This window comes from Castor canadensis, chromosome 13 (assembly GCF_047511655.1).
Source record: "Castor canadensis chromosome 13, mCasCan1.hap1v2, whole genome shotgun sequence".
NCBI lineage: Eukaryota > Metazoa > Chordata > Mammalia > Rodentia > Castoridae > Castor > Castor canadensis.
In genome coordinates, this window is record NC_133398.1 from 12,858,569 (window position 1) to 12,930,657 (window position 72,089).

The 72,089-nt window shown below is 36.6% G+C and overlaps 3 protein-coding genes across 3 annotated transcripts; all 3 read right to left on the bottom strand.

Moving 5' to 3' along the window:
- Window positions 1-8,217: 8,217 nt before the first annotated feature.
- On the bottom strand, window positions 8,218-9,156 carry LOC109675743 (olfactory receptor 1J21-like). The gene has a single exon (XM_020152379.1). It carries the CDS (start codon window positions 9,154-9,156, stop codon window positions 8,218-8,220), a length of 939 nt encoding a protein of 312 aa, XP_020007968.1.
- A 19,897-nt stretch (window positions 9,157-29,053) lies between these two features.
- LOC141415616 (olfactory receptor 1J21-like) lies at window positions 29,054-29,995 on the bottom strand. The gene has a single exon (XM_074052628.1). It carries the CDS (start codon window positions 29,993-29,995, stop codon window positions 29,054-29,056), a length of 942 nt encoding a protein of 313 aa, XP_073908729.1.
- Window positions 29,996-47,075: 17,080 nt separating this feature from the next.
- Window positions 47,076-48,011, bottom strand: LOC109675440 (olfactory receptor 1J21-like). Its single transcript, XM_020152143.2, has one exon. It carries the CDS (start codon window positions 48,009-48,011, stop codon window positions 47,076-47,078), a length of 936 nt encoding a protein of 311 aa, XP_020007732.2.
- Window positions 48,012-72,089: the final 24,078 nt, after the last annotated feature.

Below are 72,089 nucleotides of genomic sequence, written 5' to 3' on the forward strand. Positions count from 1 at the left end.
TCCTGTTCAACATAGTCCTGGAATACCTAGCCAGAGCAATAAGGCAAGAAGAAGAAATGCAAGGAATACAAATAGGTGAAGAAACTGTCAAAATATCCCTATTTGCAAATGACATGAACCTATACCTCAAAGACCCAAAAAGCTCTACCCAAAAACTCCTAGACACCATAAACAGCTTCTGCAACGTGGCAGGATACAAAATCAGCATACAAAAGTCAGTATCCTTTCTTTACACCAACAATGAACAAATTGAAAAAGAATATATGAAAACAATTCCATTTACAATAGCCTCAAAAAAATCAAATACCTAGGAGCAAACTTAAGAAAGGCTGTGAATGACCTCTACAAGGAGAACTACAAACCTCAGAAGAAAGAGACTGAGGAAGACTACAGGAGGTGGAAATATCATCTTTGGTCATGGATTGATAGAATCAACATAGTAAAAATGGCCATACTACCAAAAGTAATCTACATGTTTAACACAATTCCCATGAAAATCCCAATGACATGCATCACAGAGATTGAAAAATCTACTCTAAAGTTCATTTGAAAACACAAGAGATTGTGAATAGCCAAAGCAATACTCAGCAAAAAAGAGCAATGCTGGAGGAATCACAATACCCTACTTTCAACTACATTACAGAGTAGTAGTAATAAAAACAGCATGGTACTGACATAAAAACAGATATGAAGACCAGTGGAACAAAATAGAGGACTTGAATATGAATCCACACAGCTATGCCCACATTATTTTTGATAAAGGCCTCAAAACATACCATGGAAAATAGACAGCCTCTTCAACAAATGTTGCTGGGAAAACTGGTTATCTGCCTGCAGAAAACTAAAACTAGATCTGATCCATGTTTATTACCCTGTACTAGTATCAACATGAAATGGATTAAGGACCTTGATATCAGACCAAAACTCTGAAGGAGGTCCAAAAAGAGTAGGGAATACTCTGGAAGCAATAGGATTTGACAAGGATTTCCTCAGTGGAACCCCAGCAGCTCAGCAGCTAAGAGAAAAGATGGACACATGGGACTACATAAAATTTAAAAGCTTCTGCACAACAAAAGAAATGGTCTCTAAACTGAAGAGACCACCCACAGAGTGGGAGAACATATTTGCCAATTACACATCAGACAAAAGACTGATAACCAGAATATACAGGGAGCTCAAAGACCTAACTACCCCCAAATCAATGAACCAATAAAGAAATGGGCAACTGAACTAAACAGAACATTCTCAAAAGAAGAAATCCAAATGGCCAAAAACACATGAAAAAATTCTCACCATTCCTGGCCACAAAGAAAATGCAAATCAAAACCATGCTAAGATTCCACCTCACTCCTATTAGAATAGCTATCATCAAAATAACAACAACAACAACAACAAATGTTGGTCAGGATGTGGGTTAAAAAGGAACCCTCATACACTGCTAGTGGGAATGGAAGCTGGTACAACATCTCTGGAAAACAATATGGAAGCTTCTTTAAAAACTAAACGTAGATCTGCCATATTCCAGCAATCCCACTCCTAGGGATATACCCAAAGGAAAGTGACTCAGGTTACTCCAGAGGCACCTGCACACCCATGTTTATTGCAATGCTATTCACAATAGCCAAGTTATGGAAAGAGCCAAGTTGCCCTACTACTGACAAATGAATTAAAAATATGTGGTACTTATACACAATGGAATTTTACTGAGCCATGAAGAGGAATGAAATCTTGTCATTCACAAGTAAATGGATGGAACTGGAGAACATCATCTTAAGTGAAGTTATCCAGGCTCAGAAGGCCAAAAATCATACGTTCTCCCTCATACACAGATTATAGACCCAAAACAAATGCAGTAATATTATTGGACATGGGTCACACACTAAAGGGAGAATGTGCATAGGAGAAATAGGGAAAGGAAAGGAAACCAAAAGCTTGAATGTGGTTGATGTGCTCAATGTAGAGGAGTGAATATAGTCGTCTTAAGCTGGCAGAGGCCACTATGAGAAGGGGACCAGGAAGAAGAGAACAGGTCTGGTAGAGATGAACCAGTGTGGGTTACAATACACAAGTGCATGAAGCAATGCTAAGAATCTCTCTGTATAGCTATCTTTATCCCAAACTAGCAAAAACAGTATGTCTTTCTTATTATCTCTTATGTTTTCCCTTCAACAAAATTGGAGAAGAAGGCAGAAAAGGCTCTGCCTGAAAGCAGGAAGTTGGGGGTTGGTAGAGGTGGCACAAACAACGTATATACACATAAGTACATGTAAAAACGATAAAACAGAAATGAGAAAAAAGTAGATTTGGGAAATTTACTGTTATAATTTCATTGAATAGGTTTTGTATTCCTTTAGTTTATATCTCAGCTCCTTCTTCTATCCCATTGATTATTTAGTTTAGTCTGTTTATTGTGTCTCAGATTTCATGAAAGTTGTGTTCATGCTTGTTTCTTTTATGTTTATTGCTATCTGAATGTAATATTCCTCTACTTTGTCTTTTATACCTTATATCCTTTCTTCTGTTTTGCCTAGTCTATTGGCGATGCTTTTCCTGATGATTTTCATATAGTTTGTTTTGCTTTTCATTTCCAGCATCTCTGGGTTTGTTCCAGAATTTTAATTGTTTCAAAATTCTGTTTCCAGGTTTGCCTGGAAGTAGGAGGGAGGGGTAGGTAAAGGAGGGGAGAGAAGAGGTGGCACAAACAATGTATACACATGTAAATAAATGTAAAAATGATAAACTAAAAGAAAAAAATCTGTTTTTTTAGAAAAAATCAAATACCTATGAATAAACTTAACAAAGGATGTAAATGACCTCTACAAGAAAAGCTACAAACTATTGAAGAAATAAATCAAAGAAGATTACAGAAAATGGAAAGATCTCTCATACCCATGGATTTACAGAATCAACATAGTAAAAATGACTATACTACCAAAAGCAATCTACATGTTCAATGCAGTTTCCATCAAAATCCCAATGATATTCATCACAGAGATTGAAAAATCCACTCTAAAGTTCATTTGGGAGCACAAACGAGTGTGAATAACTGAGGCAATTCTGAGCAAAAAGAACAAGGCTGGGGGAACCACAATACCTGATTTCAAACTATACCACAGAGCCATAGCAATAAAAACAGCACAAAAAACATATATGAAGACCAGTAAAACAGAATACAGGACCTGGATATGAATCTACACTGTTATGCCCACCTAATTTTTGACAAATTTGCCAAAACATAAGATGGAGAAAAGACAGCCTCTTCAACAAATGTTGCTGGGAAAACTGGATATCTGCATATCCATGTTTGTGACCCTGTACAAGTACCAACTCAAAGTGGATTATGGACCTTAATATCAGACCTGAAACCTTGAAGCTAGTACAGGAAAAAGCAGGGAATATACTGGAACCAACAATAGGCAAGGCCTTCCTCAGTAGAACATAAGCGGCTCAACAACTAAGAGAAAGAATCTACAAATGGGACTACATGAAATTAAAAATCTGCACAACAAAGAAATGGTTTCTAAATTGAAAGGACCACCCACAGAATGGGAAAAAAATCTTTGCTAGATATACCTCAGACATGGGATTGATAATCACAATACACAGGGAGCTCAAAAAACTAAGCTCCCTCAATATCAATGACCCAATAAAGAAATAGGAAACTGAACTGAACAAAACTTTCTCAAAAGAAGAAATCCAAATGGTTTTTAAAAAACATGAAAAAATGCTCACTATCCCTGGCCATAAAGGAAACGCAAATCAAAACCACACTAAAATTCCACCTCACCCCTTTTAGAATGGCTACCATCAAGACCACCACCAACGAATATTGGTGAGGATTTAAGGAAAAAGGAACCCTCATGCACTGCTGGTGGGAATGTAAGCCAGTGCAACTACTATGAAAAACAGTATGGAGGATTCTTAAAAACTAGAAATAAATCTGCCATACAATCCAGCAATACCACTCCTAGGGATATACCCAAAGGACTGTGACTCAGGTTACTACAAGGGCACCTGCACAACCATGTTTACTGCAGCACTATTCACAATAGCTAGGGTATGTAAACAGCCAAGGTGCATCACTACAGACAAACGAATCAATAAAATGTGGTATTTATACACAATGGAATTTTACTCAGCCACAAAGAAGAATGAAATTTAGTCATTGGCATGTAAATGGATTGAACCAGAGAACATCATCTTAAATGAAGTTAATCAAGCTCAGAAAGCCAAAAGCCACAGGTTCTCCCTCATATGCAGACTGTAGACCTAAAACAAATGCAGAAATATTTTGGAACATGGTTCTCACTAAGAGGAGGCCATGCAAAGGAAGGATAGGGAAAGGGAAGGAAACCAAAAATTCGAATGAGTAGATGTGCTCACTGTACAGGAATGATTATAGGAATTTTAAACTGGCCAGGGCCACCATGGGAAGTGTACTAGATAGGAATGAAGAGGATTGGAAGAGGTGAATCAATTGGAGCTATAATAAATATATGCATAAGAACAACACAAGGAAACTCCCTATATAGCTATGTTTATCTCAAACTAGCAAAATGTCATGTTTGTCTTTTTATTTTTTATGTTTTTTCTTCTACAAAATTGAACAGGTTCTGTCGTGGGGTAGCACCAATAGGAGGGGGGAGGTGGTGGGGGAAGGGGTAGGAGGATGAATATGGTACAAACAATGTGTTCACATGTATGTAAATGCAAAAATGATACCTGTTGAAACTGTTCCAGGAATCAGGGGAGGGGGATGGAGGAGAGAAGTGGAGGGAGTGAATTCAAGTTTGATATATTTGATACATTGTAAGAACCTTCATAAATGCTACAATGTACCCATACCCAGCACAACAATAAAAAAATAAGTTACAAGAAATTAAAATTAATTTCTATCTCAAACTACATTAAATTGACCAAATCCAAATATTTAAGGATTTTCGGAGTGTGAAGACAAAATTTTATATTTTACATAAATATGGACATAATATTATTAAATATATAGAACAAGTGGCTTTTAAATCAAAATTCAAGGAAGGCAGCCAAAATGATGGATCTTAGGACATGAAGTAAGGCCTCACAAACACAAGAAAATTGAAATGACTTCATAAATTTCATCAGACCATAATAGAATAAAACCAGAAATCAATAGTGAAAGAAATTACACAAAATAGTACATGGAAAATATACAATTCACTTTTGAATGATTAGTGAATCACTGAAGAAATAATGATAACGCAAGTCAGTTATTAGAAACCTGTTGATTCACAAAGTTTTTCACTTTTTTGGTTAATAAAGGGAAAGGAGTGATTCTATACATTTAAAAATGAGAGTGATGTCAAATTAATAACCTAATGATACACCAAAGCTTTTAGATAAACAAGAACAAGCCAAACCAAAAGTAGTACATGGATAGAAATAATAAATATCATGGCAGAAATTAATAAAATGGAGACCCAAAGAACAATACAAAGAATGAATAAAGCAAAAATTTGGCTCTTAAAAAGCATAAACAGGGGATTTTTGTAGTAGTTGTAATGGCAATGATGGTTGTTCTATTGATCCAGTGGGAGCCTCCAAGAGAAGATATGACTTTCAATTGTGTAGAAATTCAGGAACCCAGGTCAGTTATCTCTGAGAGCAGCAGGTAATCTGTTGTCACCCAACAGAGAGGAAGATCCACATGCTTCTTCAAAATCTTTACCAGAAAATAAATACATATTCTCTTTCACTGGAGACAAGGTTTACAAACAATTTGAGCTAAAATTGTTCATAGAGTACTTTTCCCCAACACTGGTCACAGATTCACATAATAAAATCTTGCATTGGTATAGTAAATGTTATCATTGAACCAATATCAGAATTATTATCAATTAATCAGTGACATATGAAAATATAAATGAATTTCAAAGAACATTAGCAGATAACAAAAGCAAAATGTATCATTTCATTGATATGCAGTTCTGGAGTAGAAAAATTGAAGAATCAATAGACAAGTGTTAAAACTCTTGTGCAAAATAAAGGGCTATTGTAAACAATCGAGATTCTGGGTACCTTGTAAAGGAAAGAAGAGACAATAAAGAAGGTACTGAAGGAGATTCAACAAGGTTATTTTACCATGATTTAAGTCTAAAGATGGTTAAATGAGTATTTCTTTAATGTAATTTAAAATGTGATCATCTAAGCATGTGCACATTTATAGGCACCATATATCTTATATACACAAATATATTTACTTTGCATATGTTATTATGTTTGCATATTATTTCAATAATTTTAGAAAGACCAAAGTAAAATGTCCATTCAAAAGATAAAAGTATTCCTCAAGTAGTGCATAGGTCTCTGGATTTTACTTCACATGCAGTCACTTGAATTCCATTTCCCAGAATCTGGTAGCTTAATGTCACAAGGCTAGTTACTAACCATATAGTACATTTGAATTTCCTCTTTTATATCAACTGCTGGAGTTAAAAAAGATAATGAACACAAAAATATTTCACAATAATGAATTTACAGAAATAAAGTTAAGTACTTTTCCTTGAGCAGAGGCAGCCTGAAGGACTAATAACAAAAGCTTGCCATTACATACAGAATCATCCATGGAGTTAGTTAAAAAAGTACTTTGTTTTCTATTTTAAATAAAAGTACAGTTGGATTCTGCTATACTTTGCCTAGACTTCCTAACATCTGCTTATTTCTTGTTCAGACCAAATCCAGTGAGGTAGAACCCCTTATCAGAAAGGACCAATCACCATAACAAAAGGATCACTCTGAAAGAATGGAAAATCTCCTATTGTACTACTTCACACCCATCAAAACTTCCTAGGACTCAGAGGGCCCCAATAAAGTTTCCGTTCATACTTTGGACCTGTACCTATTTTATCTGGACCATAGTCTGGGCATTTTACATAAAATCATCTCATTGCAATTTATGACTAGGCTCACTACCTTAAAAAAAGATAAAGTCATGTCCCTAGCTACCATCACTCCCAAAGACAGCTAACAAAGTGGATATTGAATAAAAAAATTATCAACAGGTGTGGAGAATGTGGAGAAAGTAAAGTGGAGAAAAGTTGATCAAAGAGTTTTAAGTTTCTCAAGTGAAATAACCTCTGGTGTTCTATTGCCTATTAGGATATATATATATATATATATATATATATATATGTAAAATTACAATGTACTGGCTATTTTTTTAAGATTGAAGGAAAGGTTTTGAGGGTTTTCACTATGAAGAAATAATAACTATTAGAGAAAATAGACATGCATACCTTTATTTGAATGCCGGAATAGCAAAGGTCCTTGACCTGAAAGGACTCAGGAAAGGAATGAACAGATGAGACACATGAAAGGATTCACTCACTCAGGAAGGGAATGACAAGACACATGACCAGAAGGCTGGTGATCAACTGGCAAAATTTTATTTTTCTCAGAAAGATTTATACAAAAGAGGAAAAGCCTTAAACATCAAAAACACTCTGACCTAGTTATAACCTTTCTGTTTTTGCCACCCTATATTCTTACTGCCAGTGTCCTTGATTAAGTATAAACTTCTTTTCAGTCAAGGGAAACCATTTAGTGTTCCTTCCCACCATGATATAGAGACATGATGCACCTGCAGATTCTGACCTTGTTGGAATACTTCTAAGCCACAGTGACCTTATCAGACTATTGCTTTTGGTTCCCACACTTGAACATTACACAGCTTACACATGTATGGAAATATTACTTTGTAATCTAAAAACATGTAAAAATCTCTACATGCCAATTTAAAAATAAATGATTAAAGCAATATAAAAAACTAGATTTCTAGTTAAGGTTACTCACAAATATAAATTACAAGTATTAAAAATGTAAGCACAAAAATAATATGATAAGATTACCAGAGGAACTTTTTAGGAGGATTCTCAAGAAAGGATACAAATTTTGGCATAGTAGAACATAAAACTACCCAGTAAAAAAGACTGAAATACAAAAGAGTATAAAAATTTTAATGGTTCCCAAGACATGGTATTATGTGAAAATGAAAATAGTGCAGGTATGTTTATGAACCCATTCCTAAGGCTCTCAAGATCAATAAGACAATAGGAGAAAAAAACTACCTCTGAGGCGAAATGCAAGCTGAGAAAAGAGTGACACTGAAGATTCACTAAGAAGCAGAAGTTCAGAGAAAGACTGAAAGCTCTCACATCTTGTAAATAGGGAACACAATGCCCATCACACTGAAAGGGTTCTTCTACTGAGGATATTTCCCAGAGCTCCTTTCATGTCCTGATTCCTCAGACTATAGATAAAGGGATTTGACATGGGTATGACAAGAGTGTACATCACAGCAACAAAAACATCCTTATCATTAGTGTTATTGGATGAGGGGGCAAAGTATAACCCAATAATTGTTCCATAGTATAAGGAAACTGCACAGAGATGAGAGCCACAAGTAGACACTGCTTTTAAGAGTCCTCTGACAGAGGAAGATTTCAGAATGGTGGCCCCAATGTGGCCATAAGAGACCAGAATACATATGAATGGCAGGGTGACAACCACCATTCCTTCAGTGAGGATAACCAGCTCATTTATACTGGTGTCTGAGCTGGACAACTTAAGTAAAGCAGAGAGGTCACAGAAGAAGTGGGGCAGAATGTTGTCTCTAAAGAAAGTGAGATGGGCTAGAAGGAGGGTGTGTAGGAGGGCACTGGCACAAGATAAGACCCAGGACACAATTACTAACAGGGAACATAGGGTCTGACTCATGATGGTCATATAGTGCAAGGGGTGACAAATGGCCATATATCTGTCATAAGCCATTGAGGTGAGAAGAAAGTTGTCAATACACCCAAACAACAAGAAAAAGTATACCTGGGAAATGCACATAGCATAGGAGATGGATTGACTCTGTGTCAGCATATTCATGAGCATCTTTGGAGCTGTGACTGATGAGAAAGAGATGTCAGTGAAGGCCAAGTGGCTGAGGAAGAAGTACATGGGGGTGTGGAGGTGAGAGTCCAGCCTGATGAGCAGAATAATGAGCAGGTTCCCCAGCACTGTGGTCAGGTACATGGCCAGGAACAGGGCATAGAACATGGCTTGTTCTTCTGGTCGGATGGGGAGCCCCAGGAGGATGAATTCAGACACACTGCTCTGATTATCTCTCTTCATGCTCTTCTAGATCTCTTTGCTGGAAATGAAAAAATAGAACATGAAAAACTGAAGTTATTGTACCTGCTAAGTAACAAAAACATGGTTTTGAACTAGTCAGTGAGTTCATTTTAACCTGCATGTCTCAAACTTTTGGACACACTAACGGGCTAGTATTGGCATGGGCTTCTATGATCTTAGGAATCAACTCAACAGGGTTTTCAAAATCCATAAAACATTGCTGTAATAATCATATCAGATCAGGTTCAAACCCAAGGAATCCAGGAGTCCCTAACAGAAAACTGAGACTAGGGAATGAGTTTGCAAAGCCAGGTCTGGAATTAATTATTAGAAAAACTAGTAGTTTACCTATTGGCCTGGCTTAACTTCCCACAATCCACTGAAATACATTTTGGACATTTTTCTGGGGAGAAAGTTGTTTTTGCTGTTACTGGGGACCGAACTCAGGGTCCTCTGCATGTTAGGCAATTGTTCTACCACTGGAACCACACCTCCATTCTGAAATATACTTGATTAACACTTTATTTCCATACACTGAATCAAGGTGATAGAACACAATGGTCTGCTTTGAATCTCCATGATATCACAATCTGGAAGCTTATTGGAAGTATCATATGTAGCAGGTCAAGGCAAAGGCAATAACATAAAATCCAGGTCAATAACATAAAATAATTGTGGCATATCTTGTCATACAGTCATCAGTTCTTCCTTTTGGAAAATTCTTTCCCATTCATAGTTTCAGTCTTCCATCACCCTTTGTAAAAAAAATTTTTCTGGAATGTGGAAGAAAATATCTCTGCTAATATTGCAACTTCCTACTTTATATTTTCTCTGCGATCAAACCAAGTTGTTCTTAATAAGTATGTAGAACACCAGGAAATACTCAACTTTTCAGTCACATATAGGATCTAACAAAAAAGAGGTTCTTTGTAAAAATGTATCTCTTGTAAAATAAAATAATTTCTCCAAAGTTTTATTTCAAACCTTGATTTTATAACAGTGATCTTTAACTGATAATCTTCTCATCACATTTTTGCTATCTCTTATGCCTTGTAAAAACTCCAGTTCTCCTCTTTCTCCTTCAAATTAGTTGTTCATAGTCCTACTCATATAAACAATCAGCATGATAGGGAAAGAACATAGTAAGGCTGTACTAAAAATGGCATACATATTTTGCACAATCTTTTTCAATGTGAATGTCTTGGTTTATTAGTGCTGTAATATGTCACTATCTGATACATCACTCATTTGGGGGGTTGACTAAAGTTAGTAGTAATGTAAATACTCTACTAACTTGATCAAAATTATCTTGAAATTTCACATATTCTTTGGTTCACTGTATTCAAAATCCTTTGATGCAATTACTTGAGATGGATTATACTTTTATTTATGTCACTTATTTCCATGTTAGTAAAAATCAGCTTATACCAATTGATATGGCATTAGCTGTCTGATAGGCAATATTATTTTATTTCCAGAAGTACTTCAGTAAATAACATCATTCATATGTCCTTATGTTTACTAGCATATATATTTACATGCTAAATGGGATAGAATCGATATTCATGATTTTGATAAATTGTAAAGTTAAGAGACTAAGGTGATAGGTAGCACATTTTCTGTGTTCTTTAAAACAATTCTTAATATAAGAATCTACCACAGAAGGTTGTGAAAATGGGTATTTTAGTTAAGTGTTTGCAGAGGACAGGGCTAAGACACTTGAGGAACAGAGAAATATTTAATTCCACAGTTATCAATGGAAAGATACATATTATAGAATTATTGAGAAGCTGTCACATGTAAGGCCTTTTCTGCTGTAATAGAATGAAACATTCTACTGTAATATACACAAGAAAAAGTTTAAATAAAGAAGTGACTAAAAGTTTTCAAACAGCTTTTTATCTACTGAGTAGACAGCAAGAGTATAACACAAATCTAAATGATGGGGTACTGTAGTAATTTAGCTACAAATAATATCTGCTTCCACCTGGATTGATGCAGTGGAGATGAATAAAATAATAGGGATACAGAATAAAATTTGGAACAAAATCCAACAAGACTTAAAGCAGATTAAACATAACCAAAAAGAGGAAAGTTTCTGCTAATCCTCTCAAAACTTAGCTAGATAGTCATGATAAATTATAAAACATGGAGTTATCTCTCATACTAAGGTAAAGAAGTGAAGAATCCAGCTATAAAAGCCACACACTGAATGCATCACACACACACACACACACACACACTCCATACATTAATACTAATGAGTATAAATTCTACTCCTTGTCTGAGAGGGCCCCTTAGATGAGGAGCATAGATACCTTCAGCTACAAGGCATGAGAAAGTTCTGTCTAGAAGGTATGGAATTGAATGAAGCAGGTGGATCTCTAAGATGCTCAAAGTTTGAGTCTGAGCAGCAAAAGTTCATCAGTTAAGAAACTAACAAGAGATATATGTGGACATAGTTCAGAGTTTTTGAGAACTCAGTGTGAGTTTTGATTTGAAAACCATGGAGAGGACCCAGAGGCAACCATCCATTACCACATCCAAGTTAAAGACAAACTGGGTATGATTGAATCACTTTCTTAGGATTCCCTGGGGTAGAACTGCTTGTTGGAGAAGATATGGAGAGTTTACCCTTGAGGAATAATGATAATAACCACAATGCAGTTATGAAATTGGTGATTCACAAAGCTTCTCTTTTCCCTGGTTAATAAAGAGCAAAAGGGGACCAGAGTCAATAATGCACCAAAGAGATGTTTGTGATAATGAAAGCCTCTAGATTCTAAACCCCATGCTATTTTAAGTACATCAGAAACCCTCTAACACCTTCACTCTCTGGCCAAAAGTGTTAGGGAAATTGTAGTTCAGCATCACTACTACACTTGGGGGAATGGACTATAGAGTCTTATGAATCTCATTTTCATGCCCCAAATCTATTCAGTTCCCATTCTTTTGGTGAATGGTGTTACAATACCCTAAAATAACATTTAATGTATACTTTCCACTCAACCTCTTACAAGATTGTTCCCAAATTTATTCCATATACCTCCAGCTCCATAAACGTAATGCCTAGCTGAAAAGGAGATGTCATGTGTTCATTATTATAAGGTGAAGATATGTGAATATTTATAAATGACTCTGGTTATATTAAAAATAAACTTTTACTGTTAACTGCTGTTTGGGTGAAGAAATTCTATAAGAAGTTTAGATTGGCTTCTGGGTATTATAGATTAAGTTGATCACTTGTTACTCTGATTAAAGTGCTATAATTGATCTGTCTGCTCAAAAATGTCAACAATTGACAAAACTTTCTTTTCAAATCAGAAAAATACCATTGGCACCTTACTCTTTCCCTATATGTATGAAGACAAAAATAAAGTATGACTGCACAATTTCTCATTCAAGTAAGCTGTAAGAAAAAAAAGATCTCTTAAACAAATGCCATTACTATTCCCTAGGTACCGAATACCATTTCATAGAAGACCTTCATCTTTTCTCACCAATTTTCTCAACCATTTCTGAGTTCTGTTCCTAACATGTCTCCTTCAAAAGCTTATTATTTAATAACAAAGTATACTCACATATACGAACACCACAAAATCAACATATAGGCAAATAATATTAACAAGGATGTCAGAGAATAGAACTATAAACAGTCTAATCACCACATAAAAACTGTTCACCTCAGTAATAGTGAGGGATCAACAAATTAAAGTTCACTAAGGTTCCATTATGTATCAAGAGGTTGATAAAGTTATATTTGAGAATGGTCTCTGTTGAAAATAATGTATTTTAACTGGAAGTGTTTATCACTTTTGCTAAGACAAATATGTCTTATGGTAAAAATGTACATTGTTATGGTCCAGATGTATACTGCAAAGATATCTTGCACATGTACAACTGGAGACATAAATGAGAAGATTCACAGCAACATGGTTCACAATGGCAGAAAATGGAGGCAAAGTTTAAAAGTAACTAATTTGCACTTTTTTCATGAAGAAAATTATAGAGCAATTATATGTTATACCATAGATGAATTGAGAACATATATTAATGGAAAGGAATAAAAGCAAGATTCTGACAATATAACAAAACATGGAAACAAAACAAAGATTTACATGTATATACATTTCTATGTGCTGAATATTTGTGTCATCCTACAAATTTGTATGTTGAGGGTTTAACCCCTAGTGTAGCCATACTTAGTGATAGGGTCACTAATCAACTAATTAATGCTAAGTGAAACATAAGATGGGAGACCAATAGGTTTCATATTTGAGAAATGACTCTTCCCCTTCCCATTTGTCTTTGTCTACCATGTGAGGTCATAGCAAGAAGATGGACAGCTGCAATCCAGGGATTAATTACTATCCTCTTTTTTCCTCATTGAAGCATAAACTTCTTGAAAACATGGAAAGGTTGTATCTACTCTTTTCATTGCACTGTACTGGCTGCAGTAGGACAGTCCATGAGTATTGGACAGGTGAAACAAAGCATGGAGTCTATTGTACGGTTTTGCTTTCACAAAACCCTAGTGACATCTCAACTTACAATTATGGGACAAGGACCTATCACATTCTGTATGTGGCATGAGTGGATCTGGTATTTCCATCGACACTATTCAAGTAAAAGGCACGGGCATGGCTTACTACAGCCTCACATGCGTTTGGACATGCAGGACTGAATTTTCAGGATGATCACAGAGAAGCTTGCGCAATCAATCTGCTGGAGTCCATGTGGGGTAGGTGGATGCTACAACACTGGATTTAGTCAGATCTGGAATTTCTGAAAGTTATTCTCCAAGAATTTATACCTGGGTTCTCTATTAAGTTCCATTCACATACTTATTTCTTTTCAGGTGAAAAATAGCTATATAGCATGTTTTGAATGGGAGTATTGTGATGGAAGTATTGTGATACCTTTCACTATTATAGATCTTTTGTGGTTTTTACATGAATTTTGGAGTGTTTTTCCTATTTCTGTGAGAAATAACATTGGCATTTTCATGGAAATTTCATTGAATCTGTATGTAGTTTGAGTTAATATGAGCTTTTAAACAATATTAATATTTCCACTATATGAACATGTTATTCCATTGTTGTGTGTCCTCTTCAATTTGCTTCATCAGTGGCTTCTTTTACTGCAGAGACCATTCAATACCATGGTTAAGTTGATTTCTGGAATTGGGACACTTCCTTGTTTAATTTCTCAGCAATGCTGTCATTAGCAATTATAAAATGCTAAGATTATTCTATGTCTTGTTGCTGTGGCTAAGACTTCCAATATTATTTAATAGGCAGAGTTAAAGTGCACAGATTTTCTCATTTGATCTTAGAGAAAACACTTTCTGCATTTCTCCATACAATGTGTTGTTGTTTTGTCATATACAGAACTTATTGAGTTGAAGTATATTCATTCAATAACTAATTTTTGAAATTTATCATGGAAGGATGTTGAAGTTTATTGTCAATTTTTTCTACCTGTATCATGGTGATGTGTCTTTATCACTCTGTCAATGTGTCATATTATGTTTACAAATTTGTACTTGACCATGCAGAATAATCTTTTTTAAGACTTTTGTATTTGATTTGCTAATATTTTGTTGAGAATTTTCACAACTATTTTTACTTTGTCTATAGTTTTCCATATTTATTGTATCCATCTCTCATTTTTGAGACAAAGTCTTGTTATGTATTGCAGGCTAGCCTGAAACTGCATTCCTCCTGTGTCTCCCTCCCAAGTGCTGGGATTACAGGTCTGAACTATGATACTGGGCCTGCTGTCTCATTTTGGTATCAGGGTACTGGCAGTCTCATAAAATTAGTTTGGACTAGTTCCCTTCCTTACAATATATTGGAATGGATTGAGAAGGATTGTTGTTAGTTCTTTAATAGTTGGTAAAGTTCATCAGTGAAGCCATCCAGTCCTTGGCTTTTCTTTACTGGAAGACTTTATTACCAGTTCAATATAATTATTCATTATTGGTCTGTTTAAGTTATCACTGTCCTTATAGTTCAATTTTGCTAGGATATATATGTGTCTACAAACTTGTCCACTTATTCCAGTTTTTGCAATTTGTGTGGCATTCACTCATTCATAATAGTTATTAATGACCTTTCACATTTATATGTATCACACTTAATTCCCCCTTTCCCATCTCAGATTCAATTTATTTGGCTCTTCTCTCTTTTATTCTTTAGTCCAGACAAAGCCTTGTCCATTGTGTAGCTTTTCAAAATAAAATTCTTCATTTTGTTGATCTTTTCTATTATTAATCTCTATTTCACCTATGATTATAGAGAATGGAGAATGTATGAATTATAAAAGTAGTTTAAGATACATCACTAATATCATAAGTGATTAAAGTTAATTCCTATCTTACACTATGGTGAAAATTACCATCTCCATATATTACAAGGACTTTCAAAGTTTGAAGGTAATGTTCTATACTTTTACATAAAATTATGGCATGCTATCGTTACTACACAGGATGAGGCGGCTTTGACAAAATCCACATACAATTGGGTGCACTGTAGTACAAAGCACGTGAATGAGTCCTATTGAATTGTCACAAATCATATAATATATATATCCTATTGTTCTAACACCTGATGATAGCTATCGAAGCTTCTCATTACAGTATGAATTAGGTAAGGCGCAGGTGTTTCTTTCCAGGGGTTCAATTGGCTTCTATTTTCCAAAGTCATAAAATTCTCCTGGATGCTGGGGAGGCATGTACATACAAACTGTTAGTTGAAAGAAGTTTGTGCATGTGTGGAGGGGTGATGGAATTGAACTAATATGAAATTTTCCTAGAGGGAATTATACTAAGGTATTCCTAGTCTTTTCCAAAGGGTATGATATTCCAGTGATGATAAACATGAGTCCACCCTTCTTCAGTCTCTCTGCTTTTCTTGATACCACATTCCTTCTTTGTTGTCTTGAAACCAGAACAGATGCCATTTTCAACTTGAATTCCCAAAAGGATCACATTATACTTAGGCCACCAATAAAATGATGTATTAGGATATTTAAGCACATTAATATTAAAATATTTTATTGAGTAAATTTGAAAATCTTGAAAAAATATACAAATTTCTAGATACTTATGACCATACAAAATTGAACCAAAAGAATACTAACCACCTAAATAGATCTAAAACACAAAATGAAATGGAAGCCACAATAAAGAGTGTCTCAAAAAAGAAAAGTGCAGGACCTGATGGATTCTCTGCTGAATTCTATCAGACCTTTAAAGAAGAGCTAATACCCACTCTCCTTAAACTTTTCCATGAAATAGAAAGGAATACTGCCTAACTCATCTATGAAGCCAGTATTACAATCATCCCCAAACCAGACAAAGACACCTCCAAAAAGGAGAACTATGGGCCAATTTCCTTAATGAACATTGATGCAAAAATCCTCAATAAAATAATGGCAAACCAAATCCAACAACACATCAGAAAGATCCTTCACCACAACCAAGTCAGCTTCAAACCAGGAGTGCTGGGATGGTTCAACATATGCAAATCTATAAATGTAATATAGCACATTAATAGAAGCAAATACAAAAACCACTTGATCATCTCAATAGATGCAGAAAAAGCCCTTGATAAGATTCAACACCATTTCAAGATAAAAGCTCTAAGAAAACAAGGAATAGAAGGAATGTACCTCAACATTATAAAAGCTGTATATGACAAACCTACAGCCAACATCATACTTAACGGTGAAAAACTGAAACAATTTCCCCTAAAATCAGGAAAGAGACAAGGGTGTCCACAATCCCTACTCCTATTCAACATCGTACTGGAATTCATAGGCAGAGAAATAAGGAAAGAAGAAGAACTAAAAGGAATACAAATAGGTAAAGAAATCATCAAAATATCCCTATTTGCAGAGGACATGATCCTCTACCTCAAAGACCAAAAAAACTCTACCCCAAAACTCCAAGACATTGTAAACAGCTACAGCAAGGTGGCAGGATACAAAATCAACTTACAAAAATCATTAGCTTTTCTATAAACCAACAATGAACAAATTGAGAAAGAATACATGAAAACAATTCCATTTACAATAGCCTCAAAAAAAAATCAAATACCCAAGAGAAAACTTAACAAAGGACGTGAATGACCTCTACAAGGAGAACTACAAACCTCTGAAGAAAGAGATTAAAGAAGACTACAGAAGGTGGAAAGATTTTTCCTTGCTCATGAATTAGTAGAATCAACATAGTAAAAATAGCTATACTACCAAAAGCAATCTACATATTTAATGAAATTCCCATCAAAATCCCAATGACATTCATCACTGAGATTGAAAATTCTACCTTAAAGTTCATTTGGAAGCAAAAGAGACCGCGAATAGTCAAGGCAATCCTCAGCAAGAAGAGCAATGCAGGAGGTATCACAATACTCGACTTTAAACTATATTACCAAGCAATAGAAATAAAAAACAGCATGGTACTGGCACAAAAACAGATATGAAGACCAGTGGAACACAATAGAGGATCCAGATATGAACCCACAAAGCTATGCCCACCTTATTTTTGACAAAGGTGCCCAAAACATACATTGTAAAATAGACAGCCTCTTCAACAAATGTTGCTGGGGAAGTAGTTACCTACCTACAGAAAACCCAAACTAGATCCATGCTTATCACCCTGTACTAGGATCAACTCAAAATGGATGAAGGACCTTAATATCAGACCTAAAACTCTGAAGTTAGTACCGGAAAGAGCAGGGAATACTCTGGAAGCAATAGGCATAGAAAACAACTTCTTCAATAGAACGCCAGCAGCTCAGCAACTAAGAGAAAATATGGACAAATGGGCCTTCATAAAATTTAAAATTTTCTGCACAACAAAAGAAATGGTCTTTAAACTGAAGAAACCCCACCCACAGAATGGGAGAAAATATTTGATAGCATACATCAGACAAAGGACTGATAACCAGAATATATAGAGAGCTTAAAAAACTAAACTCCCCCCAAATCAATGAACCAATTAAGAAATGGGCAAGTGAACTAAACAGAACTTTCTCAAAGAAGAAATTCAAATAGCCAAAAAACACATGAAAAAATGCTCAACATTCCTGGCCATAAAGGAAATGCAAATCAAAACCACACTAAGATTCCACCTCACTCCTGTTAGAATAGTTATCATCAAAAACACCACCACCAACAAATGTTGGTAAGGATGTGAGGAAAAAGGAACCCTCATACACTGCTCGTGGGAATGCAAGGTAGTACAACCACTCTGGAAAGCAATATGGAGGCTTCTTAAAAATCTAAACATAGATTACTATATGATCCAGCAATCCCACTCCTAGAGATACACCCAAAGGAATGCAACTCAGATTTACTATATGATCCAGCAATCCCACTCCTAGAGATATACCTAAAGGAATGCAACTCAGGTTATTCCAAAGGCACCAGCACATTCATGTTTATTGCAGCACTATTCACAATAGCCAAGCTATGGAAACAGCCAAGATGCCCCACTACTGACGAATGTCCTACTGTTAAGAAAATGTGGTATTTATACACAACGGAATTTTACTGAACCATGAAGAAGAATGAAATCTTGTCATTCACAAGTAAATGGATGGAACTGGAGAACATCATCTTAAGCGAAGTTAGCCAGGCTCAGAAGGCCAAAAATCATATGTTCTCCCTCATATGCAGACTTCAGACCTAAAACAAATGCAGTAATATTATTGTACATGGGTCACATGCTAAGGGGAGAATACATACAGGAGAAATAGGGAAAGGTAGGAAACCAAAACCTTGAAAGTGTTTGATGTGCCCACTGTTTAGAATCTAATATAGAAACCTTAAAATGACAGAAGTCACTATGGGAAGGTGACCAGGAAGTAATGAACAGGTCACATAGAGGTGAATAAAATTCGGGTTGTAATACACATGTGCATGGAAGCAATGCTAGGAATATCTCTGTATAGCTATCCTTATGTCAAACCAGCAAAAACGCTGTATCCTTATTATTGCTTAAGTCTTGTCTTCAACAAAATTGGAGAAGAGGGCAGAACAGGTTCTTCCTGGAAACAAGGGGGTCGGGGGAAGAGGGAGGGGACAGAGGGTATGGGAGAGAAATGGTCCAAGCAATGTATGCACGTATGAATAAATGAATAAATTTAAAAAATTTTTTATTCTAGATAGCAAAAAGTAACACTATTTAAATGATGAAGGCACTTGCAATTAAATAATGGGAAATTATTAATTTCCAGATTATATGAAGGCTGTCTGCAATGCAACAAATAAAAGACACTGTGCCCAATAGAAAAGTATGGGGAAAGACAATATCATGTATTTCTCTAAAGGAATACTATAGTAAAAGAGTTATCCAAATGGTCCAGTGTGGGTCTCCTAGTCAGTAGAGCACTTTCCACTATTATGGTAATTCAAGAAACAGTTCACTTGTCACCAAATGCAACAATAATCTACTTCCAACCAATGGAGGAGGATATACACATACTTTTTAAAATCCTGGCCAGAAATAATAACACAAATTATCTTCCTCTGGGAACACATGTAGATTAGTAGAAAACATAGCAGCTGCCTCCTGGTAACAACAAAACAGCATCACAAATCATCCAATTTGACTAAATTTGCCTTCTCTGCAACAAATATCCAGTAAACATGGACTAAGATGCTAAGATGCTCTCTCTTTCTCTCTGTCTCTCTCTCTCCAGCTTTTAGTATTTAATTTTTAAATTTGTTTTCTTCTACTTCTTTTTTGTAAAATTTCTTTCACTGTGTATCTTTCTCTTGTTTCGTTTTCATTATGAATTTTCTAATCTTTGCTTTCCCACGTTTTGGGATTTTTTTTCTCTGAATTAAATATTTTCCAGGCAAGATGACTCACTACCGATGAATGGGTTAAGAAAATGTATTTATACACAATGGAATTTTACTCAGCCACAGAGAAGAACAAAATTTTGTCATTCACAAGTAAATGGATGGAAATGGAGAACATCATCTTAAGTGAAGTTAGCCAGGCTCAGAAAGCCAAAAGCTGTATGCTCTCCCTCATATGCATATTATAGACCTAAAACAAATGCAGCAATATTGTGGACATGGGTCACGCTAAGGGGAGTACGCACAGAGGTGGGGATAGAGTGCAGGAAGGAAACCTAAAACTTGAATGTGGTTGATATGCTCACTGTACAGGAATGAATATAGAAATCTTAAACTGGCAGAGGCCACCAAGGGAAGTGGAAAAAGGAGTAGTGAAGAAGACTGAGGAGATGAACCAGGTGGGGTTTAATACTTAAGTGCATGGAAACAACACAAGGAATCCCCCTGCGTAGCTAGCTTTATCTCAGACTAGCAAAAAAGTCATATTTCTCTTTTTATATTGTGTGCATTTTCTTCTACAAAATCAGAGAAAAGGAGGCCAGAACAGGTTCAGGAGGGGTGTGGCACTGGTGGAAAGGGGGAGGTGGCAGGAAAAGGGGTAGGAGGATGAATATGGTGCAAATAATGTATACACATATATGTAAATACAAAAATGATACTATTGAAACTGTTACAGGAATCAGGGGAGGAGGATGAAGGAGATCAGTGGAGAGATGAATTCAAGTGTGATACATTTGATACATTTTAAGAACCTTTGTTCCACCAAGCACAGAAAATAAATAAATAAATGTTTCCATCATTTTTGACAATTTATTGTATATTAATTCTCCTCATACTTGTTGTTGGTAAGGTTGTGATTATTGTAGTTTTATTTGGTTCTTAATTTATTTCTGTGTCTGGTTGGCTTTTATTTGTTCTTGATATTGCTGTTCTTTGGGGGGGGGCAATACTTAGGTTTGAACTCAGTGTACCATGCTTGCTTGGCAGGTACTCTATAACTTGTGCCAAATTCCCAGCCCTTCTTTTTTGTAGTTATCTTTCAGATAAGCTGTTTTTGACTGGGGTTGGCCTTGGACCATAATCATCCTACCTATATCTCCCACATAACTGGTATTACAAGCCTGTGCCACCATGCCCAGATTATTGGTTGAGATTGAGTCTCACTAACTTTTTGCCTGAGATGGCTTTGAACAACAATTCTCCTGGTCACCATTTCTGGATAGCTGGGATTATAGATGTGTGTCAGCATTACAGGTTCCTGTTTTTCTCTTTCTGCAGATTCCTGAAGATCAAATGTGGTGCTTCAAGCATATTGAGTGGATGCTCTGACACTGAACTACACCCCCAGCTAAGAAAGAAAAATCACAAACTACTCCACTCAAACCCCAACCATGCTTAAAGTTCTGTAATACTTTAACTTAAACATTAAGAAATAAAACATCCCTTACTTGATGACCCCATCCCAAGAATACATGGCTAGGAGGTCCTCAAGACAAGCTCAGGGAAATTCCCCACTATAGCAACAGCAGAAAAAATATCAAAATGGCATAGACACTGGTCCTATGAGAGACCTCAGCATAGGGTACTCCCACACCTTATTGCTGACAAAACTGGATGAATAGCACAGAGGGTATACCATATATACTTCACACTTGACAAAATACTTCCTTAAACTACAAGGACACCAGCCTTGTGAGATTTACAGAAAAAACATGTCCTTATGTTTCCAAAACAGTATGCACCATGTCCTAATCCACTAATCACAGCAAAAGAAGCCACTGTGAAGTTCAGTTGAAATTAACCTCAACACTAAGCAAAAATCCAGTAGTCTAGAGCACATAGTCAAGAGCAGGCTGCTCCCTAAGAAGGCCCTCGCATAAGAGTGGAAGTGATATCCCTACTAAAGGATGAACAAATCTCAACAGAGAAACACAAGAAATATGAAAAATAATTCAAAATGATTCCTCCTGACATTCTGGTAACTAATTCCAATAATACCAAAGTGGGTGATATGTCAGTCATAGAATTCAAAAGAATGATTTTTAAATTTGGAGAATACAAATAAACAGCTAATTAATTAAGGAAGACAATGAAGAATATGAAAGGACAATTCAATGAAAAGAAATTCTGGAAAACAACGGATATTTTGGAAAAGAAAATCTCAATAAATTGAATTTTAAAACTCAGTCTATTCAAACTATATTACAAAGCAATAGCAATAAAAACAACATGGTACTGACACAAAAACAGACATGAAGACTTGTGGAACAGAATAGAGGACCCTGATATGAATCCACACAGCTATGCCTACCTTATTTTTGACAAGTGTCCTAAAAATACATGATGGAGAAAAGACAGCCTCTTCAACAAATGTTGTTGGGAAAAGTGGTTACCAGTCTGCAAGAAACTGAAACTAGATCCATATCTATCACCCTGTACTAGTATCATCTCAAAATGGATCAGGGACCTTAATATCAGACCTGAAACTCTGAAGTTACCACAGGAAAGAGCAGGAAACACTCTGGAACTAATAGGTATAGTCAAAGACTTCCTCAATAGAACCCCAGCAGCCCAGCAACTAGGAGAAAGGATGGACAAATGGGACTTCATAAAATTAAAAAGCTTCTACACAAAAATGAAATGGTCTTTAAACTGAAGAGACCACCCACAGAATGGAAGAAATATTTGCTAGCTATACATCAGACAAGGGACTGATAACCAGAATATACAGGGAACTTAAGAAACTAAACTCTCCAATGAACCAATTAAGAAATGGGCAACTGAACTAAACAGAACTTTCTCAAAAGAAGAAATTCAAATGGCCAAAAAACACATGAAAAAATGCTCACCATCTCTACCCATAAAGGAAATGCCAATCAAAACCACACTAAGATTCCACCTCACCCCTGTTAGAATAGCCATCATCAAAAACACCACCACCAACATGTGTTGGCAAGTATGTGGGGGAAAAGGAGCCCTTGTACACTGCTGGTGGGACTGTAAGCTGGTGCAACCACTCTGGAAAAAAATTTGGAGGCTTCTTAAAAAAACTGAACTTAGACCTGCCATATGATCCAGCAATCCCACTCCTGGGGATATACCCAAAGGAATGCAATACAGGTTACTCCAGAGGCACCTGCATACCCATGTTTATTACAGCCCTATTCACAATAGTCAAGTTATGGAAACAACCAAGATGCCCCACTACTGACGAATGGATCAAGAAAGTGTGGTACTTGTACACAATGCAATGTTACCCATCCATGAAGAAGAATGAAATCTTATCATGTAAATGGATGGAACTGGAGAACATCATTCTGAGCAAGATTAGCCAGGCTCAGAAGACCAAAAATCATATGTTCTCCCTCATATGCGCACTTTAGATCTAAGGCAAATGCAGCAATGTGGTTGGACTTGGATCACATGACAAGGGGAGAGCACATCCAGGAGATATAGGAATAGGTAGAAAACCCAAAACATTGAAGCGTTTGATGTCCCCACTCCAGAGGAACTAATAGAGAAATCTTAAAGCAACAGAGGTCAACATGAGAAGGGGATCCGGAACCAGTGTAAAGGTCAGGTAGAGATGAGTCAGCATGGGTCATAACACATGGGTACATGAAAGCAATTCTAGGAATATTTCTGTATAGCTATCCTTAACTCAACTAGCAAAAACACTTTGACTTCTTTATTATGCTTATGTCTTTTCTTCCACAAAATTAGAGATAAGGGCAGAACAGGTTCTGCCTGGAAGTGAGGCGAGAGGGAGGGAGATAATGGGGGAGCGGGACAGAGAGGAGAAATGACCCCAACAATGTGTGCACATGTGAATAAATGAATAATTTTAAAAAACTGAACAGTCACACACAAAAATAAATAAATAAATAAAAACTCAGTCTAAAGCTTTACCACTAGACTAGATCAACCAGAAGAAAGAATACTGAGGCTTGAAAACAAGGTCAATGAATTGCCACATTCTGACAGTAATTAAGAAAAAAGTAAGGAAAAATAAATGGTATATGTAATATTTACAGGGAACCATTTACAAAAACAAATTTATGTGTAATAACAACCAACAAGGGGGAAGAGCTGTGGGCTACAGACATAGAAAACCTACCCAATTAAATAATAGCAGAAAATTTCCCAAATCTTCACAAAGATTATGGATATCCAGTACACAATGCATTTAGAACCCCATGTATATATGTCCAGAAAAAACTTCTGTACAACATATTACAATTAAACTATCCAAAGTGAGTCTTACCAAATGTAAAAACTGAAAAAATTTCTTATATCTTATCATATCACAACAGAATAAAACTGGAAATCAAGAGGAAAAGAAACTACAGAAATTACACAAACACAAAGTATTTGAAAATCTCCAAGACAGAGGCACCACATCACACATAAAGGCAAACCCATCATAAAAACAGATTTCTTGAAAAAAACATTAAAGGCCAGGAAGGAATTGAATGATGCATTTTGAGCACATTCACAAGGGTGTTTAGTTTTGCTGCTCTATTCAATATAGTGTTTGGAAGTTTACCCAGAACATTAAGGCAAGAGAAAGAAATAAAAAGGATTCAAATAGGACAGAGGAAATCAAATTAGCTGTTTCCTGATTATATGATTCAATACTTAGAAGATTCTAAAGGCTCAACTAAAAGATTTTTAGATTTGATAAAAGATTTCAGCAAAGTAGCGAAGTACTCAATCAACACACAAAAATCAGGAGCTTTTACATACACTAATAATAAGGTTACTGAAAAAAAGAAACCAGGAAAAATAACTCCATTTGCAAAAGCCACAAAAACATAGCATACCTAGAAATAAACCTAACAAATGAGGCAAATGACCTATACAATGAAAACTGAAACACTGAAGAAAGAACATGAAGAAAACACTACATTATGGGAAGAACACCATGAATACCCAAGTTCTTAGATTGTGAGCATTAGTATTATTTAAATGCCCATATTACCAAAAGCAATCATCAAAATTCCACTGATATTCTTCACAAAAACTAGGGAAAAAACCCTAAAATGCATGTGGAGGCAAAAAAGATCCTGAATAGCCAAGGTAATTCTAAGCAAAAGGAATATCAAAATACACTATAAACTTTAGCTACAAAACCTCCTGGCTCTTGGCATAAAAACAGACATGTGGACCAATGGGATAGAATAGAAGACACAGAAATAAATCCACAAATCCATAGCCCTATCTTTTTGACAAAGGTAGAAAAAAAAAACATGTTGGAGAAAAGACAGCCCCTTTAACAAGTGGTATGGGAAAACTGGATATCCCTACTTTTTACCCTGAATAAAAATCAACTCAAAATGGATTAAAGACTTTAATGTGAGACCTGAAATATTGAAAATACTACAGGAAAACATAAAAAAAAACACATGAAGACATTCACACAAGTAATGAATTCCTGAATTATACCACAAGAAATAAATGAAAGAACAGACAAATGAGATCACATCAAATTAAACAACTTCTGCACAAGGGAAACTATTAACCTACAAAATTGAAAATTTGCCACCTAGTCTTCCTATAGAACATTAATATCCAGAATACATAAAGAATTCAAAAAAGTTAACAACAAAAGAACAAGTAATTCAGTCAATAAATTGGCAAGTAATCTGAACAGACACTTCTCATGAGAAGTACAAATGTCCTATAATATAGGGAAAAAGTGCTCACCATCTTTAGCTATAAAGGAAATGAATATCAAACCTACATTGGAGCCAGTGGTGATGGTTCAAGCCTATAACTCTAATTACTTGGGAGGTGGAGATTGGGAGAATAATGTTTCAGGGTCAATGCAAGCAAAAAGTTCATGAGACTCTCCTATATCAACCAATGGCTTGATGCAGTTGTGTGCATCTGTCACCCCCAGCTACAAGGAGAAGTACAAATGGAAGGATCATGGTCCAGATCAATCTGGGCATAAAGTGAGACCCAATTCTAAAAATAATCAAAGAGAAAAGGGGGATGCAAGGTAGCTCAAGTGGTAGAGCTGCTTAGCAAGCTCAAGACTCTGAGTTCAAACCCCAGTACTACCATAAAACAACAATAAAATACTACACCAAGATGCTATTTCACACCAGTAAGAATGGTTATAATCAACAACACCAAAAAACAAAGCACTAATGAGAATGTGGAGAAAAGGGAACTGTTGGTTAGAATGTAAATTAGTAGAGTCATTGCAGAAAACAGTAAGGGGGCTTCTCACACACAAGAACCTATAGATAGTTTTGATATGATCCAACTATTTCACTGCTGGGTATATATCCAAAGGAAAAGAATCCACCATACAAAAGAGAGGCCTGCATGTTCATATTTATTGCAGCATTATTCACAATGGCTAGGATATGGAATCAGATGAATGGATAAAGCAAATGTGGTGTATATACATAATGGAGTGTGAATCAGCATAAGGAAAATGAAATTATGTCATCTTCAGGAAAAATTGATGGAATTGGAGGTTACTGTGCTAAGTGAAATAAGCCAGACACAGAAAAACAAGCATCACATGTTTTCATTCATCCATGGAAAATAATTTTTTAAAAATGTCCTGACAATAAAAGACAGACTCTTAGGGAAGTGAAAAAGGATCAGGAGAGGAAGAAAATGAAAGAGGAATTGAGGGAATTAGAAAGAGTGGAAATGATCAAAGCACAATATGTACATATATTAAAATGTAGCAGTGAACCACATTGTTTTGCACAGTTAATGAGTTAATAATTTTAATTTAAAAATAAATAGTTGTTAAAGTCTTTGACTTACAACAATGAAGTTAAGTACTTGTGCCTTGAGCAGAAGCAGTTGTTCAAGGAATGAAGACAACTTTACTATTTTGAATGGGAATATCAGATATTACAATTATGTAGTAGGCCAAGAGCACTTTTTCATGTTAAAATAAAAAATAGATGGATTAAATTGCACTAAAGACATGCTCGATCACCAAGATTGCTTTGACTTCCTGATATCCTGCCTAGTCATTCTTCAACCCATACCCAGAGATGGGCTTATCACCCGTAAACACAGCTCTACCCAGAATGCCTTTGTAAACTCTATTCTCACTTCTATGCCTCATGATGCTTGACCTTCCTAGGACCTACTGTCTCCAATAGTGTTTGTGTTCACCACTTTGGGTCAGTACCTGTTCTGTCACAATCACTGTTTTTGCTACTTAGAGAAAGTCATCTTATTTCAATTTGTGACCAGGCCCAGTCACTTGATGAGAAAGAATTATATGCATAGTTACCATTGAATTAACACAACTAAAAAAACTCTGGAAATGGAAAAGAAATAACAAATAGACTGAAAGAGCAGATGGGATGGAGAAAGGTTGGATAATAGGTAAGTTATAATTAATTGGAGCAATAATTTCTGGTGTCCTATTATATTGCAGGGTATTTCTAGACAATAAAAAATACTATGTACCTCAAAAATAATAGTAGAAATTCTAAATGTTTTTGTCACAAAGAAGTAAAAAAATGTTTTAGGAAATAGATATGCTTTCCTTGATCTCACATTATGCACTATATACATATCTGGAAACATCACATGGTACCCAGTAAATATGTACCATTTATAAACAAAATAACTATTTGCTTTTTAAAGTTTTATTATCATATAATAGTTGTGCAGAGGATACACTGTAAGAGTTACAAATGTGCTTACAAAACATCTTAGTTGACTTACCCCTCCATCGTTCTCCTTCTTCCCCTTCCATCCCTGGCTTAGAACAATTTCAACAGGTTTCATTCTTCTACCTTCATACATGAATAAAAAATACATCAACAATATTCACCCTCATCACCCTTTTCTTATGACCAACCCCTCCCACTGACACCCACCCCAGAAAAGACCTATTTTACCCTCCTGCCCTTCATTTTTTTAAGTATATGTTGATAGTCCAATAGACTTTCTCCTGTTTTTCAGGCCTGTATATATCATGCTTTAATCAAATTAACCCTCACCTTACTTACTCATTCTCTATCATCATGCTCCCCTAATATTCAGCAGCTTATAGTGCAGTACTTTATATTATATTCATATATAATAGGTTCTTTCAATATTTTTCATTCTCTAGCATTCTCTTTCTCTTTCCTGCCTCCCTCTTTCCTCTTTATCTGCCTCAGACAGACTCTCAAATACAATTTTGTTTTCTTCTCACTATATGTGTATGTGCATGCATGTGTGTGTATACACATATATGATCATATATGTATCTATATATACATTTGACTTATAGGTCTGGTCTCCACATATGAGGGAAAACATACAACCTTCAACTTTTTGTGCCTGGCTTATTTGGCTTAACACTAAGTTCTCCAGTTCTGTCCATTTACTACTTTATGGCTTAATAAAATTCCATTGTGTGTATATACCACCTCAGTCTTAATGCATTGATCAGTCTTGGGGCATCCAGGTTGTTTACAAAGCTTGGCTATCATAAATAGTGCTGCAATAAACATGGGTGTGCAGATGGCTCTATCGTATCCTGCAGCACGTTCCTTTGAATATATGTACCATTTCTCTATGTCAATTATAAAAACAAAATAAATTTTTAAAAAAACCTTAACAATATTTCTAATTAAGGTTATGCACAAAATAAATTCCAAGTGTATTACAAAATTAAACACAACAATAGATCATAAATATATCAGAAGAAATTCTTATATTATCTTGAAAAAAAGAAAAAGCTTTGCTACAAAAGTCTATAAACTATACAATGAAAAAGACTAAAAGTTGTGACTACATGAAAACTTAACTGTACAAGAAAAAGATTCTATGCAAAAAGGAAAAATGTGCAAATACATTAGCTAAAACCTTTTCAAGACTCTCAGGATCAATAAGACAAAACAAACCAAAAAACATAAAAGGTGAAAGAGAAGAAAAATGAGTGTCTCATCAAGATTCATTAAAAAGATAGCAAAGTAGAAATGTAAGAATATGTGGGAGATATTGAGGAGTTCTCATATCCCATTAATAGGGAAGACAATGTCCATCACAGTGAAAATTTTCCCTTTCTGAGTGTATTTCTCAGAGCACCTTTCATATCCCGATTCCTCAGACTGTAGATAAAGGGATTCAGCATGGGCATGACCACTGTGTACAGCACAGCCACAATGACATCCTTCTCGTTAGTGTTATTAGATGAGGGGACAAAGTATAGCCCAAAAGTTGCTCCATAGTACAAAGAAACAACAGAGAGGTGAGAACCACATGTGGACAGGCCTTTGCAGATTCCCTTAATGGAAGGAGTTCTTAGGATGGTGGCCCCAATGTGGCCATAAGAGACCAGAATGCATATGAATGGCAGAGTAATGACCAGTGATCCTACAATTAAGATAACCAACTCATTTATAGTAGTGTCTGAGCTAAACAGCTTAATTAAGGCAGAGAGGTCACAGAAGAAGTGGTGAAGAGTATTGTCTATAATGAAAGAGAGACGAGCTAGGAGGAGGGTGTGCACAATGGTACCAGCAAAGGATATGACCCAGGACATAATTACTAGTAGGAAACATAGACTCTGACTCATGATTTTGGTATAGTGCAGGGGATGACAGATGGCCACATATCTGTCATAAGCCATTGAGGTGAGAAGAAAGTTGTCAATACCTCCAAAAAACAAGAAAATGTATACCTGAGAAATGCACCCAGCATAGGATATGGATTTACTGTGTGTCAGCATATTCATGAGCATCTTTGGAGCTGTGACTGATGAGAAAGAGATGTCAGTGAAGGCCAAGTGGCTGAGGAAGAAGTACATGGGGGTGTGGAGGTGAGAGTTCAGCCTGATGAGCAGAATAATGAGCAGATTCCCCAGCACTGTGGTCAGGTACATGGCCAGGAACAGAGCATAGAACATGGCTTGTTCTGGTTGGATGGGGAGACCCAGGAGGATGAATTCAGATACACTGCTCTGATTATCCCTCCTCTTGTTCATCATCCTCTGCTGCCGATGAAGTCCAAGGAAATGTGAGAAAATGTGAAGTCATTGTGATTATTACCTAATTAAAAACAAGGTTTAAACTAGTCAACATGTGCATTTTAACCTGAATATCTCAAGCTTTTTACTAACCTAATGAGCATTTGTCAACCTAGAAAACAATCAACATTTTTAACACAAACCTAAAATTATCAGATAAGATCACTAGAGAAGATCAGAATCAGAGTTCAGGAATCCATGATGGAAATCTGAGATAGGGAATTAGTGCAAGGCCAGGTCAGTAACCAGTTAGTAGAAAAACTAGTAGATGATCTCTAACAGTTTGTTGACATCTAAAACTTTATGCCTCTGAAATACAATTTGGCTAGTGTTTTATCTCCAAAGGTGCATCAAAACAGAAAGAAGCCAATAGGCTGTGTTGGAGGACTCAGATACCTGGATCTGTACTTGGTAAGAATATCAGACAAGGGCTTCAAGGTCAAGAACCTGTATCAACAACAAGTATCAGGAGATGAATCTTATATGCATTCATTACTTCATCCATTAAGAAAATTTCCCAGTCAACATTTTCAGTGTTCCATCACCTTCTTAAAACATTTGCATGGAACATGGATTAAAAAGTCTGTACCTTGAGGATTCCAAGATGGCAGCTAGAGGGAGGAAGCAGAAAGCGAGCCTCCTATAGTGAAATCTTGGAGAGATGCCAGAGACACACTTTGCAGGCATAATCACTGAGAAGAGGCATAACTTTGACCCCTCCACACCTACAGCCAGCACAGAGAATCTCCACTTCACATTAAACGGAGAAGCCAGGAGGGCCCCCAGGCTGCGAGTCACCCACGCCCAGATAGCTTGGGAAGATGCAGACCAGGTGAGCTTCGCAGCACCGCAGTACTCCCACAGACAAGCCTGGGCCAGAGCAGCATAGCCCCCTGGACACACTGACCTCCACCCGGGGAAAAAAGAGAAACTGAGTAATAAACAATAAGAACAATAAAGACACACGGGAAAGAGGGTGGGGTGCACTGAGTGCCAAAGATTGGGGGAAGGGAATCCTTCCCGAGACTGTAAATAAACAAGCCAGGTGGGCAGGAGAGGCTCTGGCAGGAACGGGGGTGGGGCGCGTGCCCAGCAACCAGGAGCAGGAAACCTGGTGAGAGTGGTGGAGGGAGAAAAATTCCACAGAAGAGGGAAGACCCACTTCCCATGTGAACTGTAAACAAACATGGTGGCTGGCAGGACAGCAGCACAGCCCAGTAATCAGGAGCAGGAAAGCTTGTGAAAGTGGTGGTGGGAGGGAAACTGCACAGGAGAGGGGGAAAGACCCACCTCCCACATGAACTGTAAATAAACACGCAGGCCTGACAATGCGAGAGCAGTGTCACCTTTCCCAGTGCTTGGAAAGGGGAAAGCCTGTAGCAGAGAGTTCCGCACAGGAGAACTCTGAACAAACAAAGCCTGCGGGGCTAGGTGAGTGCTAAGCTTACCCCAGAGATCTGCATAAACAATGCCTCCAGCAACAGCAGGCTGACAGCAGCAGACAAGGAAGCCACAGCTGCAGATACCATTCTCAGAACTGTCTCCAGACTCTTTTTTTTTCTTTTTCTCCCTACCTTTCATGAGAGAACAACTGAATTACACCTGCAAGTGGAAAAACTTACTGAAACTGTATTGCATTTGAACTTGGGACACTTGGTGGGGTTTTGTGTGTGTGTGTGTGTGTGTGTGTGTGTGTGTGTGTGTGTGTGTGTGCCTGTGTGTAGTTCTGTTCTACTTTATGCATCCCCTTTGATGAGACAACTACAGAACAACATCTGAGGCACCATCTCCAGGATTGGAGACTGAGACGGACACCCAAATTATTAAGACTGAAACTTCATTGCATTTGAACTTGGAGGTTTTTGGTTCTTTGGTTTTCTGGTTTTTTTTTTTAATTTTCTATTTTCCATTTTATTTTAATTCATATTTATATATAGATATTTCTATCATTTACTTATTTTTTATTTTTATTCTTATCTTTATTTTTTTTTACTTTTGATTTTCAATCCTCTCTGTCTCTCTAATGTCTGTTCAGCTTACTGTCAATTAGTACACTAAGGCTTCCTGTTTATACCCTTGAAACTTTCTTGTCTGAAACCTTGTTCTGCTTTCTCCTTCTTGCTTGTGTATTTGTTTTCCCCTTTTCTTTAACTTCTTGCTTTCCATCTCAGCTCACCCTTCCATTCTATATATTACCATTGTTATTATTACAAGCTAGAAAATACTTAATTGCACACAGTACAGGGACAGTAACAACACCAAAGACAATGATGGGAAGACAGAAAAAACAGGGAAACCAGTTTCCCCACAGCAAAAAATTAGTACAGGAACCAGAGGGGAAGGAAGAAAACAGAAACTCAGATCCACACTCCAACAAAATGAAGATAAACTATGCCAAAGGACCCAATGAAGCCCACAAGAATAATTTAAAAGAAGACATACTACAGGTACTCAATGAGAATTTTATAGAGATGAAACTGGATAGGGTCAACCAAAATGAACAGGAGACACTCAAGAAATTCCAAGACAACAAAAATAGAGAATTTGAAAAAGCAAAAGAAATAAAGGAAACCATAGAAGCACTGTATAAACACCAAAGTGAAACAGAGAACATGATGAATAAAAGGATAAATGAACTCAGGACAAAAATTGACAACATTAAAGAGGAAACCACCCAGGATATGGAAAACCTCAGAAAAAAAAATGAAACAGAACTGCAAAACAAAACGGAAGACCAATCCAGCAGAATAGAACAAACAGAAGACAGAATCTCAGAACTTGAAGATGAAATGGTAATTAAAGGAAAAACCAAAGAACTATTAATTAAACAACTCAAGACCTGTGAAAAGAAAATGCAAGAACTCACTGACTCCATCAAAAGACCAAACTTGAGAATCATGGGCATCCAAGAAGGAGAAGAGGTGTAAGAGAAGGGTATGCGTAATCTATTCAACAAAATCATAATGGAAAATTTCCCAAATCTAGAGAAAGATATTCCCATCCAGATGCAAGAGGCCTCCAGGACACCAAACAGACCAGATCAAAATAGAACTACCCCACGACATATCATCATTAAAACAAGTTCAGAAAATAAGGAAAGAATATTGAAGACAGAAACTAAAACAATATGTGACCACAAAGCCACCACTACAAAAGATTCTGCAAGGGATCCTGGACACAGAAAGTGACACCCAACTTAACCATGAAAAGACAGGAAAAGAAAAAGAAAGACAGTAGAGGGTAACCTCCACTTAGGTACACACAATCAAACCTTTGAACAACTAAGACAACTAAATGACAGGAATCACCACATACCTATCAGTACTAACAATTAATGTTAACGGAATAATTCACTCATCAAAAGGCACTGCTTGACAAAATGGATTAAAAAGGAAGATCCAACAATTTGTTGCTTACAGGAGACCCATCTCACTGACAGAAATAAGCATAGGCTAAGAATGAAAGGCTGGAAGAAGATTTACCAGGCCAATGGACCCCGAAAACAGGCAGGAGTAGCAATACTTATCTCTGACAAAGTAGACTTCAAACCTACATTGATCAAACAAGATAAAGAAGGACATTCCATACTAATAAAAGGGGAAATAGACCAAAAGGAAATAATAATCGTCAACCTGTATGCACCCAATGTCAATGCACCCAATTTCATCAAACATACCCTGAAAGACCTAAAAGCAAATATAAATGCCAACACAGTGGTTGTGGGAGACTTTAACACCCCATTACCATCAATACATTGGTCATTCAAACAAAAAATCAATAAAGATATCCAAGATCTAAAATATACAATAGATCAAATGGACCTACTTGATGTCTACAGAACATTTCATCCAATGTCTACACAATATACATTCTTCTCAGCAGCCCATGGAACCTTCTCCAAAATAGATCATATCCTAGAGCACAAAGCAAGCCTCAGCAAATATAAGAAAAGAGAAATTGTACCATGCATACTATCTGATCACAATGCAGTAAAAGTAGAACTCAACAACAGAATTAAAGACAAAAAACATGCAAACAGCTAGAAACTAAATAACTCACTACTTAATGAACAATGGATCATTGATGAAATAAAAGAGGAAATTAAAAAGTTCCTGGAAGTCAATGAAAATAAAAACACAACCTACCGGAACCTATGGGACACAGCAAAGGCAGTCCTGAGAGGAAAGTTTTTAGCCATGAGTGCATATATTAAAAAGACTGAAAGATCCCAAATAAATGACCTAATGATACATCTCAAACTCCTAGAAAAACAAGAACAAGCAAATCCCACAACAAATAGAATTAAAGAAATAATAAAAATAAGAGCTGATATCAATGAAATAGAAACCAAAAAAGCCATACAAAGAATTAATGAAACAAAAAGCTGGTTCTTTGAAAAAATAAACAAGATCAATAGACCCCTGGCAAACCCGACTAAAATGAGGAGAGAAAAAACCCAAATGAGTAGAATCAGGAATGCAAAAGGAGAGATAACAACAAACACCATGGAAGTCCAGGAAATCATCAGAGGCTACTTCGAGAACCTATATTCAAATAAATTTGAAAATCTTAATGAAATGGACAGATTTCTAGATACATATGATCATCCAAAACTGAACCAAGAAGAATTTAATCACCTGAATAGATCTATAACACAAAATGAAATTGAAGCAGCAATCAAGAGTCTCCCCAAAAAGAAAAGTCCAGGACCTGATGGATTCTCTGCTGAATTCTATCAGACCTTTAAAGAAGAACTGATACCAACCAGCCTTAAACTGTTCCACAAAATAGAAAGGGAAGGAAAACTGCCAAACACATTTTATGAAGCCAGTATTACACTTATCCCAAAATCAGGCAAAGACACCTCCAAAAAGAAGAACTATAGGCCAATCTCATTTAATGAACATTGATGCAAAAATCCTCAACAAAATAATGGCAAACTGAATTCAACAATACATCAAAAAGATTATTCACCTCGACCAAGTAAGCTTTATCCCAGGGATGCAGGGGTGGTTCAACATATGAAAATCAATAAACGTAATAAACCACATTAACAGAAGCAAAGACAAATGCCACTTGATCATCTCAATAGATGCAGAAAAAGCCTTTGATAAGATCCAACACCATTTTATGATAAAAGCTCTAAGAAAACTAGGACTAGAAGGAAAGTACCTCAACATTATAAAAGCTATATATGACAAACCTACAGCCAGCATTATACTTAACAGAGAAAAACTGAAACCATTCCATCTAAAATCAGGAACCAGACAAGGATGCCTACTATCTCCACTCCTATTCAACATAGTACTGCAATTCCTAGCCAGAGCAATTAGGCAAGAAGAAGGAATAAAAGGAATACAAATAGGTAAAGAAACTGTCAAAATATCCCTATTTGCAGACGACATGATCCTATACCTTAAAGACCCAAAAACTCTACTCAGAAGCTTCTAGACATCAAAAATAGCTACAGCAAGGTAGCATGATATAAAATCAACATAGAAAAATCATTAGCATTTCTATACACTAGCAATGAGCAAACTGAAAAAGAATGTATGAAAACAATTCCATTTACAATAGCCTCAAACAAAATCAAATATCTAGGTGTAACCCTAACAAAAGGTGTAAATGACCTCTACAAGGAAAACTATAAACTTCTGAAGAAAGAGATTGAGGAAGACTATAGAAAGTGGAGAGATCTCCCATGCTCATGGATTGGTAGAATCAACATAGTAAAAATGTCGATACTCCCAAAAGTAATCTACATGTTTAATGCAATTCCCATCAAAATTCCAATGACATTCGTTAAAGAGATTGAAAAATCTACTGTGAAATTTATATGGAAACACAAGAGGCCACGAATAGCCAAGGCAATACTCAGTCAAAAGAACAATGCAGGAGGTATCACAATACCTGACTTCAAACTATATTACAAAGCAATAACAATAAAAACAGCATGGTACTGGCACAAAAATAGACATGAAGACCAGTGGAACAGAATAGAGGACCCAGATATGAAGCCACACAACTATAACCAACTTGTCTTTGACAAAGGAGCTAAAAACATACGATGGAGAAATAGCAGCCTCTTCAACAAAAACTGCTAGGAAAACTGGTTAGCAGTCTGCAAAAAACTGAAACTAGATCCATGTATATCACCCTATACCAAGATTAACTCAAAATGGATCAAGGATCTTAATATCAGACCACAAACTCTAAAGTTGATACAGAAAAGAGTAGGAAATACTCTGGAGTTAGTAGGTATAGGTAAGAACTTTCTCAACGAAACCCCAGCAGCACAGCAACTAAGAGATAACATAGATAAATGGGATCTCATAAAACTAAAAAGCTTCTGTTCATCAAAAGAAATGGTCTCTAAACTGAAGAGAACACCCACAGAGTTGGAAAAAATATTTGCCAGCTACACATCAGACAAAGGACTGATAACCAGAACATATAGGGAACTTAAAAAACTAAATTCTCCCAAAACTAATGAACCAATAAAGAAATGGGCAAGTGAACTAAACAGAACTTTCTCAAAAGAAGAAATTCAAATGGCCAAAAAACACATGAAAAAATGCTCACCATCTCTAGCAATAAAGGAAATGCAAATTAAAAACACACTAAGATTCCACTTCAACCCTGTTAGAATAGCCATCATCAGCAACACCACCAACAATAGGTGTTGGTGAGGATACAGGGAAAAAGAAACCCTCTTACACTGTTGGTGGTATTGTAAACTAGTACAACCACTCTGGAAAAAAATTTGGAGGCTACTTAAAAAGCTAAACATTGATATACCATTTGATCTAGCAATACCACTCTTGGGGATATCCCCAAAAGACTGTGACACAGGTTACTCCAGAGGCACCTGCACACCCATGTTTATTGCGGCACTATTCACAATAGCCAAGTTATAGAAACAGCCAAGATGCCCCACTACTGATGAATGGATCAAGAAAATGTGGTATTTATACACAATGGAATTTTATGCAGCCATGAAGAAGAATGAAATGTTATCATTCGCTGGTAAATGGATGGAATTGGAAAACATCATTCTGAGTGAGGTTAGCCTAGCCCCAAAGACCAAAAATCATATGTTCTCCCTCATATGCGGACATTAGATCAAGGGCAAACACAACAAGGGGATTGAACTTTGAGCACATGATAAAAGCGAGAGCACACAAGAGAGGGTGAGGATAGGTAAGACACCTAAAAAATTAGCTAGCATTTGTTGCTCTTAATGCAGAGAAACTAAAGCAGATACCTTAAAAGCAACTGAGGCCAATAGGAAAAGTTTACCAGGAACTACAGAAAAGGTTAGATTAAAAAGAATTAACCTAGAAGGCAACACACAGGCACAGGAAATTAATGTGAGTCAACTCCCTGTATAGCTATCCTTATCTCAACCAGCAAAGACACTTGTTCCTTCCTATTATTGCTGATATTCTCTCTTCAACAAAATTAGAGATAAGGGCAAAATAGTTTCTGCTGGGTATTGAGGAGGTGGGGGGGAGAGGGAGGGGGTAGAGTGGGTGGTAAGGAGGGGGTGCGGGCAGGGGGGAGAAATGACCCAAGCCTTGTATACACATATGAATAATAAAACAATAAAAAAAAGAAGGGTTGAGAAAAAGAAAAATAAACAAAATAGGCAAGAGACAGAAAGTATATGAGATGAAGGAGTTTAAGACTGAAAGAAAGTGCAATAAAACTAATATAGAGAAAGACAAATGACTAAAAAGGAAAGAAAAATGCCAGTTAACATTTCTTCCTTCCTGAGGAGATAGAGAATGGAGATAATTTTTCCCAGGTTTGTGGTTTTGCAATTTACTTGGTATGGGGGGCAATAGGGTATTGAGTCATTTTCTCTTTAATGTACAAAAGGCTATTTTCAGGCTGCCCTCCCTTTCTTGTCAAGGCCCACCACTGGACTAAATTCTTGCAAGAGTTTTCCATACTTAGACCCTACAACAGGGGAAATGCAAGAGCTGCCCTCAACTGCTCTCATCAGCTGAGCCTTAAGACTGCCAAGTTGGATAACCCCTCACACCACAGATACTGTTTGTGCATGTGTGGATGTAGGTAATGTCTGAGCAGGCTGTGTTTCCACTAAGAGCCTCTTGAGCTCTGAGAGTGTAAAACCCAGTGTAAAACAATATGCATGGGTGGCATGAGGAATGGGGTACTGAATGTTTTTGTGTGCCCTAGCCATAATGATCTCTATCCTACAACTTCCCACTTTTGCTGGTCCCATTCATAGCTGGTCTTGCTTTTCTTCCCAGAGGTTGGGCCACAGTTCCAAGCTGTAGATACCATGGTTTCCCTTGGCATTGTAACCTGCACTGCCCACAAAGAAGATTTAATAATTTGCATCCAAGTCACAACCAATTTTCTGCACCAACACTGACTCCTACTGTGATCATTGACTTAGCAAGTGAAGAGGGGGAGGCCTTTGGAGCTCAGACATATAAAAATTGCAGGACATTAAGCTCTGTGTGCCCAAAATGTTTGACTGTAAGACTCCTGTTAAACTGACTTCCCACCACAACATCAGTGAGAAAGATAGGAGGTGCAAGTGACTCCCTGTACAGCATCTCCTTACTGAGGAGATTACAGACCTCCCATTTTAAACTGTACTTTTGCAAAGTGCCAGATTGAGGGCCTGTGGAGATCACCAAGGTTTTCCTTTTCTCCTTTTCTTAAAGTCCTCATGAGGGGATTTCTCCCCCATCCCTACTGTTTTGCCTAGTACTTACTGTTAGTGTCAACTATATCTTTTACAAATCTAAAGTCAATATATCTGGATTTCACCTGGTCTTTAACTGTCTTACTATTAATGGTTGCACTGCTGTGCCTTCCCACACCACACACCTCTCCCTGCAGCCATGCACCTAATATTTTCTTTCATACTTGTGGAGATGCAGGGAAAAAATGGTTGTCTCTAATCAACCGTCTTTCCTTGCTATCTATTACACTTTTTAATTTGAATTTATTGAACCATCATTGCTTTCCTGAAATGAAAACAACTTGATCATAATATATCATCTTTTACTTATTTTTTATTGTTTATACATTTATTCATATGTGTATACATTGTTTGGGGCACCTCTCTGCCTGCCCCTGAACCTCTTCCCTACCCCCACACACCCTGCTCCAGGCAGAACCTGTTCTGCCCTATTTTCCAATTTTGTTGAAGGGAAAACAAGAAATAATATGAAAAAACATAGCATTTTAGCTAATTTGAAATAAAGACAGCTATACAGAGAGATTCCTATCATTGCTTCCAAGCGCATGTGTATTACAACCCGTATTGGTTCATCTCCACCAGACCTGTTCATTACTTCTCTGTCACCTTACCATAGTGGCCGCTGCCAGTTTAAGATTACTTTGTTCTCTCCTCTGCAGTGGGCACGTCAACAACTTCCAAGTTTAAGGTTTCCTTCCCTTTACCTATTCCTCCTGTATGTGCTCTCCTATTAGTGTGTGATCCATGTCTAATAATATTACTGCATTTGTTTTAGGTCTATAATCCATATATGAGAAAGAACATATGATTTTTGGCCTTCTGATCTGGCTAACTTTGCTTAAGATGATGTTCTCCAGTTCCATCCATTTACTTGCGAATGACAAAATTTCATTCTTTGTGGCTGAGTAAAATTCTATTGTGTATAAATAGCACATTTTCTTAATCCATTCACCAGTTGTGGGGCATCTTGGCTGTTTCCATAGCTTGGCTATTGTGAATAGTGCTGCAATAAATAGGGGCATGCAGGTGCCTTTGGAATAACCTGAGTAGCACTGCTTTGGGTATAGCCCTAGGAGTGGTATTGCTGGATCATTAGGCAGTTCTATGTTTAGTTTTTTAAGGAGCCTCCATGTTGTTTTCCAAAGTGGCTGTACTAGCTTACCTTCCCACCAACAGTGTAGGAAGCTTCCTCTTTCCCTGCATCCTCTGCCAAAAATTGTTGTTGGTGGTGTTTTTGATGATAGCTATTCTAACAGAAGTGAGGTGGAATCTTAATGTGGTTTTGATTTGCATTTCCTTTATGGCCAGAGATGGTGTGCATTTTTTCATGTGTTTCTTGGCCATTTGGGTTTCTTCCTTTGATAAAGTTCTGTTTAGTTCATTTGCCCACTTCTTTACTGGTTCATTGATTTTTTTCAGAGTTTAGTTTTTTGAGCTCTCTGTATATTCTGGTTGTCAGTACTTTGTCGGATGTATAGCTAGCAAATATTTTCACCTACTGTGTGGGTGGTCTCTTCTATTTAGAGACCATTTCTTTTATTGTGCAGAAGCTTTTTAATTTCATGTAGTCCCATTTGTCCATTCTAGTTGCTAGGCTGCTAGAGTTCTATTGAGGAAGACTTTGCCTATACCTATTGCTTCCAGGGTGGTCCCTGTTCTTTCCTGTACTAACTTCAGAGTTTCTAGTCTGATATTAAGGTCTTTAATACACTTTGTGTTGGTACTAGTACAGGGTGATAGGCATGGATCTAGTTTCAGTGTTTTGCAGGCAGATAACCACTTTTCCCAGCAACATTTGATGAAAAGGCTGTCTATTCTCCATTGTATGTTTTTGGCACCTTTGTCAAAAATAGGTCGGCATAGCAGTGTGGATTCATATCCGGGTCCTCTATTCTGTTGCACTTGTCTTCGTATCTGTTTTTGTGCCAGTACCATGCTGGTTTTGCTGGGTTTTTTTTTTTTTTTTTTTTTTTGCTATGGCTCTGTAGTATAGTCTGAAGTCAGGTATTGTAATACTTCCAGGTTTGCTCTTTTTGCTGAGTACTGCCTTGGCTATTCATGGTATTTGTGTTTCCAAATGTACTTTAGGGTAGATTTTTCGATCTCTGTGATGAGTATCATTGGGCTATTAATGGGAATTGCACTGAACATGTAGCTTGCTTTTGGTAGTATAGCCATTTTTACTATGTTGATTCTACCAATCCCTGAGTACAGGAGATCTTTCCACCTTCTGTAGTCTTCCTCAATCTCTTTCTTCAGAGGTTTGTAGCTCTCCTTGTGGAGGTTATTCACATCCTTTGTTAAGTTTATTCCTAGGTAGTTGATTTCTTTAAGCCTATGGTAATTGGAATTATTTTCCTGTATTCTTTGTCTATTTGTTCATTTTTGGTGTATAGAAGGGCTACTGATTTTTCTAAGTTCATTTGGTTTCCTGCTACATTGCTGAAGCTGTTTATGGTGTCTAGGAGTTTTGGGGTAGAGTTTTTTGGATCTTTGAGGTATAGGATCATGTCCTTTGCAAATAAGGATATTATGACAATTTCTTTACCAATTTATATTCCTTTTATTACTTTTTCTTGCCTTATTGCTCTGGCTAGGAATTCCAGGACTATGTTAGTAGGAGTGGGGAAAGTGGACACCCTTGTTTCATTCCTGTTTTTTATAAGAAATGATTTCAGTTTTTCCCCATTAAGTATGATGTTAGCTTTGGTTTGCCATATATAGCCTTTATAATGTTGAGGTACATTCCTTCTTTTTTATTGTTTATACATTTATTTATATGTGTATACATTGTTGGGCCACCTCTCATAGTATCAACTCAAAGTGATTTAAGACATTAATATAGACCCAAAACTCTGAAGTTAGTGCAAAAAAGAGCAGGGAACACTCTGGAAGCAATAAGTATAGGCAAAGACTTCCTTAATAGAACTCCAGCAGCCCAGCAACTAACAGTAAAGATGGACAAATGGGACTACATGAAATTAAAAAGCTTCTGCACAATAAAAGAAATGGTCTCTAAATAGAAGAGACCACCCACACAGTGGGAGAAAATATTTGCTAGCTATACATCCGACAAAGTACAGATAACCAGAATATACAGGGACCTCAAAAAACTAAACTCTGAAAAAATCAATGAACCAAAAAAAAGTGAGCTACTAAGATAAGCAGAACATTTTTTTGGAAAAAATCCAAAAGACAAAAAAACACAGGAAAAATGCACACCATCTCTGGCCATAAAGGAAATGCAAGTCAAAACCACATTAAGATTCCACCTCACTTCTGTTAGAATAGCTATCATCAAAAACACCACCAACAACAACTGTTGGTGAGGATGCAGGAAAAAAAGGAAGCCTCATACACTGCTGGTGGGAATGCAAGCTAGTACAACCACTTTGGAAAACAATATGGAAGCTCCTTAAAAAACTAAACATAGATCTGCCTTATGATCCAGCAATACCACTCCTAGGGCTATACCCAAAGCAGTGCTACTCAGGTTATTCCAAAGGCACCATATTTATTGCAGCACTATTCACAATAGCCAAGCTATGGAAACAGCCAAGGTGCCCCACTACTTATGAATGGATTAAGAAAATGTGGTATTTATACCCAGTGGAATTTTACTCAGCCACAAAGAAGAATAAAATTATGTCATTTGCAAATAAATGGATGGAACTGGAGAATATCATCTTAAGTGAAGTTATCCAGACTCAGAAGGTACATTCCTTCTATTCCTAGATTTCTTAAACCTTTTATCATGAAGTCGTGTTTGATCTTTTCAAAGGCTTTTTCTGCATCTATTGAGATGATCAAGTGGTTTTTTTCTTTGATTCTGTTAATGTGCTATATTACATTTATTGATTTGCATATGTTGAACCACCCCTGCATCCCTAGAATGAAACCAACTAGGTTGTGGTAAATGCTCTTTCTGATATGTTGTTGGATTTGCTTTACCATTATTTATTGAGGATTTTTGCATTGATATTCATTGAGAACATTGGCCTATAGTTCTCCTTTTTGGATATGTCTTTGTCAGATTTGGGATGAGTGTAATACTGGCTTCATAGAATGAGTTACTCAGTGTTCCTTCCCTTTCGATTTTGTGGAAAACTTTAAGGAGAGTTGGTATTAGTTGTTATTTAAAGGTCTGATAGAATTCAGCTGAGAATTCGTCAGGTCCTGGGCTTTCCTTTTTTGGGAGACTTTATCACTGCTTCAATTTCATTTCATGTTATAGATCTGCGTAGGTGGTTAGTATCCTCTTGGTTCAGTTTTGGATGGTCATACCTATCTGAAATTTTGTCCATTTCTTCAAGATTTTCAAATTTATTGGAATGTAGGTTCTCAAAGTAGTCTCTGATGATTCCCTAGATTTCCTTGGTGTTTGTTGTTATCTCCCCTTTTTATTTCTGATTTTGCTACTTTGTGTCTTTTCCCTCCTCATTTTAGTCAGATTTGCTAGGGGCTTGTTGATCTTGTTTATTTTTTCAAAGAACCAGCTTTTTGTTTCATTGATTCTTTGTATGGTTTGTTTGGTCTCTTCCATTAATTTCAGCCTTTATTTTTATTATTTCTCTCTTTCTGCTTGTTTTGAGTTTTGTTTGTTCTTGTTTTTCCAGGAGTTTGAGATATTAGGTTATTTATTTGAGATCTGTTATTTTAAGCTTTCCTCTTAGGACTGCTTTTGCTGTGTCCCATAGGTTCTGATCAGTTGTGTTTTCATTTTCATCAACTTCAAGGAACTTTTCAATTTCCTCTTTTATTTCATTGATGACCCACTAATAACTGAGCAATGTGTTCTTCAGCTTCCAATTGCTTGCATATTTTCTGGTGTTGTTTTGTTGTTGAATTCTAGTTTTAATGCATTGTGATCAGGTAGAATGCACGGGGTTATTTCTATTTTCTTATATTTGCTAAAGCCTGTTTTGCGCCCTAAGATATGATCTATTTTGGAGAAAGTTGCATGGGCTGCTGAGAAGAATGTATATTGTGCAAATATTGGATGAAGTGTTCTGTAGATATCAGTTAGATCCTTTTGAACTATGATGTAATTTACTTCTATAATTTCTAAATTGATTTTTTGTTTGGATGACCTATCTATTGGTGATAGGGGGGTAATAAAGTCTCCCACCACCACTGTGTTGGTATTTAAGTCTTTCAGGGTATGTTTGATGAAATTGGGTGCAGTGACATTGAGTGCATATAGATTGGTATTTGTTATTTTCTTTTGGTGTATTTTCCCTTATTAGAATGAAGTGTCCTTTATCTCATTTGATCAATGTAAGTTTGAAATCTACTTTGTCTGATTTAAGTATTGCTGCTCATGCCTGTTTTTGGGTATGATGGGCTTGGTAAATTATCTTCCAGCCTTTGACCCTAATTCAGTGTTTATTTCTGTCAATGAGATGGATCTCCTGTAAACAACAGATTGTTGGATCTTCTTTTTAATTCAGTTTTCCAAATGATGTCTTTTGATGGAGGAGTTGAGTCCATTGACTTTCAGTGTTAATATTGATAGGTATGTGGTGATTCCTGGCATTTAGTTGTTTTTGTTATTTAAGGTCTTGATTGTGTTAAGCTGAATCAATGCCACTCTCTGATTCCTTGTCTTTTCTTCTCCTGTGGCTTGATACTGCCTGTCCTCTTATGGTTTTGTTTTCTTTCATCTTCTCTGTGCAGAACTCCTTTTAGAGTCTTCTGTAGTGGTGGCTTTGAGGTCATATACTGTTTTAGTGTCTGCTTATTGTGGAAGATTTTTATTGCTCCATCTATTTTGAATGGTAGTTTTGCTGGGTAGAGCATCCTAAGTTTGAAGTTATTTTCATTCACTGCCTGAAATACCTCACTCCCTACCTTTCTTGCTTTTAAGGTTTCCATTGAAAAATCTGTGGTTTTGATGGGTTTATGTTAATATGTTATTTGTTTTTTCTCTCTTACAGCCTTCAGTATTCTTTCTCTATTCTCTATGCCAGTTGTTTTAATTATAATATACTGTGGGGAAGTTCTATTTTGGTCAAGTCTGTTTGGTGTCCTGGAGGCTTCCTGTACCTGAATGGGCAAAAATTCAGGAGATTTGGGAAATTTTCTGTTATTATTTTATTGAATATTTTATGAATCCCTTTTGCTTGAACCTCTTCTGCTTCTTCAATACCCATGATTGTCAGGTTTAGTCTTTATATATCATCTTTTAAATTGCTGTTGAATAAGATTGGCAAGCATTTCATGTGGTATTTTTGCACCTGTAGTCATCAAAGACATTGGTCTGTATTTTCTTTTAGAAGCAGGCTAATACTGAATTTGTAGAAGCAGTTTATAAGGGTTTCATCCCTTTCTGTTTTCTGGAAATAGTCTGAGGATCATTGATTTTTTTTCATTAAAATTTAAGAATCATATAGTTTTTCTCACTTGTGGAATTCAGGGGAAAGTAAAAGAAAAAAGATTTAAAAGATCATGAAAGTAAAACTGAGAGTATTAAGCAGGTAGAAGGGCAAGGGAAAAGGGTTGTTAGGAGGGGAATAAGAAAGAGTAACAGAGAGGGATGGGTATGATCAAAGTACATCAAATGCATGTATGTAAATGTCATGATGAAACCCCTTACTATATGTAGTTTAATATGTGCCAATAAAAAGATTATGAAATTCATATATGAAATGAAATTTATTTCTATTGTTTTAATTTTAAATTGCATTATATAATTATATGCAATGATATGCTCAGATACTAATGAATTTTGGCAAATAGGTATCAATAAATAAAGCATTAACATCACTCCAGAGCAAACTTGAGCTGCTTCCCAGACAACATGATCCAGAAGCAAACATCAATCTCTTTGCTTCAACAATATGTTAACAAATTTCTGGTGGTAGTTCTAGCTCTGGATCTGGAGCTGTAAATTGCACCAATGCTGTCTGTAGCTCCATGGTTGGTACTAGACCTGATGCTGGAGCTGGTTTAATTTGATACTGGTGTTAGCTTCAATTTTAGGTGGCAGCATGGCTGTCAATGCTGGATCAGGTTCTCTCTAGGAATTTGTTGGTAGAGCTGATACTGGTCCAGTTCTGGTGTTGACACTAATTCTGGTATTGATATTGATGCTGGAGCTGGAACTAATGAATCTAGCTCTGGATCTGATAGTAAAACTGGTGAGAGAGCATTACACTGCATTTTGAAGTACCCCCATTCAATAACACACCTCCAAGAGTTTTTCCTTAAAACATCCATGTAAACAACTGATTTAAGGCTATTTTCTTTTGTTAGATTGTTTCATAGTGTTTCAAAGTTACTTTATTAGTGCACAATAGTTACACAAAGTGAGAGGTTCCATTGTGATATTTTCATGCATACACATAATGTGCTTTGATCATTTTTACTCCCTCTATTCTTTCTTATCACCCTTCCACACAACTCCCCCCTTTAAACTTTCTGACAAATTTTTAATTGGTTTCATTGTGTCTTTTCATATGTACCACAATGTATTTCAGTCATATTCCCCCCCACACCCTCTTCATTCTCTCTCCCAGCTCCCAGTGTTCCCCACAATTGTCCCTGTTTTATGTTCATGCCAGAAAGAATAGAGGGAGGGATAAGAGCAGAAGGATTTGTCAATCAGTATTAAAATAGTTAAGTGGAAAGTAAGGTCTGGTGTTCTATTGCACAGTAAGTGACTAGAGATAATTATAACATAATACATACTTTTAAAAAGTTAGAATAAAGGCCTCAAATTATTTTCACCAAAAAAGAAATGATAACATTATGAGGGAATAACATAATTACCTTCACCTTGCATAAACTTATCAAAATACCACCTTGTACACACAAATGTATAAATTTGAATATATAAATTAAAATAAAGTAATAAATTATAAATAATGGTTAAAATATATTTCTTGCTAATATTACTAACAAAAAATAAATTCTAAAAGTATTCAAAATTAAAATGATAGTAAAACTGTGAACAGAAGAAACAAATTTGTTATCTTAAAAAAAGAAAGCTTTGCTACAAATGGGTATAAAAATATGACAGCTGTGACTGCATAAGTTTTTCAGAACTTTTTAGAACAAGAATACAATAAAAAAGGAAAAAATATAGGAAAAGGTACATGTACCATATGTTTGTAAAATCTTTTCTCAAAATTCTGAAGATCAACAAGACAAATAGAGAAAAACTATATCCAAAGGAGCACATGGCTGAAAAACTGAATGCCACAAGATCCACTAAGAAACAGCAAGTCACAGAGGAAAGAATGTATTGCAGGATTGAAGAGGTCTCGTATCAAGCTAACAGGAAATCAATGTCCATCACACAGAAAATGTTCTTCTACTGAGTACATTTTTCAGAGCTCCTTTCATATCCCGATTTCTCAGACTATAGATAAAGGGATTCAGCATGGGTATGACCATAGTGTACAACACAGACACAATAACATCCTTCTCATAAATGTTATTAGATAAGGGGAAAAGATATAATCCAATAATTGCTCCATAGTACAGAGAAACCACAGAGAGGTGAGAACCACATGTGGACAATGCTTTGCAGATATCCTTGATGGAGGGAGTTTTCAGGATGGTGGCCCCAATGTATCCATAAGAGACCAGAATGCATATGAATGGTAGGGTAATGACCACTGTTCCTATAGGGAAGATAACCAACTCATTTGTAGTGGTATCAGAGCTAGACAACTTTAGTAAGGCAGAGAGGTCACAGAAGAAGTGAGGCACAGTGTTGTCTCCAAAGAAAGAGAGATGGGATAGGAGAAGGGTGTGCACAAGGGCACTGACAGAAGACAAGACCCAGGACAAAATTATCAGCAGCCAACAGAGGCTCTGATTCATGACTGTAGTGTAGTGGAGGGGGTGACAGATTGCCACATACCTATCATAGGCCATTGAGGTGAGAAGGAAACTGTCAATGCCCCCAAATAATAAGAAAAATTCCTGGGAAATGCATCCAGCATATGAGATGGATTGACTCTGTGTCAGCATATTCATCAGCATCTTTGGAGCTGTGACTGATGAGAAAGAGATGTCAGTGAAGGCCAAGTGGCTGAGGAAGAAGTACATGGGGGTGTGGAGGTGAGAGTCCAGCCTGATGAGCAGGATAATGAGCAGGTTCCCCAGCACTGTGGTCAGGTACATGGCCAGGAACAGGGCATAGAACCTGGTTTGATCCTCTGGCTTGATGGGGAGCCCCAGGAGGATGAATTCAGATACACTGGTCTCATTACACCTCTTCATGCTGTTCTTCTCTTCTATGAGAGATTAAAAGATTGGAAGTTTGAAAGAAAGCAATATCATTACCATTATTACATAATAAAAATAAGATTTCAAACTAGTCAGTACATGCATTTTAACCCAAATATTTCAGGGTTTTGCCACACTAATGGGCAAGTGATAGTCTCAACAGCACCAAAAAATGGAAACATTATTTTTCCACCTAGAAACCAAGTCAACATGAAGCATCCAAATGATTATTAAATTGTGCCAGTTCAAAGTTATTCCATGTTGGAAATCTAATATTACGGATATAAGTGTCTTTTAACCTTCTCTGTGACTCTGAAACACACTTCAGCTAATACTTTATTTCCAGAGATCAGATAAAGTTAAGAGAATACAGTAGGCTGCTTTGTGTCTGCATGATATCAGTGTCTGGAGACTTGAGGGGAGTATCATATGCAGCAGGCTGAAGAAAGGTTTTGAGAACATGCATGTATGTTGATAAGATAAAATAACCAGTGGCCCTCATACAGAATAGAGTGCAGAGGGTGCACAATCTGTCAAAATCATTGGAATGTTTAGATCAGGTATCAGGATCCATTTCTAGTCTCTGTTTTACAGTTATGTGAAAAGAAATCACCTTTGTTATTAATCCTAGTTGCCTTAAATTCTGTCACTTATAGCCAAAAGTCTTGATTAATAATTTCTGCTATTCAAGGAAAAAAGAAACAAGAAAAAAATTCTTTTCCGTACATCATTTTTAGTTTTCTATCACCCTTTTTATAGAAATCTTCATGGAATATAGAGGAAAATTCTCTTTCTCTTTCAAATCCCCTCCTTGTATATTCCTTAAGCTCAAATTAGATCCTTCTTATTCAAGTCCTCATAACACTGGGAAATAGTTGGCTTTTCGAGTCACATCCAGTCTGTCAGGAAGAAGCTGTTTATAAATATCTATCTTGTATTAAGCAAACAACACCTTCTCTTTTCTGGTTCCTAATCTATGTTTCATATTAATCTATGTTTCATTCTTAAAACTGATGTTTTCTTGTCATCATTTTTACATTTTATACTTTGCCAGTCGTTCCTCTCTCTTATTCAAGTCAGTTGATCTTATACTTATTCATGAGAAAAATCACAAAGAAGAGAAAAAGAGAGCTTGATTATCTACTAACAATAGAATCCATATTCTATATAAAGGCTTATTCAATCCGAACATATTTGTATGTGAAGGTGGAGAAGGTGTCACATTTGAGCGGTTAACTGGAGTTTACATTAATGTACAAAACTCCCAAGTTGGTTGAACTTATCTTTAAAATTCCTACCTTGTCTAATCCATTATATTAAAAATACTGCTACTGTGTTGCTATTGCCTGAGATCAGTTATACATTTAGCTATAATACTCATTATCATTTTAATAACTATAAGTTTATCACAATGAAAATATTTAGCTATGTGTTGGACATGGAAGTTGATTCGTTGTTTTGCTACTTCCAGAAATATTGCAATAACATTGTTCATATGCCATTTTGCACATTGTCATATATATCTTTAGAATAAATTCCTAGAGATAGAATTGGAAAAAATATGAATTTATAGTTTTGATAGATTGTTAAATTAAAAGAGTCTAAGGTGGTAAGGATGTTCATTCTCACATGTTTTTTAGATGAGTTAATAAACTAACTTATTACTTAGAGAATATATAAGTGGGCTCTCTAAGTGCTTGGAGAGGACAGGGCTAGGGAACTTGAGGAACACAGAAATGTTAAAACTAAGGTCATTAGGGGGAAGAAATGGAATTGGAGAATTATCAAGCAGTCAGAGTATATAAGGAATTGTCCTCTATAATAGTTTCAATTCTACTCTAGAACAATGGTTCATTGAAGCAAAAATTAAGAAAAGAAGACTAAACATTTTAAATAGTATGCTGCCCACTATTCAAGTCAAATGATAACAAAACAAGAGTACCAGAAGGAGTCTGAATGCTAGATTTTTACAGTGGTTTAGATACAAAATAATACCCATTTATACCTGGATTGTGGAAGTAGAGATGAAGAAAATTACAGAAATTTGATATAAAATTTTTAAAAATCCAAACAACACCTCCTGAGTGTTAAAGATACTGAAAGGGACATATTTTTCTAATTCCCTCTCAAAAATTGTATATAAGATCAGTACGAGGTAAATTATTCTAGATAGAGAGTTGTTTTGCCACACCATCTCAAAATTTATGTAGATACTCAATTCAGAGGAAAGTACTCTACATAGATCTATCTTCATTCTGTCATGTAAGGAGGAGTAGAATCTATAGATCAGTAGAGCATACTGGACACATACAAATATACATGCACACAAACACAATCACACTACTAAATATAAATTCTACCTCTGCTCTGCCATGGCCCTTTAGTTGATGAACACAGGTACCTTCAAATACAAGTCATGGGAAGGTTTTTCCATTTCTTCCACAATTCACAGAGCACAGTAAAATAGGTAGAATCTCAAAGGAGCTGAAACTTCCATTGCAACAATCAGAAGAATTGCTAGTTCAGAATTAAACACATAGTTATATCAATTCACATATGTTTATGGCCCCTGAGACATCAATGTCAGTAATAGTTCTATAACCCATTGTGGGGACTTTGGGGCAATCTCCCAATCCCAGCTCCTAATTGTAGACAAACAGGATATAATTACCTCACTGCCTTTTACTCCTTTTGGGAAGAACTCCTTGTTGAAGCAGGCATAAGAGAGTTCATCCTTGGAGGAATCATAATAACCAAAATGCAGTTCTTAGGAACTTGATAATTCCCAAAAGTTTTGACCTTCTTAGTTTACCTTGGGGAATATGTGACATAGAGTGTGCATCATTATCCAGAGTGAAGGTTGAGTGTACTAACCAAAGTGTCTCAGTTCCAAATCCCATGCTATTTCAAAAACACCAGGAACACCCCGACCAAAAAAGTGAGGGAAATTATATATCATCACCACCACTAAACCCTGGGGAATGCAGTGTAGTTCCTCTGTTCAAAAGCTAAGGTGTCAGCATTACAGCAGTGTAAATTCCAGCCACACAATAATATAATTCAATATATTTTTATCCAAATATAGTCCATACATCTCCAGCTCCATTTCGTCAACACCTGGAAGAAAAGGAATCTCATGTGCTCATTATACAAAAAGAAGATGCATGAATTATTTATAAATATTTGGTTCCATTATATTAAAGTCAATGTGGTTTTGGAACTGCTATCTGATTGAAAAATTCTGTAACATATTTAGACTTATGGAACATTTTCTGGGTCCTATAGATCATGACCAAACATCTGTTACCCTCATAATAGTACTAGAATTGACCTGTCTGTTTTCCTTGAAGTTGAGGGTTAACAAAATTTCCTTCTCAGACCAAAGAACATCATTGCATCTCCTTCCTTCATTATATCTATAAAGATAAAAATAAAATCCATGGCTGTGAGATTTCTCATTTCATTAAGCAATGTAGAGAAAAGTACCACTTTGAATAAGCATATGACTTTTCTATTTCTCCTGAAACAAACTACATTCTCCTAAAAAACCATCTTTGACTTCTTTCACAAGTTTTTCCCATTCTTCTTAGTCTTGTTCAAAATTTTCCCCTGAAATAAATTATAGTTTACTAATAAGACATACTCTCATATGTAGACACAAAAAATGAAAAATAGGCAAATAAACACAAACAAGAATTTCAAAGTATAGAATGTTAAATTGGCCTACAACCACACAATAACAATCAGTGAGAGACCAAGCCTCAAAAAGGTTCCATTGTATATGAAAAGATTGGAAAAATAAATTTGGAGGATGCTCTTTGTTGATAATTGGATATATTAATTGGAGGTCTTAATCACTTGTAATAAAGAAACAATGACTCATTATGATTTTTGTTGAATATGTCTGGGCATGGACCTTAGTCCAATGTCATATTTATACCCACAGATATCTTGCACATATACAATTGTATACAAAAGTAAGAACATTCATAAGAACAATGTTCATTATTTTTAAGGCTGAATAATATTCTATTATCTATGTACACATTTTCTTCATCTATTCATCTGATGGCTGACACCAATGCTTCCATAACTTGGCTATTATAAATAGAGCCATAATAAACATGGGTGTCTCTATTGTGTGATGAATTTCTTCTGGTATATACCAGGAGTGGTATAGCTAGTAGTTTCATTATTAGTTTTTTGGGAAGCCATATACACTGCTGGTGGAAATGTAAATTAATTCAGTCACAACTGTAAAAGAGGCTTTCTTTTTTCCAATGTATGTTTTAGTCATCTTTGTTAAGAATCAGATGCCAGTACCTACTTGGGCTTCTTTTTTGGGTATTCCATTCAACTCCATTCATCTACATGTATTTTTGGTGCCAGTATCATTCTGTCTTTGTTACTATGGCTCTGTGGTATAATTTGAGGTCAGATATTTGAAGACTTCCAGCAATGCTTTTTATCCTCAGGATTGTTTTGGGCACTCAGGATCTTTTGTGCTTCCATATGAATATTAAGGTAGTTTTTTTGTGAAGAATTTCATTCAGATTTTAATGGGAACTGCATTGATCTGTAGATCACTTTTGGTAATATAGCCATTTTTACAAATTCTACCAATGCAAAAACATGGGAGATCTTCTCATGTCTCCTTCATTTTCTTTCTTCATTGTTTATAGTTTTCATTGAAGACATTCTTCAGCTACCTGGCTAAGTTTATTCCTAGGCATTTTTGGAAAGGGAAGGGCTACTGTGAATGTTATTTCTTTCCTTCATTGTTGGTGTAGAAATAAAGCTACTGATTTTTGTATGTTTATTTTGTATCCTGCTAATTTGCCAAAAGTGTTTATCAGGTCTAAAAGTTTCTGGTAATGTCTTTAGGGTATTTTTACTATAAGATTAAATCATCTGCAAGTAGGGATACTTTCACATCTTCCTTTCCTATTTGTATGCTTCTGTTTCATTTTCTTGCTTTATTGCTTTGGCTAAGAGTTCAAGAAGAATTTTGAATAAGAGTGGAGAGACTCAACACCTTTGTCTCATTCCTTATTTTAGGGGGAAATGTTTTTAGTTTTTTCCCATTTACCATAATATTAGCTATAATTTTGTCATATAGCCTTTATTATGTTAAATTATCTTCCTTCTATACCTAGTTTCTTCAGTGCCTTTATCAAAAAGATGTGGAATTTTTTAAAAAGCTTTTTCTGTATTAATTAAGATTATCGTGTTTGTTTTTGGTCCATGGTTCTACTTATGTACTGTATCACACTTATTGGTTTGTATATGTTGAATCATTCTTGCATAACTGGAATGAAACCAATTTACTCATGGTGTATCATCTTTGTAATGTGTCATTGATTTAGTTTTGCAAGAATTTTGTTAAAAATTCTTGTGTCTATGTTCATCAAGTAAATTGGTTTATAAGTTTCTTTTAAAAATTTTGCTCTTATTCATCTTGGATATTGTTAGTTTATTGAGTTGAACATGTTTGATTCTTTCCTAATTCTCATCTATTTATCTATTCCTCTAATGAAATTAATTCTTTCCTAAGCTTTTATATTATGACTGTCTTTGTTCCTCCTCTGTGTGTTGGATTCCTTTAATTATATTACCTGCTTTAATGCTCATGAATTTTTTAGTTTGTGCTTATTTGGGAAGGTCTTCATTGGTTTTACTTTGTTTTTGGCACTAGGGGTTGGGCAAAGGGCTTTGTGCTTTCCAGGAAGACACTCCATCACTTAGGTCATGCCCTTAACCCTTTTTTCTATAGGTATCTTTCAAATAGGGTCTTTCATTTATGCCCAGGCCAGCCTGGATTGTGATTTTCCTACTTATGCTTCCCACATAGCTAGGATGATAGGTATGCATCACTGTGACCAGTATTTATTGGTTATGATAGGGTGTCACAAACTGCTTGACAAGACTGCTTGGTCTCTACCTCTTGAGTAGCTAGGATTACAGGCATGAGCCACAATGTCTAGCTTCTCCACTGATTTTAAAGGTAACTTTGGTGAGTAAAGTATTCTTAGCTGGCAGTTTTTTACTCTTAGTGCTTGAAATATGTTATTCAATGTTTTGCTAGCTTTTAGGGTATTTGATGAGAAGTCTTGTTTAATTCTGATATTTTTGTCCTTGTAATTAAGTGAGAATTTTTCTCTTGCAACTTTCATTGTCCTTACTTTATTCTCTAATCTTGGCATTTTAACTACAATGTGGCATGGGGATTTTTTTTCTAGTCTAGTATATTTGGGATTCTAAATACATCCTGTGCTTGTTTGTCCATATCCTTATCTAGATTTGGGAAATTGAAGAAAAAATGGTGGCTAAGATAGGGAATCAGATCTCCTAAGCTCTGTGACTTCAGAAACCTCCTTGAGATGCTGGAGCCACACTTGGGTAATTCTGATTGCTCCTAGCCAAAATAATAACCACAATCACATTCAGTGCAAATAAAATTCAAAGCTGACCCTTAAATCAGCCGTTAGTAGCACCTAACAGCCAAGAAAATTCCACCTGGCACCAGCCAGTAACGCATGTCTGGCTCCAGCCCTAGGGGAAAAAAAGGCTGCCTTTCTTTTCTTTTCTTTTCTTTCTTCTCCCAGCAAGAGAAGACAGAGCATCAATCAGAATCAAACCCTGAGACATACTGGACTCAAGGGTATGGACTCAAGCCCATGGAAGCTTCCCCACGCCATGATGAAAGATGCCATTTCTCCCTAACAGCTGCTCCAAAGCTGCCTGCATGAAACTGCAGAAGAAACAGATGAGCATCCTGCACTGTGGAGCTGCTCTACCCAACCCCCCATCCTGGGAAAATAATACAGCGCAGCCCCTGGGTGGACTGACCCTCCCCCCTCAAAACTGAAAGCCATAAACAGGGAACTGTAATCCAACACTGACATTGAAGGGGGTGTAGAATGCTGAACCCATCCTGGAGAACAGGGGAGGGGCAAAGAACCAATCTCTCACTGCTGAACTGTCTGGTGTGGCAAGGAACTGAGCTCTCAGAGCTGAACTGTCAGTGATGCTCCATAAAACAGCAAAGGTTGAGAGCATAAGCAGGCTGATAAGCCAACTACCCAGAGAAGCAGATATCAGGAAAGACATAAAGGCTAAGAGAGGGAAACTAACTTTCCAAAGCAGGGCAGGGGATGAAACCCAGCGCCTATCTTTGGGACAGAGGGCAGCATTCAAAACTGAAGTGCCCCACCTTGCTGGGAAAGGGGCTGACCAAACAAAGCTGCAGCTGAACACCACAGCCACAGCCTGCTGAAAACAGCTCTGACCACCCTGCATGAACTAGCAATCTTACCTCACCTCACAAATCCAACTAATCTTGTAGACAAAAGGTCCAAATACTACTCACAAGCCAGTCACCTGGTGAGACCATATCAGAGCTCCCATTTGAACACAAATACCAAGACTGTGGGTTCCTTGGGTGTTCACCCAAGGAATAACTACAGAACTTTTATTAATAGAATGAACTGAACCAGGTTCCTAAACCTGGTGGGGTTTTTAAATTATGTTTCTCTTCTTTTTTTCTTTATTTTTCTTTGTTTATTCCTGTATTATTAACTTCATCATCACTATTCTCTTATCCCCATTCTCAACCTCTTCACTCTCCCTCCTTCTCCTATATTACAATCTGTTACTCTCCCTCAAACTACTCTTTCTGCCCCTTCTCACCCACTCTTTCCCTTGTCCTCACATCCCCTCAACCCTCCCCCAACCTTTCACCACACTACCATTTCCTCCTAAACACTCACCAGCTGCTGAGGAGCCTACTCTACCAACTGCACACAACCCCAGACTCCTGCAATCCCTGACACAAACACCTCCACTGCAACAACAGAAATACATCCAAACATACACAAGGGCCACAAAACCCAGCAACCCCATAACTCTTAACCTACACACTCACTCCTTTTCCCACCCCCCCTTTTTTTAGTGCCACCTTTACCAATTCCCCATAATCTATAACTATCTTAATAACCATTAGCCCCCTTCAAATCTGACTGTTTATAGATATCATCATCAGGGGTTTTCTATAGAATATGTTAACAACCAGCCTAGCACTGAACCTGTGAATTTGTTAATGATAAATTACACCCTCAGACCAGAGTCAGATAGAACACATCAACCTAACTAACAACCAAGTCAGTCACAACACAAAAATTAAATAAGGGAAAAGAATCAGGCAATCAAATCCACCAACTACCCTACAAAAATACAGTGGCACAATATAAAGTGAAGATGTGGGAAGAAGAAGGGATGGAAACCACTCTCCTCAAAAAAAAAATTTAATACAGAATTCAGTGGGAAATGAAGAAAATGGATACCCAGACTCTGACATCAACAAAACAATGATAAATGCAACTAAGGAAATCAGTGATGCCCACAAAAAAACCCTCAAAAAAGAAATCTGGGCAGAAATATCTGAGAAATTAATGGAGAAGATATCAGACAAGGTCAATCAGAATGTACAACATCCACTCAAGAAGCCAAAAACAAAGAAAACGAGATGACACAGAAACAAAAAAAGGACCTTAGACAGGACCCTAACAAATATCAAAGTGAAACAAAGGACACTACACAGAAAGATACATGAATTAAAGAAGACCACACTAATTATAAGAAGAGTTCAACACAGAGTTGGAAAACCTCAGAAGAAAGAATCAAATAGAAATCCTGGAAATAAAAAGGCCCTTTAGTCATACAAAAAAATACAGTGGAAGCCCACTCCAGCAAACTAAAACAACTGGAAGACAGAATCTCAGAGCTCAAAGATAAAATCGAATTTTTTTAAAAAGAAACCGGAAGAAATCTTAGTCAAACAACTCAAGAGCTGTGAAAGGAATATGCAACAACTCAGAAACTCCATCAAAAGACCAAATCTGAGAATCATGGGCATTGAAAAATGAGAAGAGGTTCAAACCAGAGGGGTACATAACATATTCAATAAAATAATAACAGAAAATTTCCCAAATCTTGAGAAAGTTTTGCCCATTCAGGTAAAGGGAGCCTCCAGGACACCAAACAGACTTTACCAAACCAGAACCTCCCTGCAGCATATTATTATCAAAACAAGCATAGAGAACAGTGAAAGAATATTAAAGGCTGTGAAAGAGAAAAAAACAGATAACATTTAAAGGTAAACCCAACAAAATAACAGCAGATTTCTCAATGGAAAACTTAAAAGCAAGAAGGGCATAGAGTGAGGTATTTCAGGCACTCAGTGAAAATAAATTCAACCCTAGCATACTCCACCCTGCCAAACCATCATCCAAAGTTGACAGTGCAATAAAAATTTGTCATGATAAACAGAAATTAAAACAGTATATGATCACAAGCCACCACTACAGAATATTCTTAAAGGAATTCTGCACACAGAAGATGAAGCAAACTAAACCACAAAAGGACAGGAAGTATCAAACCACAGGAGAAGAAAAAACAAACAATCAAAGAGTGAGATTCAACTGCACACAATCAAACCCCTAAACAACAAAACAATTAAATGACAGGAATCACCACATACCTATCAATACTAACACTGAATGTTAACGGACTCAACTCCCCCATCAAAAGATACATTTGGCAAACTGGATTAAAAAAGAATATCCAACAATCTGTTGTTTACAAGAGACCTGTGTTATTTATAGAAATAAACACTGGCTTAGGGTGAAAGGCTGGAAGAAGATTTACTAAGCCCCGAAACAGACCAGAGTAGCAATACGTATATCAGACAAAGTAGACTTCAAATTTACACTGCTCAAATGAAACAAAGAAGGACACTTCATACAAATAAAAGGGACAATACATTAAAAAAATAACATTTATCAACCTATATGCACCCAATGTCAGTGCACCCAATTTCATCAAACATACACTAAAGGACTTAAAAGCATATACAGATTCCAGCACAGTGGCAGTAGGAGACTTTAATAGCACTCTCTCACCAATAGATAGGTCATTCAAACAAAAAAAATCAACAAATGGAACTAAATGACACCACAAATTAAATGGACCTAATTGATGTCTATAGAATATTTCATCAAACAACAATACAATATACATTCTTCTCAGAAGCCCAAGGAACTTTCTCCAAAATAGATCATATTTGGATACAAAGCAAGCCTCAGCAAATATAAGAAAATAGAAATAAATCCCTGCATTTTATCTGATCACAATGCATTAAAACTAGAACTCAATAACAAAAACAACAGCAGAAAACATGCAAATAATTGGAGGCTGAATACTACATTGCTCAATGATAAATGGGTCATAGCAGAAATAAGAGAGGAAATAAAAACTTTCCTGGAAGATAATGAAAACCAAAACACAACCTATCAGAACCTATGGGACACAGCAAAGGCAGTCCTAAGAGGAAAGTTTATAGTCATGAGTGTATAAATTAAAAGGACAGAAAGAATTTAAATAAGTTATGTAATGCCACATCTCAAACTCCTAGAAAAGCAAGAAGAAAAACCCAAAACAAGTAGGAGAGAAACAATGAAATAGAGACCAAAAAAAAAAATACAAAGAATCAATGAAACAAAAAGCTAGTTCTTTGAAAAAATAAACAAGATTGACAAGCTCCTGGCAAATCTAACTAAAATGAGGAGGGGAAAGACACAAAATAGCAAAATCAGAAAGTAAAAAGGGGAGATAACAACAAACACCAAGGAAATCCAGGGAATCATCAGAGACTACTTTGAGAACCTGTACTTCATTAAATTGGAAAATCTTGAAGAAATGGACAAATTTCTAGATACTTATGACCATCCAAAACTGAACCAAGAGGATATTAACCACCTAAACAGATCTATAACATGTAATGAAATTGAAGCAGCAATAGTCTCCCAAGAAAGAAAACTCCAGGATCTGACAGAATCTCAGCTGAATTTTACCAGACCTTCAAAGAATTAATACCAACTCTCCTTAAACTTTTCCATGAAATAGAAAGGGAAGGAACACTGCCTGGCTCATTCTATAAAGCCAGTATTATGTTCCTCCCAAACCAGACAAGAATACATCAAAAAAGGAGAACTACAGGCCGATCTCCTTAATGAACATTGATGCAAAAATCCTCAATAAAATAATGGCAAACTGAATCCAACAACACATCAGAAAGATCATTCACCACAACCAGGTTGGCTTCATCCCAGGAATGCAGGGATGGTTCAACATATGCAAGTCAATAAATGTAATACAGCACATTAATAGAAACAAAGACAAAAACCTCTTGATCATCTCAATAGATGCAGAAAAACTCTTTGATAAGATTCAACACCACTTCATGAGAAAAGCTCTAAGAAAATTAGGAATAGAAGGAGAAATAGGGAAAGGGAAGGAAACCAAAACTTAAATGTGGTTGATATGCTCTCTGATGAGGAGTGAAAAAATTAATCTTAAATTAGTAGAGACCACTATGGGAAGGGGATCAGGAAGTAGCAAAGAGATCTGGTAGAAATGAACCAATGGGAGTTGCAATACACAAGTGCATGGAATCAATGCTAGGAATCTCTCTGGATATCTATCTTTATCCCAACCTAGCAAAAACAATATGTCTTTCTTATTATCTCTTATGTTTTCTCTTCAACAAAATCAGAGAAGAAGAGGGCAGAACAGGTTCTGCCTGGAAGAGGGAGTTTAGGGGTGTGGTGGAGGAGGAGGTGGCAAAAACAATGTATACACATGTAAGTAAATATAAAAATGATAAAGGGAGAGAAAAAATACATTTGGGAAATCTTTTGTTATCATTTCATTGAATAGGTTTTGCATTCCTTTAGTTTATATCTCAGCTCCTTCTTCTATCCCATTGATTATTTGGTTTAGTCTGTTTATTGTGTCCCAGGTTTTGTGAAAATTGTGTTCATGCTTGTTTCTTTTATTCTTATAGCTATCTGAATGTAGTATTCCTCTACTTTGTCTTCAATACCTGGTATCCTTTCTTCTGCTTTGTCTAGTCTATTGACGGTGCTTTCCCTTATGACTTTTATATAGTTTATTTAGCTTTTCATTTACAACATTTCTGGGTTTGTTTCAGAATTTTAATTGTTTCAGAATTTTCATCCATGCTGCTGACTTTCTTATCTAGGTCTTAAGCTAACTTGCTTATGTAATTCAGGTGTGTGTTTTAATCCATTTTGGAGTCTTTGATCATTTTTACAGTAGACTTTTGAATTATTTGTCTGGCATTTCAGGCTTTTCAGTACCTCTCAATTCCATTTATGAGAAATTTTGAGAGTCATATTGCTTTGTTTTTTCATATTTGTGTGTTTCTACATTGCAATCTGCACATGTGTTGAGATGGATGTTTGTTATTCAGTTATTTATTCACATACTCTTTCATTTATTCCCTATTTATTTTCTGAGTTTTTATACTACATCTTCTCTAGGATTTACAATCCCTACTATCACTCAAAGGAGAGAAAACAGGAAGCAGTAATAAAAAATTCAAAACACATCAGATATTTCAGTGAATAACAAAACAATTGGAAACATCAAGTATACTACCAATAGGATGAGGAAAGAAAGGCACTAGAATGCTTATTGAAGACACTAGAGGTCTTTAAATGATTAGATCTACTGTTCTTAATAATTAATTGCTCTAGTGAAGGATAGATAGGGAAATAAAAAGGAGAGAAGAAGCAAAACAGGAAAGGAAGGAAAAGAACATGGTATGGAAGTATAGGGAATACTAGAATAATAGTGGGAGAAAGCAAAATGAAATTGGTTCTGCAAAAGAAAAAATAATCAAAAGGAACAGAACAGAATACAACTACAACAAACACACAACTATAAAAATGTAATGAACACCAGCCAATGTTCCTTGCTTAGGAAAAAGGGTTGAATTTCCACCCCAGGCTGACTTTTCCAGTTTCCTTTGCAGGGCAGAAGCTTGTTTGCTTGCTTGCTTGCTTTTGTTTTTCCTCTCTGAACTCATAACAAGTTAAAGCAGAGGAATCTGTTTACAGGTTGTTCCCTGACCTGCTTTCCCTGCAGGGCTGAATAAAAGATAGTGCTTACCTTTGAGAAAGCCAGCCTGCAGATTTGGGGAGGCAGGGGCCACCCTAAAACTGTTCCAGTCTATTGAGCCTAAGAGCACCTTGGGCAGGTTGTGTCCTAGGATCCTAGGTTCTCTACATGTGTCCTTGTTGTAGGAAATCTCTGTGCTCTGACTTCTGTCCACCAATCTCTCTTCCCTTCTAAAAGTGTACATAACATTCAATACAAAGCAGTTTGTACTGTCTGGGGAAGACAAACAACTCTAATTCATCCTGATTGTCCTACTTTTGCAATGCTCTGTCTTAGCACACCACCTCATATTCATAAACATCTGGGTTGCCCTTCCCCCCCAGTTTCTTTGATCCCTACTGATTTTCAGGGTGATTGTTCTCTTATGCAGTGGAGGGGGGGAGTTTTGGGGGGTAAGGATTTTTTTTAAGTGGGCAGGGTCTACTGTTTGCCCCAACCAAGATATTTAACTTTTGCTTCCCCTGAAATGATTCCCCTTCATCTCACCAGTAAGTAAGCTAGGAAGCTCCAGTGTAATTTGATCTGCTTGCTGCAAAGTATATAGATCTCCTGTCTTGAATTTATTTTTGTGGAGTGCTGGGTGATGTGTACCTTAGTGTGGGGTTATGGATTTTCCTGAGTCTTACTGTTTCTTTTTTGACTGTAGCCCCCTGATGGGAACTCTTCCCATTCCCTACCATTGTGTTCAGTGCTCTCTATTGGGGTTCACTGATTCTTTTGTAAATCTAAAGTTCAGTGTCATTGGATTTCATGTGGCTTCTAACTATGTTACAGAAGATTTTAGACCCCATTCTGTTACAGGAGATTTTAGGTCCCAGACCCAAACTAATGGCCATTCACTCCAGTATGCCAAATAAAGAGATGAGTAATGGTGAAGGGCAGAAAAAGGAGGTTTGGTATGGGCATGCCCTAGGAAGAAGAAAGGTAGCATTTCAACCCGTATTCTCCATACAGACATTTACTTCAGGGTTAAATAGGAAGAAAAACTAGAGGCATTGGGATATGTGTAATTATTAAGCTGTCCAGTCACAGGTGTGTTCCAGGGTTGAGGGGTAGTCATACATTGCAGCCACAGGTAGTTTGGAAGCTCATTATCTCAGGATTGGTCAGGTGGTGCCTTGTTATAATAGGAATCATTGCTGCCTAGAAGGTAATTTTTGTCTCCTTACTTGTCCTGCCTGGATTCTAAGATGGTTTCACTGGAGGAAAGAATGACTCAAATCAAAGGACACAGATACAAAGTAGAGACTGGAAATTGAAAAAAAAGTGCTAGAGATGGAAATGCTACCAAGTTCTTGTGTAGGAAGATTTAATTTTGTCGAAATGTTCATACTTAATCCCCACTCTCAGGAAATGAGCTTGAGGCTATCCTGGGATGTATAGCAAGCTCAAGGCCAGCCTGGGATATATAGTAAGACCCTGTGTCAAAATTAAATACATAAATTAGTAAAATAAAATATTCATATTACCCAAAGTGATCTACAGATTCACTGCAAATCCTCACAGAACTAGAAAAAGCATGTTTGCTAACATTCATATGATAGCAAAAAGGACACTGAATACCCAAAGGTATCTTGAGAAAAAAGATTAAAACTGGAAACATTACAATACCTAGTTTCAAGGCCTATTACAAACCCACAGAAACAAAAGCAGTATGATATTGGGATCAAACTTACACAACAATGGGACAGAATAGAGAACCAAAAAATAAACCCACAAATGCACAGCTAACTGATTCTCAATAAAGAGACCAAAGACATACATTTGAGAAAGGACACCCTTTTCAGCAAATGGTAATTGAAAAACTGAATGTCCATATATACAAGATGAAACTCTTGACACCCATCTCTGACCCTGTCCAAAATTCAACTCAAATGGGAAAAAGAGCTTAATGTGAAACCCAAAATACTAGAGGCAAAGCTAAGGTGAAACACTTCAAGATAATGGTATAGACAATGAGTCTCTAGGTAAGATTCCAAAAGCACAAGAAACAAAAGCAAAAACTGACAAACGAGATTACATAAAACTAAAAAGCTGCACAGCAAAAAAAAAAAAAAAAACAATGGATAGAATGAAGAGACAACCTAAATAACAGGAGAAAAAAATTGCCAACTCTTCATGTGACAGAGCGTTAACATACAGAATACACACAAAACTTAAAAATGTAACAAATAAAGAAGTAACCCAATTTTAAAATGGGTAAATGACCTGAATAGACATAACTCCAAAGAAAAAATACAAATGGTTAATAAATGTATGAAAAAATGGTCAATATCATTAGGCATCATGAAATGCAAATTGAAAGTACAATGAAATAACATCTCATCCCAGTTAAAATGACTATTAGCAACAATAAAAATGACAAATGCTTATTCACAATAGCTAAGCTATGTAAATAGCCAAGATGCCCCACTACTGACTAATGGAATAAGAAAATGTGGTATTTAAATACAATGGAATTTTACTCAGCCACAAATAAGAATGAAATTTTGTTATTTGCAGATAAATGGGTATAACTGGAGAATGTTATCTTAAGTGAAGTTAGCCAGGTTCAGAAAAGCAAAGGCCACATATTTTCTCTCATGTGTGGAATATAAACACAATACAAGTACAAGCAGGTACTAGAGAAAAGGTTAGATCAAAAAGAATTAACCTAGAAGGTAACACACACTCACAGGAAATCAATGTGAGTCAATGCCCTGTATAGCTATCCTTATCTCAACCAGCAAAACCCCTTGTTCCTTCCTATTATTGCTTATACTCTCTCTACAACAAAATTAGAGATAAGGGCAAAATAGTTTCTGCTGGGTATTGAGGGGGGGGGAGCGGGAGGGGGTGGAGTGGGTGGTAAGGGAGGGGGTGGGGGCAGGGGGGAGAAATGAACCAAGCCTTGTATGCACACATGAATAATAAAAGAAAAATGAAAAAAAAAAAACATTATGAAAAACAGGTCATGCTAAGGGGCGATCACATAGGAGCCAGGAAGGATAAAGGAAGGATGTTAGGAGGATGAATATGGTTGAGTACTTCTTGAATACAAAAATAAATGTAGAATTTTTAAACCTGTTGGAATCATCATAAGAAGAGAAGTAAGGTAGAAAGGAGAAAAATAGAGGTGATGAATGAATTCGGGTTATATTACATGTATACATGGAAATGTCACAATGAAACACCCTTTATAGCTATCTTAAACAAACAAAAGTGCCATTTTTTAATAAAAATGGAGAATAGGAAGGCAAATAAGTCCTGTCTGATGGTTAGATCCAATAGGAGGGGAAGGATATAAGGTAAGGGTGTAGGAGGGTGAATATGGTGGAAATACTATGTGCACATATACATGAATAGAAAAATGAGACCTGTTGAAACTCCTCTAGGAATGAGGGAAGGGAGGATAAAGGAGAATGATGGAGAGGGTTAATTTTCAACTATGATATATTGTAAAGACTTTTGTAAATGTCACATTGTACCCCCAGTACAACAATAATAACAAGTTGACAAATGCTGTGGAGGACTTGGAGGAAAAAAACCCTTATACACTATTTGTGTTGATGAAAAGTAGTTCAGCCACAATGGGAAATAACATGGAGTTTCCTTAAAAAATTAAACACAGCTCTGATGTATGATTCAGCTATCCCACATCTGGTTATATATACAAAGAAATGAAGTCAACATACAAAAAAGACACTTGAATGCCCCTGCATATTGTGGCATTTTTCACAGTAGCTGAGATATGATTCAGCCTAGATGTCAACCAAAAGATATACAAATTTAAAAAATGAATATATAACATTTATTTTATTATATAATACATATATATTACTCAGTCAAAATTCTGTCATTTGAAGCAAAATTAGTGCAACAGGAAGGTATGGTTGGTGCTAAGCAAAATAAGTCAGACACAGAATGGTAAGTATTACATGTTCTCTCTCACATGTGGCAAGTTTTTTTAAAATAATAATAATAAAGACTACCTGAAAGTAAAAGAGTGATTATTAGGAATTGAGAACACTTCTGAGGACAGGTTGGGGGGTGACAGTGGTAGACAATTGAAGGGCTATAGTCATTGCATTTGGTATGCAGTTTCACAGTGAATCCCATTAATCTGTCAATTAATAACTAATGTGTTAATAATAAAAATTAAAATTTCAAAAAGAATGAAGTTGATATTTAATAATATTGTGTTCTACACTTTAAATTTTTTTTCTATAAAAACGAAAACATACAGATCCAAGATGGTGACTAGAGGGAGGAAGTAGACAGCATGACCTCCAAAACTCAAAAATTTTGCTGAGACACTGGAGCTACACTTTGCAAAAAAAACCATCAAGGAGAAGCAAAACCCCAACACCCTGAACCCCCAGCCCATACAAAGCTTCTTCATACCACATTACACTGAGAAAACAGGAGGGCTCCTGCGCCACCAGATGTCAGCAAAGCCTGATTGGGAGATGCAGACCAACAGGTGAGCAAATAAGCAGCATACAGTATTTCCACAGCTACCCCTGGGACAAACCAGCACAGCCCCCTGGACAAACTGACCCTCCCCCACCCTGCAAAAAAAAACCTGAATAATAAACAAGGAACACGCAGCAGAAGGGGCAGGGTGCACTGAGAGTACTGGAGAAAGGGGGAAGGGCAAGGACCTGATCCCCATGGGAACTTTCAGTAAACAAAGCCTAGAAAGGCATATGGACTGACAGTAGGCAGGTGGTGAACCACTGCCTGAAATAGGGCAGATAGCAGTCCACAAAGCTTGTCTTCTAAACCAGTGAGCTACATCCAAAGTAAAACAATGTCACAAAATTGAAAAACAGTCAACAAACCAGCATAACATGCTGACAGCAGAGACCTGGCTGATGGATCTCTGACCTTAACCCTTAGAAAGGGTGTGAGGCAACGTAACAAGCCACCAATAAACCAACACAGCAAGAACCCAGCTCCAAAGCAGGATGGCTACTGGGCCACAGAGTTGATCTCCAGAACCTGAGGACAAGCCACACCTCACTGAGGGAGGAGATGACTAAGATGCTTCCCCTGAAAGACAGGAAAAAGAAACTGGCCAGTCTCCCAACCACCTGGCAAGATTAAGACAGAGATAATGCTTAAATACCAACACCAGGACTAGATGCTGAAGGAATAATACCAGAACTACTAAGACTGAAATTTTATTGTTTCTGAACCTGGATTTTTTTTTCTTTCTCACTAATTCTTTGTTTGTCTTCTTCACTATTTGTCCACCATCACTCTCTGTTCATTTCTTTGGTTCTCTATTTTTTTCTATGTTTTCTTTTTTCTCTTTTTTTCTTGGTTTCATTAGTTTTACTATTGTAAGTTAGCTAATACTAAATTACACACAGACCAGGGACATAAACAGCACCAAGTGGAATGATGGGAAAATGAAAAAGGGATGGAAACCATTCTCCCCACAAAAATTAATTAGTACAGGATTCAGAGGGAAATGAAGAAAATGGATATCCAGTTCCAGACTCCAACAAAACAAAGATATACTATCCCAAAGAACCCAACTATGCCCATAAGAAAGTCCTTAAAGAAGAAGTCCTGCAAGAAATCACTGAGAATTTCATGGAGATGTTACTAGACAAGGTCAAGAAAAATGTACATGAGGCACTCAAGAAATTCCAAGACAACAAAAAAAGAATATGAGAAGACACAAAAACAAATAAGGGAATTTATATAAGCCCTAAATAAATACCAAAGTGAAACAGAGAACACCATAAATAGAGAGATAAATGAATTAAGGACAAAAATTGACAATATTGAATAGGAAGTGCCCCATGATATGGGAAACCTCAGAAAAAAGAATGAAACAGAAATACAAAACACAATGGAAGGCCACTCCAGCAAACTAGAACAAGCAGAAGACAGAACCTTAGAAATTGAGGATGAAATGGAAATTAAAGGAAAAATTGAAGAGCTGTTAGTCAAACAACTCAAGACCTGTGAAGGGACTATGCAAGAACTCACTGAATCCATCAAAAAACCAAACCTGAGAATCATGGGCATTGAAAAATGAGAAGAGGTGCAAGCAAAAAGAATTCGTAATATATTCAGTAAAATAATAACAGAAAATTTCCCAAATCTAGATAAAACTATGCCCATTCAGGTACAGGAAGCCTCCAGGACACCAAACAGACTTGACCAAAATAGAACTACCCTATGACATATTATCATTAAAACAAAAAGCACAGAGAATAGAGAAAGAATATTGAAGTCTGTAAGATAAAAAAACAAACAAATAACATTAAAAGGTAAACCCTTCAAAATCACAGCAGATTTCTCAATGGAAACATTCAAAGCTAGAAGAGCATGCAGTGAGGTCTTCTGGGCACTGAATGAAAATAATTTCAACCCTAGGATACTTTACCTAGCAAAACTATCATTCAAAATAGATGGAGCGGGGAATTCCAAGATGGCGGCTAGAGGTAGGAAGCAGAAAGCGACCCTCCTATAGTGAAATCTTGGAGAGACGCTGGAGACACACTTTGCAGGCATAATCACCGAGAAAAGGCATAACTTTGACTCCTACACATCTCCAGCCGGCGCAGAGAATCTCCACTTCACGTTAAACTGAGAAATCAGGAGGGCCCCCGGGGCCGCCAGTGGCCGGCGCCCAGACGGCTTGGGAAGACGCGGACCAGGTGAGCTTTGCGGTACCGCGGTAGCCCCACAGACAAGCCTGGGCCAGAGCAGCATAGCCCCCTGGACAGACTGACCTCCACCCGGGAAAAAAAGAGAAACTGAGTACTAAGCAATAAGAACAGTTAAGACACGCTGGAAAGAGGGTGGGGCGCCCTGAGCACTGAAGATTGGGGGAAGGGACTCCTTCCCGGGACTGTAAATAAACAAGCCGGGCGGGCCGGAGAGGCTCTGGCAGGAGCGGGGCACGTGCCCAGCCACCAGGAGCGGGGACGCTTGTGAGAGGAGGGAAGACCCACTTCCCACGTGAACTGTAAATAAACACGCAGGCCTGACAACGCGGGGCAGTGGCACCTTTCCCAGTGCTTGGAAAGGGAAAAGCCTGTAGCAGAGGCTCCCGCACAGGAGAACTCTGAGCAAACAAAGCCTGTGGGACCAGATGAGTGCTAGCTCACCCCAGAGATCTGCATAAATAACGCCGCCAGCTACAGGCTGAGAGCAGCAGGCAGGCAAGCCACAGTTGCAGATACCACTCTCAGAACTGCCTCCAGACGCTTTTTTTTCTTTTTCTCCCTACCTTTGATGAGAGAACAACCGAATTACACCTGCAAGCCGAAAAACTTACTGAAACTGTATTGCATTTGAACTAGGGACACTTGGTGGGGCTTTTTTTTTTTTTTCTTCTGTGTGAGTGTGAGTGTAGTTTTGTTCTACTTTATGCATCCCCTTTGATGAGACAACTACAGAACAACATCTGAGGCACCAACTCCAGGACTGGAGATTGAGACGGACATCCAAATTATTAAGACTGAAATTGCGTTGCATATAAACTTGGAAGTTTTTTGGTTTTTTTTTTTAATTTTCTATTTTCCATTTTATTTTAATTCATTTTTATAAATAGATATTACTTTCATATACTTATTTTTTATTTTTTTATCTTTGATTTTCAATCCTCTCTCTGTCTCTCTATTGTCTGTTCAGCTTACTGTTGATTAGGACACTAACACTCCCTGTTTATACCTTTGAAGCTCTCTTGTCTGATAGCTTGTTCTGCTTTCTCCCTCTTGTCTGTATATTTGTTTTCCCCTTTTCTTTAACTTCTTGCTTTCCATCTCAGCTCACTCTTCCATTCTCAATATTACCATTGTTATTATTACAAGCTAGAAAATACTTAATTACACACAGTACAGGGACAGTAACAACACCAAGGACAATGACAGGAAGACAGAAAAAACAAGGAAACCAGTTTCTCCACAGCAAAAAATTAGTACAGGAACCAGAGGGGAATGAAGAGAACAGAAACTCAGAGCCAGACTCCAACAAAATGAAGATAAACTATGCCAAAGGACCCAATGAAGCCCACAAGAATAATTTAAAAGAAGACATACTACAAGTACTCAATGAGAATTTTATAGAGATGATACTGGATAGGGTCAACCAAAATGTACAGGAGACACTCAAGAAATTCCAAGACAATAAAACTAGAGAATTTGAAAAAGCAAAAGAAGAAATAAAGGAAACCATAGAAGCACTGTATAAACACCAAAGTGAAAGAGAGAACACAATGAATAAATGGATAAATGAACTCAGGACAAAAATAGACAACAATAAAGAAGAAAACAGCCAGGATATGGAAAACCTCAGAAAAAAGAACGAAACAGAACTGCAAAACAAAACGGAAGGCCAATCCAGCAGAATAGAACAAACAGAAGACAGAATCTCAGAACTTGAAGATGAAATGGTAATTAAAGGAAAAATCAAAGAACTATTAATTAAACAACTCAAGACCTGTGAAAAGAAAATGCAAGAACTCACTGACTCCATCAAAAGACCAAACTTGAGAATCATGGGCATTGAAGAAGGAGAAGAGGTGCAAGCAAAGGGAATGCGTAATATACTCAACAAAATAATAACAGAAAATTTCCCAAATCTAGAGAAAGAGATTCCCATACAAATGCAAGAGGCCTCCAGGACACCAAACAGACCAGATCAAAATAGAACTACTCCACGACATATCATCATTAAAACAACAACTTCAGAAACTAAGGAAAGAATATTGAAGGCTGTAAGAGAGAAAAAACAAGTAACATACAAAGGTAAACCCATCAAAATCACAGCAGACTTCTCAACAGAAACATTAAAAGCAAGAAGAGCGTGGGGTGAGATCTTCCGGGCACTGAATGAAAATAACTTCAACCCCAGGATACTCTACCCAGCAAAGCTATCATTCAAAATAGATGGAGCAATAAAAGTCTTCCATGATAAGCAGAAACTAAAACAATATGTGACCACAAAGCCACCATTACAAAAGATTCTTCAAGGGATCCTGCACACAGAAAGTGACACCCAACTTAACCATGAAAAGGCAGGCAGCACCAAACCACAGGATAAGAAAAAGCAAGACAGTAGAGAGTAACATCAAGTTAGGTACACACAATCAAACCTTCAAACAACTAAGATAACTAAATGGCAGGAATCACCACATACCTATCAGTACTAACACTTAATGTTAATGGACTTAATTCACCCATCAAAAGACACCGTTTGACAAAATGGATTAAAAAAGAAGATCCAACAATTTGTTGCTTACAGGAGACTCATCTCACCGACAGAAATAAGCATATGCTTAGGATGAAAGGCTGGAAGAAGATTTACCAAGCCAACGGCCCCCGAAAACAAGCAGGAGTAGCAATACTTATCTCTAACAAAGTAGACTTCAAACCTACATTGATCAAACGAGATAAAGAAGGACATTCCATACTAATAAAAGGGGAAATAGACCAAAAGGAAATAATAATCATCAATCTGTACGCACCCAATGTCAACGCACCCAATTTCATCAAAAATACCCTGAAAGACCTAAAAGCATATATAAACGCCAACACAGTGGTTGTGGGAGACTTTAACACTCCATTATCATCAATAGATAGGTCATCCAAACAAAAACTCAATAAAGAAATCCAAGATCTAAAATATGCAATAGATCAAGTGGACCTAGTAGATGTCTACAGAACATTTCATCCAACCTCTACACAATATACATTCTTCTCAGCAGCCCATGGAACCTTCTCCAAAATAGATCATATCCTAGGGCACAAAGCAAGCCTCAGCAAATATAAGAAAATAGAAATAATACCATGCATACTATCTGACCACAATGCAGTAAAAGTAGAACTCAACAACAAAAGTAAAGACAAAAAACATGCAAACAGCTGGAAACTAAATAACTCATTACTTAATGAAGAATGGATCATCGACGCAATAAAAGAGGAAATTAAAAAGTTCCTAGAAGTCAATGAAAATGAAAACACAACCTACCGGAACCTATGGGACACAGCTAAGGCAGTCTTGAGAGGAAAGTTTATAGCCATGAGTGCATATATTAAAAAGATTGAAAGATCCCAAATCAATGACCTAATGATACATCTCAAACTCCTAGAAAAACAAGAACAAGCAAATCCCAAAACAAATAGAAGGAGAGAAATAATAAAAATAAGAGCTGAAATCAACGAAATAGAAACCAAAAAAACCATACAAAGAATTAATGAAACAAAAAGTTGGTTCTTTGAAAAAATAAACAAGATCGATAGACCCCTGGCAAACCTGACTAAAATGAGGAGAGAAAAAATCCAAATTAGTAGAATCAGGAATGCAAAAGGGGAGATAACAACAAACACCATGGAAGTCCAGGAAATCATCAGAGACTACTTTGAGAACCTATATTCAAATAAATTTGAAAATCTAAAAGAAATGGACAGATTTCTAGATACATATGATCATCCAAAACTGAACCAAGAGGAAATTAATCACCTGAATAGACCTATAACACAAAATGAAATTGAAGCAGCAATCAAGCGTCTCCCCAAAAAGAAAAGACCAGGACCTGATGGATTCTCTGCTGAATTCTATCAGACCTTTAAAGAAGAACTGATACCAACCATCCTTAAACTGTTCCATGAAATAGAAAGGGAAGGAAAACTGCCTAACACATTTTATGAAGCCAGTATTACACTTATCCCAAAATCAGGCAAAGACACCTCCAAAAAGGAGAACTATAGGCCAATCTCCTTAATGAACATTGATGCAAAAATCCTCAACAAAATAATGGCAAATCGAATTCAGCAACACATCAAAAAGATTATTCACCACGACCAGGTAGGCTTCATCCCAGGGATGCAGGGGTGGTTCAACATACGAAAATCAATAAATGTAATAAACCACATTAACAGAAGCAAAGACAAAAACCACTTGATCATCTCAATAGATGCAGAAAAAGCCTTTGATAAGATCCAACATCATTTCATGATAAAAGCTCTAAGAAAACTAGGAATAGAAGGAAAGTTCCTCAACATTATAAAAGCTATATATGACAAA

Bases quoted from the DNA above. Each gene is read 5' to 3' on its own strand.
- LOC109675440 (XM_020152143.2), bottom strand. From the start codon at position 48,011: ATGAAGAGGTGTAATGAGACCAGTGTATCTGAATTCATCCTCCTGGGG.
- LOC109675743 (XM_020152379.1), bottom strand. From the start codon at position 9,156: ATGAAGAGAGATAATCAGAGCAGTGTGTCTGAATTCATCCTCCTGGGG.
- LOC141415616 (XM_074052628.1), bottom strand. From the start codon at position 29,995: ATGAACAAGAGGAGGGATAATCAGAGCAGTGTATCTGAATTCATCCTC.